Below are 72,089 nucleotides of genomic sequence, written 5' to 3' on the forward strand. Positions count from 1 at the left end.
TGGTGTGAACTTCTTGGTCTTCTTCTTAATGATATTGGGCTCCACCAAAGGTCTGAGCTCAGTCTTGATGCCTAGTAACACAGGGTTGCCACCTCTGCACGCAGTGCCACTGCCAGGAAGAGAGCCGTTTTTCTTCCCTTTGTTTTTTGATACTGGCTCTTCTGATACTGTGAGATAAGGTATCACTGTGGTTTTGATATGCATTTGCCTGACGATTAGTGCTGCTGGGCGTCATTCATATGCTAGTTGGAATTTGTGTACCTTCTTTAGAGAAATGTCTGCTGAATCTTCTGCCCCTGTTAATGGGGCTATTTGATCTTGTTGAGTTGTAGAGGCTCCTGAATTATGCTGAGTAGGAAACTCTGTCAGATATCTGATTTGTAATTTTGTTCTCCTTTTCTGTATTTTGCCCCTTACTCTGTTGATGCAGGCAATGACGGGCAGGAGTCTTAAAGGTTGATCGAGTATCACAGCTCAGTTTTTAAAAAGCATTCGTAATGGTAAGGCAGCTGAGTGGCTCATTTGTTAAGTGTCTGCCTTTGGCTCAGGTTATGATCCCAGGGTCCTGGGATCAAGCCCCACATCAAACTCCTGGCTCTTCGGGAAGCCTGCTTCTCTTTCACTCCGCATGCTTGCGTTCCCTCTCTCACGGTTTCTCTCTCTCTCTGTCAAATAAAATCTTCTAAAAAATTGTAAGAGTAATATTTGTGTATTTCTTGTCTTGTAACTATAATAATTTATTTCTAACTGATTAGTGGAACTTTTTTTATTACCCTGAAATGGCACAAACTCAGCGGCTGAAGAAACTCATGTATTACATGAAATTCCATAGTGACAACTGCCCAGGCTGTATTTAGAGCTGAGCCAGTCTCTTCCCAATTCAGGAATCCCAAGGTCACAGTTCCCTATACTTATTGCCAAGGTCCCTTGTAAAGCATGTCTCACCATCTGAATGAGTGTCAGTGATTGTTTTCGGTAAAGTGGCACTGTTTGTGACACCGTTCCGCTGCTCTGCACGCATCACTAACGCGTACACTGTGCACAGAGGGCAGGGGACCACGGGTGGGCACTGCACACAGTGTCTTACCTGCCCAGCAGCCCTTTGCTCCCTAGAACTTTTGCCTGAGTACCGGCCATGGGTCTCCCCATTTCTCCTTTCCCATACCTCAGTCAGGCTCCCGAGCTTTCTCCAAGGGTCATCTGTGAACCTCCTTGTAAATCAGTTTTAGGAAGAGTTCTGCTTGGTGAGCTGCGCCAGAATCCCGTCTTTCCATCGGGGACATCCTAGTTATCCACGTAGGATGGCCATCCTTCCCCAGGTGCTGCCTGATCCCTCTGGGCTTTTGTCAGCAAGAATCCTGTGTGGTCGCCCTCACCAGCATCGCCGTTAGTTTCTTCTGCATATGTTCCTTCCACCGTCCACTCTAGAAATTATTCACACTGGCCCGTGCAGTAGTTGGAGTGAATGACGCTGTGTTTCCGACGTGAAGTCCCAGTTGGAGGGGTCTGTCTCTCTATTGCTACGACCCTTGTCATGCCTGCCTTACCATCCTAAGAGGCGTCCTGGAATATCCTTTCTTTTGCGGAAGCTCCTCTTGGCCACAGCGAGTGGCCAGAGTGCACCGCGACGCTGTCCTCGGTCCCATCAGTGCCCCTTGGCGGCCCTGCCTGTGGCCGTGTTTGGCACTCGTCAGGTCCCTTGCGGGGATCTGCGGGGCTCGGTGCTCTTCACCACATCTTTGAGGTCACTTAGGGAACCCCACTTTCCAATCTCCCCAGTGTTAGTGTGGGACGTCGCGACCACATGCGACCGTAGTCGACACAGTGTGGCAGCCCTCCAGCAGCAAGGGAGCCACAAGTAGGGTTTTCCTTCAGGGGGGCAGCGGCTGCCCTTGGGTCCTTTTTGTGTGCTCAAGCTGCCTGGGGCGTGTGTCCTTGGCCCTGTATGGGGGTCCACATGGCTGTAGGTCCATTTTCTTACCTACCTTGTCTGCGGTTTTTTGGGGGCAAAAAGGGAGAGGAACACAGACAGGAAAAAGATTGGCCTGAAGGATGAAGTTCCTATTCTGCTCAGGGTCCCCGAGAAAAAGGCAGTGGGCGGGACAGGCTGGATATTTCTATGGTAATACTTGTAATGTCTCCTCTTTTGCTTCTGATTTTGTAAATTGGATTCCTCCCTACTTCTGTATGGTAGTCTAACTAAAACATGTCAATTTTGCTTCTTTTTAAAAAGGGAAGTCTCATTTTGGGGTATCTCCTGGGCATGGTTCGTTAGGCAGTCACCTCTTGGTTTTTCTAGGGTCATAATCCAAGGTTTTGAGATGGTTATGAGATCGGTCTCTGCACTCATGGCGGATTCTCCGTAGGACTCTTCTGCCCTCTCGGTCTGTCCCTTCCTTGGCTTGTGCTGTCTCTATAAAATAAGTAAATCTTTAGAAAGTAAAGAGTTGTTGATCTTTCTGTTGTCCCTCTATCCTTCATTTTTCTTCCATCCATATTATTTCGTTCTACAGTTAATTTTTGATTTAGCGGTTTTTTCTCAGTCCTCTTCCCTGAGGTTGAAGTTTGGTTGCTATTTGGGATCTCTCTCTAAGCTTCATTTAATGTGCTCAGTACAAGTGTCCTCTGACAACTGAATTTGCTGCACCTCACACTTTGTTACATGTAGTTTTCATTTTTTCCTGTTCAGGATTAGTTTTTAGTTCCCTTCGACTTCCTTGCTCGACCATTGATTGTTCTCGTGTTGTTTCAATTTCCACAGCTTTGTGAATTCTTCACTTTTTGCGTCCACACATGTAGAGTGAATCCGTTCCCTGTGGGGAGAACGGAACTGGATCGGGTTCCAGCCTGGACAGTCTAGCATCCCAGACGCCCTCGGGGCAGTCGGGCAGCACAATCTGCTCTCCCCTAGGCTTGGGGCGGGGCTCTGAAGACCTCACTCTGTATGATGGCTCTTGCCGGGAGCACAGATTTTAGGCTGAGAAATCTTGGCTGTATTGGACGAAAACAACAGAATGCAGTCGCAGTGAAGCAGCAAACATGCCAACAAGCAGTGGTGTCCCATAGGTGGTTGCTAGGTTTCCTGGGTCCTGTTGATGAGCTCAAGCAGCCGGGGGATGTATCATCCTCTCCTTGTGACTCGTCCTGGCGGCTGTACCAGTTGTTCTAATAAGGTTCCCTGGACTTGGTTTGGCAGATACTCACACGCACAGACATCAAAAGGATTGTTATAAAGGAAAATATTTTTTCATACTCATAGGGTCCTAGAATTATTTGACATGGGTGACCAGAAGGGCCCCTGAGGTAGCAGTCTGCATGATCAGCAGGTGCGCTGGGTCAGGGAGGGATGGTGGCTAGAAACTGTGGGTGAGAGTGTTATTGCACTTTTCCTCAGGCAGAAATGGGTTAGGCAAGGGGATTCTTGGCTGGCTCCATTGGTAGAGCTTGTGACTTTTTTTTTTTTTTTTTAAGATTTCATTTATTTATTTGAGAGAGAGAGCATGAGAGGAGAGAAGGTCAGAGGGAGAAGCTGACTCCCCAGGGAGTGGGAGCCCGATGCAGGACTGGATCCTGGGACTCCAGGATCATGACCTGAGCCAAAGGCAGTTGTCTAACCAACTGAGCCACCCAGGTGTCCAGCTTATGACTCTCGTTCTGGGATCCTGAGTTCAGGCCTTATGCTGGTGCAGAGCTTACCTAAAAGACCAAAAACAAACAAACAAACAAACAAACAAACAAAAACTGCACTAAGCAAGGTAACCAAGGGGGTGCAAACTATGATTGGAGAGTTTGAACAGCGTGGTCACTCAGCAGGATAGAGAGATGGTTCCTGGCCATGTAAAACCTGGTCTCCAAGAGTGTAAAGATCTTCCAGTCAGTCCTGAGTCTTCTTCGGAGAACAAGCGATTTGCTTCATTGTTGCTTCTCCTAGACGGTGAGCCAAGGCACAGAGCTCAACTCAACAAAGAGACCCTTCAAGTTCCTCTGACCTGCAGCATTTATGCCATTGAGGATATCGTGTGTAAAAAATATTTTCCTAACTATTATCTTAGTAATTTTTGAGTGTATACTTAGTGTTCAGTGTTTTCACTTTGTGTTGAACATTTCCTTAAGTCTTTTTTATTTTCCAGTTTTGAAATTGTATAACCAATACACTAATGTATCCTCTCTCTTCCCCTAGACTTTGGGAACTGCGATTCTACTTTTTTTTTTTTTAATGACTTTTGTCATTAGTTCAAACAAGTGGGATCATATAGTATTTGTAATTTCTGAGACTGGCCTATTTCTCTTAGTATGATGTCCTTGAGTCCGTTCATGTAGTAGCATGTGAAAGAATTTTTTCCTTAAGGCTGCAGAGTATTCCATTGTGTGTATATATCCTATTTTCGCCATCTGTTCATCTAGCAATGAACATGAGGATTGGTTCTACCACAGGGCAACAGTGAATAATGTTGTGATGAAAATGGGGGTCCAGCTATCTTCTTAAGATTCTCCTCTGAGGGGCACCTGGGTGGCTCAGTGGGTTAAGCCTCTGCCTTCAGCTCAGGTCATGGTCCCAGGGTCCTGGGATCGAGCCCCACCTTGGGCTCTCTGCTCAGCAAGGAGCCTGCTTCCTCCTCTCTCTGCCTGCCTCTCTGCCTACTTGTGCTATCTCTGTCAAATAAATAAATAAAATCTTAAAAAAAAAAAGATTCCCTTCTGAGTAATTTTAGATGAAATCACAAGTGGGATTACTGGATCATACGGTATCCTCTCTTCTTATATTTTTGAGTAATTCCCTACTGTTTCCTGTTTGCATGGGTAAAGTATTTGCGTAAAGTACGTTCACACAATAGGTCTACTGTTCCAACTTCTTCATCTCCTCCCACTGCAGCCTGCAACGGATTATCATTTTCTGTTCCTTTGGTAAGGACATTAGATACATGTGAGTTGTTACATCATTGGGGTTGTGATTTCCCTGGTGCATTCCCATGTATTTCCTTGATGATTAGTGATGTGAAACATTTTCATATACTTGTTAATTTTATTTATTCCCTTTTTGGAGAAATGTCTATTGAATCCTCTGCCTTTATTTTAATCGGGTTATTTGTTTTTCTCTTGTTGAATTGTAGGATTTCCTGAGATATGCTGGATAGGCATTCCCGAATTCAGTATAGGATTTGCAATTATTTTGTCTCTTTCTGTATGTTGCCTTTTACTCTCTGGATTTCTGCATTGAGTCATAGAAGTTTTAAGGTTTGATATAGATCCATAGATCAATTTTTCAAGTATTGATCAGGACCATGTATTTCTGTATTTTATGCCATAAATAAAATCGTTGATTTCACATTGATTACTGTATTAGTTTTCATTGCTGTGTAACAAATTGCCACAGCCTCAGCTGCTAAAGGAACCTCATTTATTAGTTCCAATTTTGTAATCACAGTGGCCGAGACTGGGTTTTGAGCTGAGCCCAGTCTCTCCCTGAGTCACAAATGCGCACTCACTATGCTGTATTTGGAGCTGGTTCCAGACAGTCCTGCACTGAGAAGTCCCAGGAATAGGGGTCCCTGTACCTAATGCTGGGGTCCTGAAGAAAGTCTGCATTCCCTTGTTGAACAAGGTCATTGAATGCTCCTTTCCTTTAGCAGGGTCGTTGTGACGCGCTGCCGCGGGACACCCTGGGCGACATTGCTCCTCCACACTGTGCGACTCCGTGAGCAGCGCGGTCCACGGCCCCGCATGTGTGCCCCTGAGTAGTTCTGAGGCGGCATTGTACCTCGGTACCTCGGCTTTAACCAGAGCCCTGCTTAGTTACCTCGTAGTATTTTCCATCAACTGTCCTGAAACCTGCTATTTAGCCATAATTCCCACTGACCGTGCTGTAGTTGGAGTGAGGGTTGCTGTTTCCCCAAAGTGAAGTCCCAGTTGGAGGGTCCCCGTCTATTGCTACGATCCGAATCATGCCTGCCTTACCATCCTAACAAGTCATGGAATATCCTTTCTCCCTGCGGAGGCTCGTCGTGGCCACAGCGTGCAGCCCGAGCGCACCGCGACACCGCGACGCTGTCCTCAGCCCCATCTGTGCTCCTTGGCGGCCCCCTCTGGGCACCACATGCGGCCGCATTTGGGGATCCTTTGGGTCCAGTGTGGGGATCTGCAGGGCTCCGTGCTCTTCACCGCATCTTTGAGGCCACTTAGGGGACCCCACTTTTGAGCTCCCCAGTGTTAGTGTGGGATGTCGTAGCCACACACAACCGTAGTCAGCAAGCGCGGCAGCCCTCCAGCAGCCAGCGAGCCCCAAGCAGGGTTTCCCTTCAGGGGGCAGCCGCTGCCCTTGGGTCCTGTCTGTGTGTCCGAGCCATCCGGGACATGTGTCCTCGGCCCTGTGTGGGGATCCACATGCCTGCAGGCCCATCATCCCACCTACATGGCCTGATGTTGTTTTGGGCAGAAAGAGAGAGGAACACAGACAGGAAAAAGATTGGCCTGAAGGAAGAAGTTCGTATTCTGTTCCTGGTCCCCGAAAACAGAGGAGGAGGCCGGTGGGCAGGGCCAGCGTGGAAGCAGCCTGCAAGGTCAGTAGGCAGAGGGGGATGGGGCCCTGCGGGACGGAGCCTGAATGGAGATTTGTCGGGAAGGAGTGAACAAAGCAAGGTCAAGGAGACACAGAATCGCAGAATCGTGAGACCTAACCACTTCTTGGAGGCTGTCCTGTTGTGGGCATGGAATTGTTACAGTTGTCTCTTCTGCTGCTTCGTCCGTCTGTGGTAGGAACTAAAGTGTTCTGCCCTTCACTCCAGATTATACTAAACGGAGTCTTCCATTTTTTGTCTGTCAGTCTAACGAAAATTGTCAATTTTGTTTATCTTTATTAAAGGGAACCCTTTATCACTGATCTTTTCTTTTATCTTTCCATTGTGTATTTCTTTGATTTCTGCTTTGATTTCTTTGATTTTCTACCTACCTGCTAATTTTCGGTGACGTCAGTAGTTCTGTCTGTTGTTCCCTGTGGTTCATGTTCAATTGTTACCTCAGATCTTTCTGCATTCTTAGAGTAATCTTTCTTTCTTTCTTTTTTTTTTTTAAGATTTTATTTATTTATTTGACAGACAGAGACCTCAAGTAGGTGGAGAGGCAGGCAGAGAGAGAGGAGGAAGCAGGCTCCCCACTGAGCAGAGAGCGCAACTAGCGGCTCCATCCCAGGACTCTGGGATCATGACCTGAGTAGAAGGCAGAGGCTTGAACCCACCACTGAGCCACTCAAGTGCCCCTCTTAGTGTAATTTTTCAGTGAAACATTACTTTGAGCACTGCTTCTGCTTTATCCTATACACTTTGTTGTGGTTTTACTTTTTTTGTTTCAAGGTACTTTTTTGGTTTCCTTTTTGATTCATTGGTTGTTCTGGAGCTGTGGTTTAATTCCACATGTTTGTGCATTTTCCAAACTTGTCCTGCTAATGAATTTTATGTTCATCCTACAGTGGTTAAAAAAAAAAAAAAAAAAAGAACCTGGTACGCTTCCAGACCTGGTGCTGTAGTCTAGTGAGCACTCTCCGAGGCATTCTGTGTGGTGTGTGGTAGGAGACACCCTATGGCGGAAGCTTTGCAGGCACCTGGGCAAATGACTCTCCATGCGATAGCTCAGGGAGGGTCTCGGCTGTGTTGAGCTCTCCAATTTTAGGCTGGGAAATCATGGCAATCCCTGATAAAACAACACAGTTCAGTAACCATCAAGCAGCAAGCGTGGCAACAGCCAGTGGTGCCCTTTGGGCAGTGAGCATGGCTGCTGAGTTTAGTTGGTGAGCCCAGGCAGTTCCCGGAGATAGCATCCCTTTCTGGTGTGAAGCGACACGCTGTCTGCACCAATTGTTCTAATAATGTTCCCTGACTTGTTTTGAGGAGAAACCGTAAGAGACAGGGACATGAAAGTGAATGCCGTGAATGAAAATATTTTCATTATACTCTCGGTCCCTCAGAAACAGATGGCAGGCCTGCTAGGAAGGCCACTGGGGAAAGAGTCTCTCTGATTAGCAGAGAGAGGGGGTAGGGAGACTGCAGGAGGGAGCCTTAACGCAGATTTCTTCTCGGGAAGGAAGGCTAAGCAAGGTAAGGCGTACAAGCTGTAATTGGAGAGTTTGAATAGTTTCTGTGGACTCTGGGCTGTAGGATGGTCTCCAGTTGTCTGGTACTTTGCCCAGTAGTGATTAGGGCAGGGAATTGAATCCTGGGCTTTTGAGGTCCGATGAATGGATCCAGGTTGGGGGTATGGACTTGGGTTGGTTTGCTTATGTATCAAAGCTTTGCTAGTCAGCAGGTTGTTTGTTATCTTTCAGAATTAGTTAATCCTGGGTGGGTGGTTTCCCTGGGTCAGAAGCTTCCAAATTCCGCAGCATGGAAATTATATGATTAAGAAAATATAGCTAATGCTATTGGACCTGTGGTGCGTGGGCTTCTCAAGGTGCTTCAGTGGAATTATGGGAGATATGTTAGGCCTGTTAGATCTTGAAGGTGAATATCTTCTGTTAATCTGCTGTGTGATATTGTGCTCCGAGACAATAATACGATGTTATATGCTAACGATTGGTTAAGAGGGTAGATCCCATGTTAAATATTCTTACCACAATAAAATAAAATATATTATGTATAATAGTAGGGAACTGCATTATTGCAGTCTCTTAAGAGGCAAACAAGGAGGAAATTGATCACGAACATTCCTATTAGTAAAATTAGCCTAGTTTGGAAGCTGGTTCTTAGCCAGCCATGAAAATAAGTTAAGGATTTGCAGAACACATTGTCTTGACCCGTGTTTCATAGGTGCAATGCCTCAAAATTTAGTCAAAATTAGATAAAGTCTTGGACACTCGTTGATAGTTCTCTGTGATTTGATTTTGGCTGTTGATGACGGTGACCCCGGTTGAAAAGCCTGCAACTCCCAACGTCCTGTTCCACATAACAGGGAATGGCAATAGGGTCACGTCAATCAATGCCCTTGCCAAAGTGAAGTTGAAAGCAATGGTGCTTGAGACTGATATATAGTCATAGGAAGCCCCAGTGTGAGCAAGACTGAATGGGAATCCGATTTTTATTGGGCAACACCAGGTACAGGTGACATTGATTTTTGTTATAAGGGCCTTAAGAAAAGCCCGATCCCGAAGTACATGGCTTCAGGCAAAATTGGGATCCTAAGCATAATTCTTTTAGTTTTTTTGTGAGCTGTATGAAGGCCAAAAGCACACATGTTACGATTTAGCAAAAAGTGCCAATAGCGTTTAGCAGTGAGGGTAGATACAAATCCTATCCATAGGATCCCCTAATTAGAATGTTTGTTGGAAATCTCAAGAGCTTGATGTAATGGGAGTGTTGAAGTGAGCTGGCCTCTTTCTGGGCTGGTTAACCTTCACCAGTAAGGGAGCTCAGCTATGTCAGTAGGATATGCATGTTGTGGGAGGAGTGTGGAAGGTCTGTGGAGGCCAGGCCCCACAACTGTGGGCATTTAAACTCTGCGTTACTCTTTCTGAGAGTTGAATGTAAATATCGCTTGTTTCGGGATGACTTTGGGGAAGACAGGTTGCTTGGCCTTTGGCTTTAAATTTGTGGGTCTAAGAATGAGTGGTTGGTGGGGGCTGTGAAAAGTCTCGTGATGAAGTAGCTTTAGAACATTGGACTGGTGTAGTGAAGGCGTGGGATGAGGAACGTACAGTAGCAGGCAGGAGCTCACAAGAATCAGCGGAGATCTGTAGCACTACGCATAGAGAGGGCCAGTCTTGTAAATGGAAAATTAAACATGTCAGCGCAATAGTATTAGAGGGTATATTTCAAGTGATAGCCTTGAAACTATATTGTTTGTGATCCCATGTGGATTTTTTTTTTTTTTTTTATGTGCTTCTCCTTTCTCCGTGAATGTCATCCATGTTCTTCTCGGTCTAGACAGAAACTACCCATCTCTCCAAGTGGAGCTCAAGTGTGTCCTTAACCGTCGTCTTAGGGGCTGAATTTGGGAGATATGGTTCAGACGCCAGTTTTTGATCTCGTTATTTATCTTAATGATTGCATGTTTACTAGCATAGCTTTGCAATCACAGGGCTTGTTACTTGGAGTTGGAAGGCAAGATAGGATATAACAGGGTCCTAGGTGAAGGGAACTGCCAGCTCCCAGAAATAGACATTTGGTGGGTGATACTGTTGCAGACAGCCCCGGGGTCAGGAGTCCGGGAGGATGGCATAAGTGTGGAGCGATGCAACTGGGCTGAGTCCAAGGGATAGTTTTAAAAAAGAGCTTGAGCAGGAGGTGAGGCCGCTTTGAACTGTGAACTCGTGTGCCGGCAGGACCCATGCCTCCCGCAGTGAGGTCCTCTCCAGCAGCAAGCCAAAATTCTTTCCGAGAAGTCAGTAAGTCCTCTGTAGCCTGGCTCATCTGTTTTGATGCCAGGAAGCCACTCGGGGCTGTCAGGTGGCGGACGGTCTGTCTGTTCTCAGGCCTGTGGTGGCTTGAAGTAAAATTGTTTAGGAGGACCCAGGTCCGGAGGGCGAGCAGCACTTCAGATTTTGAAGAAAAAAACGACTCCAGTTTTGACTTCAGTTTGCTTCTCACTATACAGTCACCCAGAAGGGATGCTGAAGTCAGTTTAGTTGCAAACCGTGTAGATGGTGCTTCTGAGGATATGGACTTCCTCTGTGCTCCTTCTTCATGTCTCCGGGGCAGGCTCCTGTGCCAGAACCCATCGTCCAAATTTTGTTTCTCCCCTTTCTAAAGTCTCCTACTTTGAATTTTAATCTAGCTGCTATTTTTAGTGGAAAAAATTCAGAAGACGCCTAAGCCATAACGTGATAAGTGCACGGTGACAAATGTTACTCTCGCCACTGTGCCCATTCCCATGTCTCACCACTTCATTTTTGCCGTAACCGATTTTATTACTTCCTGGGTTTCATTTCAGAGTTTTTCTGTGGAAATATAATTATAAATTTATATCCTGAGTTCTCCCTTTCTTACACAAAAATTTATTATGCTTTGCCGTTTTCGCCTAATATATTCCAGAGCTCTTCCTAAATAATGTTTGAGTGTCATCAATTAATTTTTAAGCGCAGGGTCTGTGGACTTCATACTGGCTTCTAAATTTGTCCTTATGCAACTATATTTAAGGGGAGTAATTCTATATTGTTGCAAGTTGACTGATGAAAACTATTGGGAGTTTTTTTTTTTTTTAAAAAGATGTTATTTATTTTAGAGGGGGGCACCTGAGCACAAGCAGGGGGAGGGGCAGGGAAAAAGGGAGGAAAAGATTGCCTGCTGAGCAAGGAGTCCTGTTGTGGGGCTGGATCCCAGGACCCCAAGGTCATGACCTGGGTCAAAGGCAGACCCTTAACTGCTTGAGCCACCCAGGTGCCCCAACAATTGGAAATTTAAATATAGGGGAAGTCTCAAAAATATCATTCTCATATTGATGACTTAGTCTTATGAAAGCCAATAGTAATTATTACTTTTTTGTTAAAATTTAAAGCTCCAGAGGACATAAACTTTGAAATGAATTTTGAATTAGAGGAAGAACAAGTGTGTGGTTAGTCACATTTTCAGTCCCAATTATCACCAGAAGTTAGAGGCACTATCTTTCAGGATTATAAATTGTTCTTCAGGGAGCAAGACAAAAAAAAAAAAAAAAAAGTAAAGAAACAATTTGGGAATAGAAATGAAAGAGGGAAAAGAGTGAAAGAAAAAAAAGAGAGTAGAATATGGTAAGAATTGGTAAAGGATTACTAGAAAAAACTATGTCAATGGTGTCTGCGTGGTCGAACCTGAGTCGGGCTCTGTCCTCTGCAGGGAGTCTGCTTCATATTCTCTCTCCCTCCAGCTTTGTGCTCTCTTTCAAATGGGTCAATACAATCTTAAAAAATAATAAAATAAATTAAAAAAAATTCTATCTCAAACTCTGCACTACTGATGTCTTTATATAAAGGTATATTAAGTTGTATCCACAGAATGTAAAAGTGGGAAGGAGTTTGATTAGACTGAAGCAAGAACAGAGCGGGGAGAGTGTAACAAAGAAGTTCAGTCTCATTGTGCATAATTTTAAGTTGATGTGGGCAGCCGGGGATGATATTTGAGCTGTGGTCGCCTGTCCTTCTGCTGCTCCTTTGCTGGCATCTCCTCCTGACAGAGGCGACTATTAAAAAATTTTTTTATTGTGTTTGGTTATGGTGGATCAACTGTATGTTTAGTTAAAAACAGGCGCATAGGGGCACCTGGGTGGCTCAGTTGTTGGGCGTCTGTTTTCGGCTCAGGTCATGATCCTGGGGTTCTGGATCGAGCCTCGCATTGGGCTCCCTGCTCGGTGGGGAGCCTGCTTCTCCCTCTCCTACTCCCCCTGCTTGTGTTCCCTCTCTCGCTGTGTCTCTGTCAAATAAATAAAAATCTTTATTTTATTTTATTTTTTTAAAGGCTCATGTTGGGGTGCCGGGGTGGCGCTCTCGGTTCGGTGTGTGACTCTTGGTTTTGGCTCAGGTCGTGATCTCATGATCCCTGAGATAGTGAGATCAAGCCCTGTGTCCGGCTTGTGCTCAGCCCAGAGCTTGGAGTTCGTTTTGGATTCGCTCTCCCTCTCTCTCTGTCCTCCTGCTTGTACTCTTCCTCAAATAAATCAATAAGGCTTAAAAAAAATAAAAAAGAAAGCTTATATTGCTCTGCTGTGGTTTGCCGACTTCAGCCATTATTAAATTCTTGTATGATGGATGAGGATTAAGCTCATCTCTATGATCTCCCCCCGCACTCCTCTCCCCACACTGAGAGCCACCGCCACGCTCCGTGTGTCTGCCGGATAGCTTTGCAACTCTAAGCTACACACTTTTACTTGTATTTCTTTTTCAAGAGCCTTTTTGTTCCTTCTTGTTCCAACTCCCATCTTGCCTTCTGCCGTTCAAATGAAATTTTTGTCAGAGACAGGGACTGTCTTACAGGGAAGAATGAAGAACACGACAAAGTGAATAGAGATATTTTGTAATCATTCTTATTAATTTTTAAATTATGATTTGGAAGGGACATATGAGAGAATCCTTTTCTATAAAAGATGGCATTATAGGGGCGCCTGGGTGGCTCAGTGGGTTAAAGCCTCTGCCTTCGGCTCAGGTCATGATCCCAGGGTCCTGGGATGGAGCCCCGCATTGGGCTCTCTGCTCAGCAGGGAGCCTGCTTCCCCTTCCTCCCTCGCTTTCTGCCTGCTTGTGATCTCGTCTGTCAAATAAATAAGCAAAATCTTTAAAAAAGATGACATTATATTCTTTATATACTCTTTATAAAAATGCCAGGCTAGGGGCACCTGGCTGGCTCAGTCGGAAGAGCATGAGACTCTTGATCTCAAGGTCCTGAGCTCAAGCCCCAGGCTGGGTGCAAAACCTACAAAAAAAAAAAAAAAAAAAAAAAAAAAAAAAAAAAAAGGCCAGTGGTGGGTAAAATCTTCATAATGATATCACCTATGAATAGGTTGATGCGCACGAAGAGAAATTCAGGGAAAAATAAACCAAACTCTAAACTGACAGAATCTAAATTCTTTTATGATTTGGGAATGAGATCTAGGCTTTCCCTTTTTCCTTAAGACATTAAGCTAATGTTAGCTTAAACAGCTCACAAAACAAAGGCACTATCAGAATGATTTCTGACATAAAATAACAGCTTTTATTCTTCCTTTTAAGGAAGAATGTGAAAAAACACATATATAGGATCCTTTTTCTTCCTGGAAAACAAATGGGGTACATACAAACCTTGATTTTTTTTTTTTAAGATTTTATTTATTTGCCAGAGATCACAAATAGGCAGAGAGGCAGGCAGAGAAAGAGGAGGAAAGCAGGCTCCACGCTGAGCAGAGAGCCCGATGTGGGGCTGATCCCAGGACCCTGGGACCACGACCAGAGCCCAAGGCAGAAGCTTCAACACACTAAGCCACCCAGGCGCCCCAACAACCTTGATTTTTAATGTACTTTAAGTAAATACTTGCTGATCAGGTTTAGATCTATAATGGGTTAATAAAAGATTGTGGGAAACTGAAAAATTTTAAAGCTTAACCTTATAGATAATTAAGCTCAGCCAGAAAAGTACTCATTGCCAGTAGCCAGAAATCTAGTCTGAAGGGACTGCTAATCTGATGTAGGATGACACTTCCTTGAATAATATGATGCTGAAGAAAAATGCTGCCAACCACCACGTTGATTTTTTATAGTTTAGTATTTTTATTTCCTAAGAAGTGAAATAGCCCTTTCAGGCTTAGATTTGGTCTGGATCAGTCTTGCACATGCATATAAAGGGAAATAGAAGTAAGATTGGTTAAGGGATTTCAAAAACTTCTTTACATTCAGAGCCCAACTTTTAAAAATTCATTTTTATTTTATTACTTTTTAAAGATTTATTTATTTGATAGAAAGAGAGAGCACAAGCGGGGTTGGGGGGGGCAGAAGGGAGGGGAAGAAGGAGAGGGAGAAGCAGATTGCTTGCTGAGCTGGGAGCCCACCTTAAGGTTGGATCCCAGAACCCTGGGATCATGATCTGAGCTGAAGACATATGCTTAACCATCTGAGCCACCCAGTTTCCCCCCTCCTTTTAAAAGATTTTATTTAACACAGAGAGAGCACAAGCAGGAGGACTGATAGAGGAAGACGCAGACTCTCCGCTGCGCAGGGAGCCCAGTGAGGCTCCATCCCAGGACCCCAGCATCATGACCCCAGCTAAAGGCAGCCGCTTCACTTAACCGACTGAGCCACCCCAGATGCCCCTGGAACCCAACTTTTCTAGGTCACTTTTTGAATCAGTTGTATCCTGTGGTTTTCTATACAGTGTTGTCTCCAGAGCCACCAGAAGTGTTGGTGATGCATCAAGTCTAGGATTTTTTTCCCCCAAGGAGCTGATCCTATTCCTCAGGTTTTGATGTTGGCATTTTCTGATGTAACCAGAAGAGGTCAATGCGTGGCTTCCCAGGAGCATACAGAACGCATTTTTCTTCTTCAATGGTTTTTTTTTTTTTTTTGACCAAAACTTAAGATGGGTTGTAATTGACAAACCATACCATTAAAAATAATAAGTGGGTCGTTTCACTTTGTGTGTGTGTGTGTGAGGCTTATTTAACTGTTCAGATGTAGGTCTCTAAAATGCATTAAGAACTAATGTACTTGGTGAATATCTTTCAGAAGTCTAAACCCTTTTCGCTAGCCGCATCTCTTTTTTAGTGCTAAAGGAAATCTCTTTTTGGTCCTAGGAAAATCTGTTCTTTTTTCCTAGGAAAAAGCTCTCTTCAAGTTTAAGAGAATTCTATGCCTGTTAATTCCCTCCTTTTAGGGTTGTGGGTTTTATTAAACAGTGCATCTAAGGGAGTGGGAATAAGGACAATGTGAAAGGCTACATCCAAGTTTCTGCAGGGGGAGGTGATGGCAACTAGGTTCATATAACCACCTGGCCAGTACTATGAAGAGACCAGTTTGGAAAATGCACCCTGATTTCTGAGATGTCAAAGTGTGAAAAATGTGTGTCTTCGCATCTGTGAAATACATTATGTCATGGTGGCTGGGTTAATGTATAATAGGCTTTCTTTCACCATTTTCAAGGCTGGGATGTGGAAAGAGCTTGCCTTAGAAGAAATCAGTATTTTTTTTTTTTTTTGTATGTTAAAAAAAAAATCTAAATAGGGTTGTAAACCAAATAGTTGAAATAGCCCAGGTTTTAAAATCACAGAAAGATGTCCTGGGTGAGGCAAGATCAGAGTAATACAAAAAGAATGAAAATTATGGCTGCAAAAGCAATGGATAATTGTAACAATGGCCAGAGAACAAGGTAGCTCATTCTAAGATTATTTTTTTACCTAAAACAGAAGCTCTCCCATTGGAGGCTATCTCCATTTTAGGGATGAGTATTTTCCTTATTACGGATTTTCATCGATTCAGGTTTGTGTCGCCCATTACAGTCAGCTGTTTTTGCACAGCACCATGTTCGCAGTGGGTGGTACAGAACACCACCGAATGACTGAGGGGATTTTGGTTAATATTTGTAACCCTTTCATGCGCAGGGCAGGTCTTTCAATACCTAACCTCCCTCAGGGCTCAGTTTTCTCCAACCGTAGGATTCCTGGTCAGGTCCTCTCAGGGGCGGCCCGGAGCCCGAAGCGCAAGGACCCATGCCTAAGCCCGAAACACCGCGCCGGGCACGAAGTAAGCGCTCATTAAACCGCAGCTTTTGTGGGCTGCAGCTCACTGCGGCAAACGCGCGAGCGGCGCCAACGCCGAGCCCTCTCAGCCGCATTCGCCTTTCGCCGGTGCCTGCGCTGCTGGGAACCGGCGAGCCGTCTCCCTCGGGGCCCTCCGTGCTACAACCTTGGGGTCTGTCTCTCCCCCCGCGCCCCCCCCCCGAGTCCGCTGGGAGCCCAGGCTTTTGGGTTAGAACAGGTTTGGTTTCCCAAGCTCCCGAGTGGGGCCCTGACCCCGGAGGCAGTGTTCGCTTTAAAAGAGCTCGGGGAGGGGCGCGTGGGGGCGGGAGGAAGGGGGCTCCGGCGCCGGGGGCGGGGGTGGGCGGGGGGCGGTGCGCGGCTCCTGCGTCAGAAGGGGCCCTGTTTTTCGCACCTTCCCTGACGTCAAAGCTCCATCAGGACCGCAGCGCTACGCTCCCGGTGGATGTCTACGTGGGCTGAGTCGTGACTCGGAGCCCGGGGCTGGCGAGGGACGCTCGCACTTCGCGGCTCCTCTCGCGCCGGCGGGAGAGGCCGGGGACCACGGTGTCCGGCTCCGCGGGCTGCGGGCGGCAGGCAGCGGGCGGCCGCGGCGCCCTGGACGGCCCCGGGGCGGGGGGGGCGGGGTCCGGGCACCGCCATGGAGCCGGAATAGGAAGGGAGCGCGCCCACCGGTCCGCGGCCGGCGCCCAGGCCCGGAAGGAATCCAGGAGGCCTCCGCGGAGGTGAGAACCGCGCCGCAGAGCCCCGCGCCGCAGAGCCCCGCGCCGGCCGCGGGCGCGGGCGCGGGCGGGGCGGGCCGAGCCGAGTCGAGGCGGCGCGCAGCCGGGGCGACGCCCGCGGGCTCCGTGCGCGCGGCGCGGCCGGGGGTGGGGCCTGCTCGCCTCGCGCCCCGGGCGCCTTCTTCCTCCCGAGGGGCGGCCGGACAGCTCGCCGGGCTCCCGCACCCGCCTCGCAGGTCCTCCCCGGCGACTCGTCTCCCCACTCCCCTTTCCGCACCTCCTGCGGGAGCGGGGCCGGCGTCTCCGGGACCGGATCGAGGTGGCTGGGGCGTGGGGTGGAGGTGGGGCGCAGGCTGCCTTGTGCTTCTGTCGGGGGGTCTCTGGGTCGGAGGGGCCCGCGGGCGAGGCCTTGGGCTGGGCGGTGGGGAGGGGGCTGCTCGCCGAGATCGCATTTGGGGCTTTGTACCCGCAGGGACTTGCGGGGGCACCTGTGGGGCCGAGATCCGGAGCCACCTGTCCGCAGATCCCCTTCCCCCAATGCCCTGCGCTGTATCCAGCTGTCCCCAGACCTAGGCCTTTATCAGTCTCTGGCGACGGGAATTTCTTTGGGGAGCGTTAGATTTTTGTGTGAACGATCGTTTCACTATTGTGGCGCAACAGTTGTGTGAATCTGGGCAGATTACGCCGTCGTTATTACGTGCCCCTGAGAAGGCCCTTTGCAGCTCCTAACGTTATCCGTCGCGATGATTTTGCAGCGCGGTGAAGACATGCATTACGAGATGCTGGCTTGCAAAGAACTAAAACGTTTTGTTTTTTTTTTTTAAACCCCCCAGAACGGAATTGTATTTAATTTGTTTTACAGCAGTTATATACTATCAGGGGGGAACCCCCCCCCCGAAAAAGCCCATAGCAATTTCATCCTCAAGGGAGTCAGTATTAACAATTAGGGGTACGTAAACGCATATTCGTGTTGCATAAAGGGGGATACTAATGTAATCTGCCTTTTTTGCTTAATGCGTTGTGGCTTTTTTCTCTATCAGTGCATAAAGCGTCTTTGCACTGCCTTCTTAACTTGCAGTGATTTGGACCCAAAGCCTGGAAGGCAAGAATTTTCTTCTCCCTGCACCTTGGCCTGTGGCCAACCTTAGTAAAACTCGTTAGAGATTTGACAAAGTATCACCGCTGTGGCCAAGATATTGGATAGAAAAAAGCTGAATTCAGGGTTAACAGTCATCTTCTGTAAAGTATTGTCGGTTCTGCTTAATGTGAGGCAGTGTTTTCTTTCAGATTGCAGTTTTCATCCATTAGTGAACTGTGAAATTAATTTTGTGGGTCATAGCTAGCACTTGAAATTAACGAAATAAGATGGCATAGGAAATATCAGAATGCATTACACGTAGCAAGGATATTTTGTAAGCTTTGTTTTAACTGCGTGTGTGTTGGGGGGGGTGGTGCCTGTGTGGGGTGCTTGTGTGATTGCGTATGTGTACTGGGTTGCGATATAAAATGTATTGCTTCCTCTGTGCCATGCTAATTAAGTTTCAAAAGTGCCTAATCCAAGGTACTGTCAGCTCAGATCTCAGAAAGGGAGCAATGATGCAATTAAGCTAAACGTTATCTTTACTCTTTTCTTTGGAATATGTGACAGTGTTTATTGCAGCAAATTAGATTCCTAATTATTTGTTTTCACATAATATTAAAACAATCAATTAGCATTCTTGAAAATACAGAGACGAAGTATTTTTATGGAAGTTAAGACGTTAAGAGCATAAACTGCTCAGATTGACCTAGGGTCAAATCCCCCTACACTGTTTGTTGGTGTGTGACCTGGAACAAGATCCTGCTTTTCTCTAAACCTCAGTTTCCTGATTTATAAAGTAGGAGTACCCAGGACACCAATTTCTTAATGCTGTTTGCTATTCATGTAGGATAATGCATATGAAGCTGTTGACATAGTGCCTAGCCCAGATTAAGTATTCACTAAAAGTTAGCCATTATTATTTTCTTAAGACTGAATGGAGGGTCTAGGATAATGCTTGTCACCAGATGCAGAAGATGAATAATCCAAACAAGTGGGAAGTTGAAAATGAGTTAATGTCGTAAGGGAGGGGACACTGAAATAACATGGTCTTTTTATTTCATTTGGCCATTGTTTTGTGATCGCTCCCAATTGTTTTCCTATTGCTAGACAGGTAATTTAGATGATCCTACTCAATAAACCCAAAGCGTTGTCTTTTTAAATTTAATATGAAGTTGGTGTCTCTCTTGTTAGGTGGTTGAAAAATATTTCCAATAGGGATTCTGGATTTTGTTAGCTCTTATTTCAAAATACCGCAGTCAGCTTGGGAAACACGCACTACAACTCTGAACTCATTTCAGTAGTGTGTTTATCTCTGCAGTGGGTACAGATGTCAGGTGTGCAAGAAATAGACCCCCAAAAATGCAATTTTGAGACATTTGTGTTGAAGTCACCTCAGGCAGTTCAGAGGTCTTTGTTCATGGCCCCCCATCAGTTTATACAGTTTTAATTGTTTCATGAACCAATAAAATAGAATGTAAGCATTGTCTTTTTGTATAGCATTATTATTTTTATAAAAAATGAATGCGTTGCACTCAAAGGAAAAAAAAAAAGAAAACGCCATTGCTAGAGTACTTAATTGGGTGTGACAGCTGTAAAAGGTTGGGGGAAATCTTAAATGTTAATCATAATACTGCTCTCAGTTTTAGAAATGTCTTTTAAGTTCTTGTTCTATTTTAGAGGAACCAAAGTGAAAACTCAGTGATGGTAAATTATTATGTGGTTTTATGAAAATATGAAAAAACATGACTGGGAACTCTAGCTGTCTCAGCCACAAAAAACCTCAGTGAAACAAAAAGCTTCACTTGGCCTTGAATCAAACATATACATTTATATATTTTAGGTTAGACAAAATATTGATGATGTGTGTCTGTATTTTTAAAGTCCTCTTTCTCATTTTTAAATCATTAACTCACTGACTGCTGGCTCTTATCTTGTCAGATAAGTGGGCTTTTGTCTTACACGGGTAAAATACTACACAGTTATTAAAGATTCTGTTTGGGAATTATATATAATATCATACAGAGGTGCCACGGCATATGGTTAGGTGAGAGAAGAGGCTATAGACTGTATGGTGTCATTCCATTTTTGTAAAAACATGTTTAGAACAAAGAATATATGATGAGTATTAATGGTGGGTAGTGGGATTATGACTGATTTTATGCTCTTTATTTTTATAATTGTACCATAATAAAAATTTTCCTAATAAAAATGAATAAAAGTAATTTTTTAAAGAAAAAAACTCATGTGTGTTTTCCTAATTTGCAAGCATAAATGAAGCTGTCTTTGCTCTGATAATGATCCTTTGAATTTTGGACATTACCTAATTTTTCCAATATTCTACAAAATGGTGCTGAATATTTTAACTTACCCTGTGAAAAGCTCCCTTGAAGAGGGAAGAACCATTGTCCCAGAATTTTCTTAAATTCTGTTCCAGAATTTTCTTAAAGCTCTCTGTATAAACTGTTTTCCAAAAAAAAATCCACACTGCCTAAATATGTTGTCTAAACTCTCAGGTTTTCTTTTAAATACAATATATTGAAACTGAATCTACTTTTCTTGCTTTATTGCCCCTTAAATTTTTAAATGACATCTTGGCTCCAGCTGAACTTGTCAGCTTACTATCTCTAAATGTACCTCCGCTTTCTTGCTTTTGTGCTTATGCATCTTTGTTACTTGGAATACTTTTTCCTGATCTTTGTTTAAGCAAATCCTACCCACTTTTCCAATATCCGGTTAAAAAAACCACATTCACTGTGATGTTTTGGCACTTATTTTGTGCATTTCTCAGATACCACCTGGTATTTTTGCATTCATTTCCTAATGCCATTTTAAACTACTTGAGAGCAAGAAAGCTTGTCTATTTCTATCCTTTAAAGCGTCTAGTGTGGAACTCTGCACAGGGTAGGCGCCAGATATTTATTCTTTGATAGACAATGCTGTCCCGGGCTCTTCTGAACCCAAGTGTTGGAATTATTTGTTAACCAGTGATTCCGAGCAAGGGGCAACACTGCCAGCAGCAGTGCGGAAGAATAAAAAAATGGATAATTTGGCTTAATTGTCGATTGATAGAGAGGATAAAGAATTGACAGCATTCTTCATTGAAACTAACATAGGAGCTGAGTTATGTGGTGAGTCTAGGACCCAAAGTTAATTTTATGTAAATATTTCTTTCAAACATTTCCCATGAACATTTCTCATAGGAGGTTATAGCATCTTTATTTTTAGCCTTCCAGGGACCCAGTTTATTCTCTTGCAGCTGCTTGTTCCTGAAACCCGGAGATGTGAAATATGGGATGGTGGGTGAAACGGGTGGGCAATCGGAGTTACTCTGCTCCAGAGCATCTTAGGAGGTCATGTAGGATTCAGTGAGTCACTGTATGTAAAGTGTTTCGTGTGTTCAAGAGTTAATCTTTTTTTTCCCTGTTGAAGCATAATTGTGTTATTTTTCAAACTTAACTATGACTCTTTGGGGGGGGGGTACGTAGTTGGCCTGTGGAAGATACTTAGGGGGCTTATCTTTTTTTTAAAAATTGCTTTAATTTACAGATGTTTGCCAGGACTGATTCAGCTGATGTAATACCTGCTCTTTCCTACTCAAGGTAGGTGACTTGTTACTTTATGAAAATACCAGGTACCAGTAGAATTCAGAATTGATAGTAAAAGACCCCTTCAGTCGTGAAAAGTAATATAATCCCAGACCCCAAAGAAATGATTCCTTTAATAAATAAGAATTTTATTAGTGCATAAAAAATGATGACTTATGTCATTGCTTCAGCCTGTCTCAGAATCACCTTAGAGCATTTTAAATATGCATGATATGCATGTGCCTGGCTCCCTGCCAGGCGATTCTGATTCGGTAGGATTTTCAGGTGGGGCTTCTCGCATGCAAAGTTTTAAAAATGCACATCCGGGTGCTTCTGAGTCATTGTAGCTCATTGTCATCACGGCATGTATGTGACAGGAGATGATAGAGGTATCACAGAATTGTCGGATAGCAATGTGGAATGGGAATGGGAAATAAAAATGGGAATTGAAGACTGTAAGTGTTGAAGATCAAAAAAACTAGTTTTTTAGTTTTTTCAGTTTTGTGTTTGATACTAGATTCGTACTCTAATTTTGCCTTTCATCCAATGATTGTTTTAAATATATTTTGAAAAAAGCATTAAAAAGCTTGTTAGTTTATGATTTTCAAAGTTCAGGTTTAAGTGCTATGGTTCTTTCAGCTGGAAAATTGCTCTTTCTATAAATACAACTAAAGCTTGTTTCATTTTGCTGTTTCAGGTCAGTAAATGAAGTAAAATAATGGAAAAAACACCATATTTTAAGGAAATCATTTTTTAATATACTCAGTAAATGAAGTAAAATAATGGAAAAAACACCATATTTTAAGGAAATCATTTTTTAATATACTCTTCTGTTTCAGAGGCTGGTTTAATTGATTTATTTTCCCCGTAAGCGTGGAAGTTAGAAAGTCAGAGTTTCTTACAATAAGACGTAACAGGTAAGGGAATGTTATAGTAGCATTTTGATTTAATAAAACTCTCCTGTTTTCTTTGATTTCAAAGCTGTGATTTCATTTTTAAAGGATGATTTTAATTAGTAAGCTTTTTGTGTTGCAGAATCATCTTCTCAGAAATACTCAACACATTATAGGATCATTCTGTTACATATTTTCCAACAGACAAGAATGTTTAAAATAATTAGAATTAAAACATGATGAAATTATTTCTTACGATTCTGTTTGCACTTTAATGAAACAGCTCCAAAATGAAAATTGTGTTGATTTATTACTTAACGTAATCAGTAATAGTAAACACTCTGTGTCAGTGAATAAATTGGTTGTGTATCAGAATTACTTGGGGAATTAAATTCTGAATTCTAGGCTGTGTCTCAGCCCTACTAAATCAGAATTTGGGAGAATAATTTCGATATTCAGCCCGACTTGTGAACCACTGCAGTAATGCAATGTTGAAGGATTATAGTTTTAAGGGAGTAGGAACGTGGGAACTTGATTTGTAGAGAAATCTCATTTCACCAATTGGAAAAAATTCCTCATATTTAACTTGTTTTTTGTGGTTGTCAGAAGAGAAGTGTCTTGTGTTTCAGACATGAAGTAGTAATTTTGAGTTTTAACGACTCTGTCCAATAATTTATTTTAAATTCTGCCCCCTTTGTGGAGTCAGTCGAAAGGTACGTGCGGTATCTTTATTTTCGTGGCAGAATTAGATGGTAGGTGTGACGCGGAGTCTGCTTCTCCCTTTTCCGCTCCCCCTGCTTATGCTCCCTCTTTCTTTCTATGTCAAATAAATAAACCAATCTTAAAAAGAGAGAGAGAGAGAGAGAGAGAGAGAGAAGATGCACAGCTCTCATATGCACTCCAGGCTCACCGACGGATGCAGCAGCTCACGGCAGCCTCCCCTAATTCCATAATTATCAGAAAGAACAGTGCCTCGGACTCGGGGGTGCACTTCTCCTCTGTGACACTATCACAGATGTTTTCTGCACGGCAGTAGGGAATGATTGCATTTTTCCTTTTTCTCTTCTTTTTCAGTTTGAGTTTTCCAGGACTGTAGCCGCTTGACTTTGGTCATTCACCATGCAGAGCCGACAAGGATACTGCAGCTACTGCTGCGTGCGCTATAATAGCCTGGAACAGGTGAGAGGGCCCTGCTAACGTGCTTGAACCTCAGAAGACCTCGTTTATTTAATACGTTAAATTCATTTATTCATCCACTGAGCAGATCGTGTTGCAAATCTTCTAGTCAGTAGACACTGTTTAAGGCTCTCAGGGTGAGACTGTGAACAAATCCAGCTACCTTTCTTCATGAAGCTTACTTTGTAGTGTGCTAAGACAGAAAATAAATAGTCATATAAATTTTGATACAGGGATATGTCAGATTGAGATAAATGTTACGAGGAAAACAGAAGAGAGAAGAGTGCAGTTTTAGATAGAGTAGCCGGTGGGGTGAAGGAAGGGACGTTAGAGTTGAGATTTGAACCAAGTGTGGGATCCTGGCTTGCTTATCTCTGGGGGGAGAATTTCTAGGTACAGGGAAGAGAGAATGGAGACCCCAAGGCAGAGGGGTGGTCAGCATGCTAACCCGAAGCCGGCAGCCAGCGTGGCTGCAGTGCTGGCCAGTTGCAGGGCAGGTGTTAAGTGAGAGGGGGAGAATTCAGAGGGTTAGATTCTAAAAGACGTTGTAGAATAACGGAAGGACTTTGAAGTTTAGGCTTTAACATACCAATGTTTTAAGTTTTGCTGTAGTAAAATGTAGCTTTCCCCCCCTCCTATTGTTGCTTATGTTTTTAGTGTCATAAAAGATTGCCTAATCTGTGGTCCTGAAGATTTACACCATGTAATTTCCTCTAAGAATTTTAGTTTTTGTTCTTACATTTAGGTCTTTGGTTCATTTTCAGTTAATTTTTAAAGAATATATATTGTGATTTTAATTACCTCTTAAAAGCCCTGTCTCTAAAGACTGTCACACTGGGAGTTAGACCCTCAATGCGAATTTTGGGGGTGGGACACAATTCAGTCCCTAGCAATTATATTGATTTGAGTTTTAGCCCTTAAACCAATTTTGCATCCCTGGGCTAAATCCCACTTGGTCATGGTGTTTAATCCTTCTGTATGTTGCTGGATTTGGTTTGCCAGCATTTTGTGGAGGATTTTTATATCTGTATTCATAAGGGATATTGTCTATAGCTTTCTTTTCTCGTGATGTCTTTGGTTTTGGTATTGGGGCTTCCTAGAATGAACTGAGGAGTGCTCCTTTCTTTTCTTTTTGTTGGAAGAGTTCGTGAAGCCTCATATATGGACATTTTGAAGCAAGTCTTCATGGTAATAGTAGCTGTAGTCCTCTGACCAGGATTGTTAACTTGGAAGAGTCTCAAGGTTTTCTTCAGGGTCTAGGCTCAGGAGTTGTGTCATAAGTGAAGTCGTAATATAACGAAGCTCTGGTCCTGGTAGTGCTGGACTGTTTTATCCCAAGTGAAATCTCAGACAAATTGTAATACATAAAAATTCAACTATATAGTTGCATTTGTTTTAATTGTCAACAGTCATCATTTAAATTCATACTAAGGAAATGTTTTGTGATGTATTGTGATTTCTAGCTCTCTGCCTTAAAAAAAAAAAAAAACTTTCTAAGGCTGGTTATAAGCACGAGGCAGCAGGTAATGAGTTTCAAAACTCTCTTTAGTATTTCTGTCACAATTGATAATTATAGCGTCACTTGACTGGAAGATTATTTGTTGAACTTTTGATAGTAATAAAACATACTAAATCTTTAACTACAAGCTGTATTCGGTAAGCATTCAGTCTAACTTTTTCTTAAGGTTTAAAATAATTTTTTAGACATTTGGATACTCATGCATTAAACAGACATTAAAAAAACTGCTAATGACAGTCAAAGTAATATGTGCTAAGTATAAAGGTTTAAATAAACTCATTTGAAAAGGTTTAAATAAATAATAATTAAATAAATAGATTAAAGAAATGGATAAATTTCATGGCTTTGGAGAACTTTTAAGGCAGTGGAGAAGTACAGTGCCCAAATCTAGGTGAATATTCAACAGAAACAATGGAAATCAAAAGATAGAATACAGCTACCAACTCAGAATTCTATGCTTAAGAAATACATCCTTGAAAAAAGTGAAGTAGAAATATTTTCAGAAAAAAAAACTAAGGGAATTTGCCAGCATCAGCAGATCCTCACTGAAGGAAATCCTAAAAAGAGTTCTTCAGATAGAAGGAAAATGATTCCAGTTGGAAGCTCAGAGAGATGGGAAGGCATGAAGATCAATGGAAAGGTGGTAGGAGATCTAAATGCATATTATCTCATATGTGGGGTCAACAACAAGGGCATAGACACTGTAAAGAGAGTAAATCAAGTTAAGTCCTTGCTCAAGAAGAGAGTAAAAGTAACAAGTAATTTTAGATCTTGGTAAGTTCTGGGCTGCTTGTTATAGTCTGTTACTGCTAATAGACTAGAAAAAGAGGCTAGCTTATAACTAACTGCCAGGTTAACAGAAAGGGAAAACTTGCAATATTAAAAAACAGTCCACGAGAAGGCAAGAAAGAAAAGAAATAGGGACATTGGATAGGTAAGAATAATAAAAAACAGATTTAAAAATAAAAACAAAGCTTAAATAGAAATATACCAGTAGAATATTAAGTGAAAATAGACGTGGTGCTTGAATTAAACTATATTTAATATTTTATTGGAGATTCTAGCCAGGGAAATAAGGAAAGAAAAAGAAATTAAAATGACAAAAGTTTAGATAAAAAGAAACAAACTGTTATTTGTACACAGTGTGATTGTGGACATAGAAAATCCTAAAGATATCTAGGTAAACTGTTAGAACTGATAAGTGAATTTATTATTTGTTTAATTAAAAAAATTTTTTTAGTGAGTTTAAGAAAGCTTCTTGGGCCAACATAAAAAGAAATTGTATTTTTATATTGTGACACCACACAGAAAATGAGATTTAAAAAAGATCCTTACAGGGGCGCCTGGGTGGCTCAGTGGGTTAAAGCCTCCGCCTTCAGCTCAGGTCATCATCCCAGGGTCCTGGGATTGAGCCCCACATTGGGCTCTCTGCTCCGCAGGGAGCCTGCTTCCTCCTCTCTCTCTGCCTGCCTCTCAGCCTACTTGTGATCTCTGTCTGTCAAATAAATAAATAAAATCTTTTTTTTTTTTTTTAAAAGATGCTTACAACAGCATCAGAGGACATCAACTCTTCAGGAATAAATGTAACAAAATATGTATATAAGATTTTTATATAAAGTATAAACATTCAGAAAGTTAAGAAAAATTAAATAATTGGTGTGCTATACCGTGTTCATGGATTGAAAAAATCAATATTATAAGCATGTCATTTCTCCTCAAATATATATATTATTCAGTGAAACTCCAAACAAAATTCCAGAAAAATTGTTTTTAATGAAAATTAAGCCAATTCTAAAAATATGTATGTACATGCAAAAGGTATGTATGTACATGCTAAGGAAAACTAGGATACTCTTGAAGGAGAAGAACAAAGAAGTAATAAATATCCAAATTTATTACTAAACTACAGTCTTTAAGACAAGGGTGCAAAGTCAGAAAGATACCAGAAACTCCAGAAAAGACTCTGGAGTCTTTGATTTGTGACAAATGTGGCGCTAAAGCATGGTGAGGACAGGAATTTCTTCAGTAAAGGGTACTGGGTCAGTTGGCTGTCCATATGGAGAAAAAGAAATGAAACTCTATTACTATCTCATCCTGGACACAAAAGTCAGTTCCAAATAGATGATAGATATAAATATTGCAGGTAAAACAATAAAACTTCTAGAAATCAATAGAAAATCTCCATGATTTTGAGGTAGGGAGAGATTTCTTAAACTTGTAACAGAAAGCACTGGCAAAGAAAAAAAAAATGGTAAATTGGACTGCAGTAAGAAGCAATGAGAGATGATTAAGAAGGTGGAAAAATGCCCTGTAACTATTCCTGGAAAAGCTGTGGATACACACACACACACACACACACACACACACAAACACACACTTTATGATACCCCGCCCAAAAGAAAGTGAAAAGGTAAGCCACAGGGAATGATACTTGAAACACATAATTGAAAGAAGAGCCCATGTCCAGAATAAATAATTTCTATAGTTCATTTAAAAAAAATTAAAGATGCACTTGAAAAACAGGAAGAGACTTGGACACACCATAAAAGAAGATATCCAGGTGGCCAGGAAAATGAAAAGCTATCACAAAAATTGCAAAGCAACAGTGATACAACATGAATCCCCACCCCCTTTCCAGTAGCTAAAAATTAAAGAGCCTGACAACGGCAGGTGTTGATGAGGAGAAAGAGGAACGGAAACTATGATCCATTGCTGGGGAGGGTGCGAGCTGGTAGGGCCACTTTGGAAGACTAGTCAGCAGAGGGTACTACAGCTGAGTATATGCAAACCTTATGACCCAGAAGTTCCAGCTTTACTAATACACTCAACAAAAATGCATGCACGTGGGCACCAAAAATCACATCTAAGAAAGTTTTTTGCAGCATAATTTATAACAGCCATGAGCTGTGAAAGACACAAAAGTCCATCAAGAATGAGATGAATCAGGGGCGCCTGGGTGGCTCAGTGGGTTAAGCCGCTGCCTTCGGCTCAGGTCATGATCTCAGGGTCCTGGGATCAAGTCCCGCATCGGGCTCTCTGCTCAGCGGGGAGCCTGCTTCCCTCTCTCTCTCTCTCTGCCTGCCTCTCCGACTACTTGTGATTTCTCTCTGTCAAATAAATAAATAAAATCTTTAAAAAAAAAAAAAAAAGAATGAGATGAATCAATAATACATGGTCTATTCATATGATGGGATGCTACACAGAAATTAAGGGGAATGGACTACAGCTAATTTGGATAAGTATGAATGTGAAAGAGTATATAGACTGTATGACTACATACATATATAGACTGTATGACTACACTTACATAAATTTAGAAACTTTCAAACCTAATCTATATTGTTAAAATTTAGGTAATAGTTAATTTGGGGGAAGAGGAAAGGAATATTAGGTTGGTATGGGACATTAGAAGGGTTTTGAGTGCTCATTAGTTTTTCATGGATAGATGGTTATGGATGTGTTTTATTTTGTAATGATTTATTGAGCCATACATATGATTTGTGCACTTACCTTTATGTGCATGTCAATTCAGAAAATTTAAAGAAAGTGACACCTCCGGGGGTATATAGTGTGGTGTTATCTGTGGTTTGTGTCAGTGCAAGTTTTCCATTTATGCTGACTTTTTAAAATTTTTACTGAGGCAGAGAGAGGATGAGGTTGGATTTTAGTTGAACCTTTGTTTCCTTGTACCTTTGTTCCCTTCGTGAACCAGGAGGGTGAGGATACTGGACAGTGGGGAGCTTTGACGGTGGAGGATCTTGAAACTGTCATAATTTAGACTGTTACTGGGGCTAAGGCAGCATCAACGTAGATCCCTGAAGTCAGCACGGAAGGAGAGATTTCCAGTTGTTAACAGTGGTCAGGAGCTGGCAACCTGGCTTAAGTTCTTTTGGCATCTTTACTATGATATTTAATATGTGACTTTTCCTTGGTATTGTTAAATGAAAACACGTTATTAAATTGTTGTCAATAACTCACATTGGAAATAGGGCATTAGCAGTAGCGTGTTATAGGGAAAGAGGATAAGCTTTAGAGTTAGATGCAGATCGAAACCCTGGCTTTGTCCCTGGCTGCTCAACTGGAGACAGTTTAATCCTTTGTGTTTTACTTTCTTTATATCAAAATGGGGACAAGATTCATACTCAGTGAAAATTCGATGAGATTACTTTGTGAATGGAATAGTACTGTGTTTGATGCATTGCACGGGCTCAGTAGGCTTCTTTCCTACACCTCTAGATAGTTCACTGAATGACTTGTGAACACAGACTCTTTCTGTAGAGAGAATTACAAAACACAAAAAATTTATTTATTTGACAGAGAGAGAGCAAGATCATCAAGACAGGCAGGCAGGGGGTGGTGGGGGAAGCAGGCTTCCTGCTGACTACAGAGCCCGATGTGGGGCTCGATCCCAGAACTCTTGAGATCATGACCTGAGCCGAAGGCAGAGGCTTAACCGACTGAGCCACCCAGGTGCCCCAAAATAGAAAAATTCTGTGTATTTATTCCAATATTCTGTTTAAGTGAGGATTTGTAATCTCTGAAGAAAAATGATGGACTTTTTGTGCATTGTTAATCTTCAGCTTTTACAAACACAGTGATCCAACCCTCTTCTCTATTTTAATAGATTTTTATAGAAATATTTGCTCAGTACAAATATAAGAATTTATAAGAAAAAAATTAAAATTACCTGTAAGTGTAGCCCACAAATGTAAATGCTTTTAAGATTTTGGTGCTTTTTCTTCCATTGATTTGTCTGTACATTTTATTTTATTTTTTATCTTATCTTCTTTTATTTTTATTTATATGTTTTAAAACCACAGGTTTAGGTAAAAGCATACATGTGATTTTTGCATCCCCCATTTTTCTCTTACCTAACATTTCTCCATGTTATGTAAAATTTTTCATATTATTTTAGGTAGTTGCATAGTATTATGTCTTAGGTCATGCTATAGATTTTACTATTAAACACTTTGAAGATTTCCAGTTTTTTGCTGTCATGCTGTGATAAGCCTCATTTTTGCATAAATCGTCAAAGTTTACTATGATTTCCTAAGAGATTTAGAGAAATGTAATCACTATATCCAAGGGAAAGAAACTTCTATGTTTTTTGCTACACATTTTAGAATTGCTGTGCAAAAAGGCTGTCTCAATTTATACTTCTACCCAGAGTATCAAAATGAATCCATTTGTGAAACTCTCACTACTGTTGAGTGTTACCTGTTTAAAACTGCTTAGTGTGCTTTTTCTTTTTAATAGCACATGGCCAGTCCCCAGCACAGATACTTGACCACCCAGAATCGACAGAGGATGGGCACCACGAGCTTGATGGAACGTTTCCTGCAGGATGTGCTCCGGCACCACCCATATCATTCTCAAGAAAACAGGTAAAGAAAGTCGCTGACTGGAATTCTGTTAGAACAGCGTTCTTGTATGTTCCATGTTTTTCCAGACTATTTTTCCAGTCTCGTACTTCTTAAAATCTTTTCATTAAAGGATATAAAGTGAAATTTTACCTAGTAACTTCTCTTTGCTCCTATTTTAAAATCTTTTCTAGCTTAAATAAGAAATTTCACTGTAAAAGATATGGACCGCACCCTTCTTTTTTCTAAATAAAAGCCTTAGGTCAATCAGTGGTTATCCATCATTAAGGTGTTCTGTTAAGTATATCGTAGGATTAAGCAGGGGAATATGGTGGGGGCAGAAATAGCCTTTAGAAGATCAGGAACAGACCAGCTGGTGCCTGCAGCAGAGAAAGTAAAGTAACCATTCCACCTCAACTGAATTATTTGCTAACCGAAGAGAAGAGGTAACAAATGGAATCTGCTTTTTAATCTGTCAGTGTCTTGATAGCTTTTTTTGTATTAGTGTTTTGGTTGTTTTAATAAAAATAAATATTTTGATAACATTTAAGGGTTAATGTATGTCAAAGAAAACATTGGTAGAAGATTAGATTAAGTACTGTGTGCGGGTTTGCAGCTATAGCTGTAGGAGATAAAGCAAAACAGATTATTAGCATATCTGTGCAGAATAGTTGAGATAAGTACCAGCTGTAGAAAAAGGATAAACTTCTTGAATGCTTTGTTTTGCAAGTCACAACCCAGAATTGAGCAAATGGGGAAAAAGTTTAAATGGGGAAAAAGTTTAAAAAATAAATGTTTTTCTTCAGCTGTTGGAAAGATAGACCGTCTTGGGCTCAGTATAAATTTCCAGCTTATAGCTTGTATAAGCAATGCTTCAACAGACATTTGTACATGCAGCTATTTCTGTGATATAAAATTCTAGAAATTGAACTTCTGGGCTCAAGTTTCTGGGCCTTAGAAAATATTTTCTATTTTTTAACCTTTCATTTTGAAATAGTTTCAGGCTTACAGAAAAGTTGTAAAACTGCTACAAAAACATTGGAGTCTTCAAATGTTAAATCTAAAATAATGACGGTACAATGATCAAATCCATGAAATTACATGCTATTTACAGTCCCCCTTCAGATTTTGTCAGTTGTCTTCCTGATGCCCTTTTTCTGGGACCAGGATTCAGTCCAGGATCACACATGGCATCTAGCTGCCCCATCTCAGACACTCTTAATCAGGAACAGTTGCCCAGTCTTTGCTTTCAAGCCTTGGACTCTGCTGGCCAGTTATTTTGTAGGATCTCCCCAAATTGGGATAAGCCTGACACTTTCTCATGATTAAAGTTAGGTTATGCATTTGGAACAAGAGTAAATTATAATTGGTGTTGTGCCCTTCTCAGTGTATTCAAGCGATCCATGATGTTTCCATGTCTCATGGCTGGTGATGTTAACTTGGAGCACTTAATTAAGGTGGCTTCTCTAATGTTACTCTTCCCCATTATAATTAGTAAGACTTGTGGAGAACTACTTTGAGACTGTAAATAAATATCCTGTTTCTCATTTCCACCCATTTATTGTAAGTGTTCATGGATGATTTTTCCCTGAAACAGTTATTACGTATATTAGCCTCCATAAAGAAGAGCTTTCTGGTTACCTTATTTATCTGTTTTATAATTTTAAACTCATGGCTGTGTCTACAATGGGTGTTAATAACTTACTGTTACTTATTTTGTTACTCAGGTGGTGTGTGGAACTTTAAAATTCTTGAGACACTTCCTAGAAGACTATGCCAAATTATATACAATTATATAACATACATATACACCAGTAGTCTATGAGAGTGCTCATTTACTGTTGTGCTTGCTAACACTGGGATTAGCAACTTCTTTTTTTCCCCATAATAGGCCAAAAAGGCATATCCCTTCATTAGCCTTTATTTACTTATGAGTAAAATAGAACATCTCTTTACATAAGTTTTTTTTCAGCCATATGTTTATTTTATGGATTATTTGTAGACATTGCATGTTTTTCTATTGAATTGTTTCTGTATTTTGGATTTGTATACAATATTTATAGATAATAGTCCTTTGTATTTTAAATATAATTATTTTCCCAGCATCTGTCATGTGTCTTTCATCTGTGTGTATTGTCCTTTACCATATAGAAATTAAACATTTTGACATAATTAGACGTAAGCGGAATTTTCCTTTATGGCTTCTTTCATGTCTTTTTCTTCATGTCCTTATTTCTGCTTCTAAATATTTTTAATCTTCCTGGAATTTGTTGCCATATGTGATGTGAGGCAAGATTTCTTATTTTTTTGTAAAAGTATATTAATTATCTCCATTGATATAAAATGTCACCTGTAAGGACGCTTGGCTGGCTGGGTGGGTAGAGCATGAAACTCTTGATCTCCTGGTTGTGTGTTTTGAGCACCATGTTGGGTGTGGAGATGACTTTAAAAACAGCAAAATATCACCTGTAACCTGTTACCTGTTACCTGTAACGTAAATTCCTCTGTTGGTGTATCTATATCTGCGTTCCCATCAGTAGATCTGATTTTGAATCCATTTTTTTACCTCGAGTTTTTTTTTTTTTATCCCATGCTAACACATTAATTTATGTTTATAAGCATTATAAATTACAGAGTTTATTTCTTTTTTTTTTTTTTTTTAGAAATGCAATTTTTATTTTTATTTTTATTTTTATTTTTATTTTTTTTAAAATTTATTTGACAGAGAGAGATCACAGTAGGCAGAGAGGCAGGCAGAGAGAGGGGAAGGGAAGGAAGCAGGCCCCTGCTGAGCAGAGAGCCCGATGCGGGACTCGATCCCAGGACCCTGAGATCATGACCTGAGCCGAAGGCAGCGGCTTAACCCACTGAGCCACCCAGGCGCCCCCAGAGTTTATTTCTAAAAGTTTGTTCTCTTCCCGCTTATCTAGACATTGTAGGTTTTTCTATTTTAGTCTTTTTGAAATCAGCTCTTACTTTATTTTTTTTTCTATTTTTTGTTTTCCTTTTTCCTAATTAATTTCCTCAGATTTCCTGGGTGGGGGGAAATTTGATTATCTTTCTTTGTGAATTAAGTGCTCATTTAGTTAATTTGTGTCCGCTAATTCTTTTTTTAGTGGAAGATTTAAAAGTGTGAGGTTTCCATTTTGCTTACATCTCATAGGTTTGATGTATAGTTTTTATTTTATTTATAGATTTCAAAAATTTAGCACAAGAATTATATAAAAGGGGTTTTAATCTTTAATGGTTAGATTTTTAGAGGGCTTTTTGTTGTGAAATTAGTTTAAAATGAGTAGAAATATAGATTGTGATTTAGTTAATTTTAACCACATGTGAGGTAAATCAAAGCACCTAGATGGTGATTCCTATAACTTTTTTTGGATTTTGCCGAATTGTTTGATTTTATGATTCCGCCTTACTTCCGTTGCCAAATGTTACAAGATTAATTTTATTTTGAGAATGTTGTCATAGTCTTCTAGGGTTCTGAAAAACTAGTGTAAAATGGTAATTGTACTGCACTTTATTGATTAGAGTTCAGAAGTGTGAAACATGCTGGAATTTCTTTGCCCTGTATTATTCTGATATCTGGGTTAACTTCTTAATTTCACAAATACCAAAAAAATGTTCTTTTAGTGTTAATTATAATAAATTTTTATGGGAAAGAAGTAATGATATTTATGACATGTTAAAAGTTGCATGTGGCTGAGCATGTATACATTTCTCTTAGATGATTAAAGCATCTCTCAAATTGAAAAATATTTAATAAAGGTATTTTTTAGGTATTAATCTATTTTTAAAAACTTACTTATTTTTAATAGACTACACTTTAGGACAGTTTTAGATCAACAGAAAACTTGAGATAGTAGTACAGAGTTCCTATATACCTTCGCTACCTAGTTTCTCTATTACTAAGAACTTACATTACTATGGCACATTTGTTACAATTAATAACAATACTAATACATTAACTAAGTTCTGTAGTTAATTCAGCTGCTTTTAATTTTTACCTAATGACTTTTTCTGTTTCAAGGTCCCATCTGGGATAACCATGTTCCATTAACTCAACTCCTCTTGGCAATTAAAATTTATTTTTTGGTGGTGGGGAGGGGCAGAGGAAGGGGGGGGGGGAGGGAATCTTAAGCAGGCTCCATGCCCAGCATAGAACCTGGTGCAGGGATTGCTCTCGTGACCCTGAAATCATGACCTGAGTCAAAATCAAGAGTTGGACACTTGACTGAGCCACCCAGACGCCCCTGATTTTAGCTATTCTAACAGGTGTGAGGTGACATCTCATTGTAGTTTTGATTTTGTACTTCCCTGACAACGAATGATGCTAGATATCTTTTCATGTGTCTGTTGGCCATCTGTATATTTTCTTTGGAAAAATGTCTGTTCATGTCTTCTGCCCATTTTTAAATTGGATTATTTGTTCTTTAGGGGTTGAGTTTTATAAGTTCTATTTTGGATATTAACCATTTTCAGATAGGTCATTTGCAAATATCTTCTCCCATTTGGGTAGGTTTCCTTTTAGTTTTATTGTTTTCTTCACTGTGGGGAAGCTTTTTATTTTGATGAAGTCCCAATAGTTTATTTTTCCAGAAAGACATGTAGGAAGAAGTTGCTGCAGCCGATGTCAAAGAGGTTACTACCTGTGTTTTCCTCTAGGATTTTAGTGGTTTCATGTTTCATATTTAGGTCTTTAATCCATCTTGAATTTATTTTTGTGTATGGCAGCATTATCTACACACACACACACACACACAGAAGAATATTACTCAGCCATAAAAAAGAATGAAATCTCGCCATTTGTAATGACATAGATGGAGTTAGAGTATCATGCTAAGTGAAATAAGTCAGAAAGACAAATACTGTATGAATTCACTCATGTGGAATTTAAGAAACAAAACAAATGAACAAGAGGAAAAAAAAGAAAGGCTAACAAATAAACAGATTCTTATAAAGGACAAATGGATGGTTACCAGAAGGGAGGTGGGCGGGAGGAGAGGTGAAATAGGTGATGGGGATTAAGGAGTTAAACTTGTGATGAGCACCGGGCATCTGATGGAAGTGTCGAAGCACTAAATTGTATACCCACAATTAATATTACGCTGTATGTTAACTAACTGGAGTTTAAATAAAAACTTTAAAAAACCCAACAGTGTGTTAAATAATAGCTAACATTTGAGTGATTATATTTTCCAGGCTTTTAAAAAATGCTCCTTACATATAACAACTAATTTACTCCTCAAAACAATCTCATGAGGGAAAAATAACATTATGTTCTTTTTGGGGGGAGAGAACTAAAGCCTAGAAGTTTAAGTAACATATGTAACACGTTGCTGTTGACTGCTGGGATAACTGATAAATGATATATCGCTTTTTTTTTTTAAACAGCTTTTTATGTTTAGGAGCCATTTTGTGTTTATTAAGTAGCAATTGGTGGAGCTGCCTCCACCTTCTCTACTGATTTCCCTCCCTGAAAATACACACAGTATATAGCCCCTGTGATCGCCTTAATTCTTTGCCCTCTAACAGTCAGGCCCAGGATAGCAAGAAAACGTTTATTGTACATTTATTTTAACATTTAAAATAGATATTAGAATATTTTTATGGATTTCCCCCTTGCTTTTTAGATCAACCCAACATGAGAGACTTCTTATGAATACTGCACCACCTCCTGAAGTGGTTCCTGTTGATGATTCTGTTTCTGAAGAAGCGACTGAGGATGCCGCTGGCGTAAAAGGAGAGAGCTCCAGCAAGGGTTCTGAACCTAGTAAAGAGTTACATGCTAGACCCGGCAAATCTCAGGAATGTATACAGGGTGTTTCAGTAAGACCATCAGTTATTCAAAAACTGGAGAAGGGACAGCAGCAACCCTTGGGTTTCATTCAGAAAATTGGGAGTGGCATGAAAGAATTTAACCCAGTTGGTATTGGTCAAGCTACACATACTAGACCAAGCTTAATATGTCCGTCAGTGATTTCTAGTGCTCCTGCTAGTTGTTTAGCTGGAAGTTCCTTTGACAGACCAGTTACAACTAAAACAACTAAGTTAGCAGCAGCAGCCAGTTCGGATTCAGTCAGAAAATGTGACCCAAACAAAGTTGACAGATACCTTGAACAGCCAGACAGGGGCTCTAGAAATCCTGTGCTGTCGTCCAATCTAGAAACTTCAGTTTCATATCAGAAACCTAAAGAACCAAATAGGAAATCTTTAGGTACAAATTCAGATAAATTGATTATACAGGAAGCTGTAAAATCTCAGCGTAAAGCTTTGTCAGCTGGCGCTAAAGTCCGTGAATTTATGGGTACTGAAGGCTCCTTAAAATCTGAATCTCTTTCCAAATTAGCTGTCAGCCAAGCAATCAGCCTGAATAAAAGTGGCATGCCTTCTAATAAGGGAACCTTTGAAGATGCTACAGCAAAGCACCGTGAGAAATTCCTTTCTGGTATGGATCATACCCAAGAGGAAAAGCATTTGGTTTTTAATAAGTCAGCCTTTTTAGAACAGAAGAGCTCAGTGATTTCTGCAGTGAAATTTGCTCGTGGCTCTCTTCAGTCAGCATCTGATCAACCCGAAGAGACTGCACAAGACCTTTGGAAGGAGGAGCAAATTGACCAAGAAGATAAAAACTATGATTCGAGAGCTTCTGAAATGAGTTTTGACTGCAGTTCCCCTCATTCACTGACTGATGAATCTAAGGTGACTGCCAAAGAAGTAGACTTTCAAAGGAAGCGTACGCAGATTTGCAGTGTAAGAGTAAGACATCTTTCATTTCTGTGGTGAGTTCGGATCGTGATGGCTCTCTTCCCTTGGCTACTAACCGAACTCAAGTAATCGTTAAAGGTGTAAGTGCTCAGAAGGCAAAGCCTATTAGCCTGGTTGATGAAAGCTATGAATCTAGTGATTCTGAGATTAATTTTGAATGTGATGCCTTACTTCAATCAACTGATGACTACCCCCAGCAACCTGCAAAAGAAGGAAACCTTCCTAAGGAGGAACACATTGACTTGGTTGATAAGAACTATGGATCTAGTAGCTCCGAAGTAAGTACTGATTCTCCGTTTCCTCTTCAATCAGTAGGTGACCAACTCCCAGTGGTTGTCACAGAAGCAAAACTTGAGAAGGTTCACATTGGCTTGGTTGATAAGAACTATGGTTCAAGTTGTTCAGACACAAGTATTGATAACGATGCTTCTCCTCAGTCTGTAGTTGAGCATCCTCACCTGGTTGTCAAAGAAAGAAACATAAAGGATAGACAAGTCTATCTGAAAGATAATAACCTTAAATCCAGCAGTGCTAAAGGCCATCTTGATTATGCTGTCTCCCTTGAGACAGTGACTGATGAATCTCAGAGGGCTGTTGAAGACATACCCCTTCTGGAAGAGAAGAATGAACCTGTGGATATGAACTATGATTCTCATGGTTCTGAAATGAGTTTTCACACTGATGCTCGACTGGTGGCTGGCCAGTCTGGAGTAATAGTTAAAAAAGTGAACGCTCGAGAAGTAGCTCTTGACCTGGAGGATAAGAGTGTTAAATCTAGCAATTCTGATCAAAGTTCTGATTCTCGTGCTTCTCTTTATCAGTCACCTAGTGATCAGCGTGAAATAAGTCTGAAAGAGTTAAATGTTGACATGGAAGTTAAGAGCTATGGGTGCTCCAGTTCTGAGCTGACTTTTGAATCTGATCCCCCTGCTATGTCGGGTACTGAACATTCTGAGATGGACATGGAAGAAATAAGAAAGAGGCACATTAACTTGGAAGGTGAGCACTCTGGGTCAAATAGTTCTGCAATAACTTTTGACTCTGATATTCTTCTTCGCTCAGGAGTTGACCAGCCTCAAGTAGCTATTTATGTGGAAGAACCGAGTCATCTGGAAAATCAGACTAATAAATCTTGTGTTGCTGAAGTAACTTTTGATTCTGATATACCTGTTCATTCGGGGACTAATCAACCTGAACTGGCTGTTAAAGACATAATCATTCAGAAAGAAGATTATATACACTTAGGGAGGAAGAATGATGAACCCAGTGGTTCTGAAATAAGTTTGGATTTTTATGTCCCTTCTCATTCAGTGACTGACCCTCCTGAAGTAGCTATGGAAAAGCTAAATCTTCAAAAAGAAGAGCAGATATACTTAGAAAATAAGGACAATGAGCCTAGTGGTTCTGAATTAAGTTTGAATTATGGTATTTTTCATTCAATAACTGGACATTCTAACAATCCCCTTAAAGAAATGAATCTTCAGGAAGAGCACATACACTTGGGAAATAAAGGTAATGGGCCTAGTGTTTCTGAAATCAGTTTGAAATCTGACCTTTCTTACCATTTAATGACTGATCATCCTAACATAGCTGTTAAAGAAATAAGCCATCAGAAGGAACACATGTACTTACAAGATAAGGATAATGCATTAAGCATTTATGAAACGAGTTTGGTTCCTGGTGTCCATCTTCATCAGTCAGTGACTCACAAGCCTGAAACCGCTGTTAAAGAAATGTGGCTCCAAAAAGAAAGGCATGCTAAATTCAAAAGTAAAAGTCCTAAATTTGGTAGTTCTGCGACAGGTTCTGACATCCCTCATTATTTAGTGACTGAACCTCAGATAGCGGTCAAAGAAATCAATGTTCAGAAAGAACATGTTCTAGAAAAAAAGAGTGATAAATACAGCAGTTCTGGAATAATGTTTGGTTCTCATGTCCTTCCTCACTTAATGACCGAAACGCCTCACATTGCTGTTTTGAAGGAGGACCGTGTTGTCCTAGAAGGTCAGAGTACTGGAGCTAGAGGTTTTGCAGTAAATTTGGATACTGGTGCCCCTCTTCATTCAGTCATTGGCCAACCTCAGCTAACCCGCCTGAAGGAACAAAATGTTCATCTGGAAGATAAAAACCATGAATCTAGTCATTGTAAGATAAGATATGATTGTGGTGACCCTCATCCGCTATTGACTGGACAATTTAGGGAAGTGGTTAAGAAAACAAATCTGAGGAAGGAAGGGAAAGTTGTAATGAAAAATAAAAAGGTTCAAACTAAAGGTTCTAAATTAATACGCTCTTCTGGTGTTTCTCTTCAGCCTGTGGCTGATAAACCTGAAGGGGCTATTAAACGAGTAAACCCGGAGAATGAAGGTCATGTGAACGTGGAAGATAAGAGCAGCCAATGTAGTGGTTCTGAAGTGAGTTTGGATTCTGATTTCTTGGTTGAGTCAATAATCGATCAACCTCAAGTAACTGTTTTGGATCAGGACCATACTGAGCTAGTAGAAGATAAGCATAGTCAATCTGGTGGTTCTGAAATGAGTTTTGATTCTGAGGATCCTCTTCAGTCAGTGGCTGAGCAGGTTAGAGAAACTGTTAAAGAAATAACCCTTTGGAAGGATGAAGTTGAGGTGGAAGATAAGAGGGATGAAGCTAATGTGGAAGATAAGAGGGATGAAGCTGATGTGGAAGATAAGAGGGATGAACCCAAGGGTTTTGAAATGATGTATGATTCTAATGTCCTTTATCAGTCAGTGGCTGCCCAAACTGAAGAAGTCGTTAAGGGGATGAACCTTTGGAAGGAGCACGTTGACATGCAAGGGAAGATTGTGGAACCTAGTGATCCTAAAATAAATTTTGATTCTAATGAACCTCCTCAGTCTGTGCCTAATGAAATTCAAGATGCTATTGCAGAAATAAGTCTTCTGAGGGAAGGACATGTTTGTCTGGCTGATAAGGACTATGAACCCAATGATTCTGAAATAATTTATGTTTCAAATGTCCCTCTTGAATCAGTGGTTGAGCAACCACACCTTTTGGAAGGGGAACATGCCAGTTTGGAAGATAAGAGCACTATCGCTTGTCCTGAAATAACTTTCATTTCTGATGATCATCTTCAGTCAGTGGCTGACCAGCTTCAAAAATCTGTTAAAGAAGTCAGTCTCTGGAAGGAAGACCATATTTACTTGGAAGATAAGAGCTACAAACTAGGTGACTTCGAGGTAAGTTATGATTCTGATGTTCCTGTTCCCTTTGTGGTTGATCAGTCTCCTTTGGCTGTCAAAGAAATAAACTTGCAAAATGACCTAGAAAATAAGAGCTGTGGACCTAGTGTTTTTGAAATAAAATGTGATTCTGGTATTCATTTGCAGTTAGAAGTTGACCAGTCTGAAGTGGTGTGCAAAGAAATAGATCTTCCAAAAGAAAGGCATCTTGGCATGGAAGTAAAGACCAGTGAACCTAGTGATTCGGAATTAATGTGTGATTCTGATGTCCCTCTTGAAATAGTGGTTAATGAACTTCAAGTGTCAGTTAAAGAAGCAAATCTTAGAAAGATGCTCTTTGTGGACCTGGTGACCAGTGATAGTGATTGTGAAGTGATTGCGGAGTCTGATATGCCTTTTCAGCCAGTGATTGACTCACCTGACATGACTGTCAAAGACATCAATTGTATAAATACGGAAGGCTATGATCTAGAAGGTGAATGCTGTGACTCTTGTGGTTCTGAAATAGGATATGTTTGTGAAGCCTCTCCACAGTCACTGGCAAACCAGTGCAAAGAGACTTTCAAAGTGGTAAACCAGAAGAAAGACTATATCATTCTGCAGGAGTCAAGCTGTGAGTCTTACGGTTCTGAAATAAATTTTCAAATCGACCCCCCAGATCGGTCTGTGACTTACTCGTCACAAGAATCCGATAAAGAAATGGTGAAAATTATTGACTCAGAAGAGAAGAGTTGTGAATCGGATAGTCCTAAAACAGATTTTAAATGGGAAGACGATGCTGAGCCAATGGCTGAGCAGCTCCAGGAAGAAGACAAAGGAATCAACATTCGTCAAAGGAAAGGTCTAGAAACCATTGGCCGAAAAGAAAAGCACTGTGAAGCTACTGTTTCTGCAGTGCGTTGTAGTGCCTCTTCTGGGTCAGCAGTCCATCAGAGGGCTAGCAAGGGAAAGATTTTGAAGTTAAAACATGCAGATCCAGAAAGTATGAGCTGTGAACCATGTGGTTCTGGAATGAGTTTCCAGTGCTCTCTTCAGTCTGATGCTGACCAGCCTCAAGAAGCCGTTAATAAAACAGGACTCTACAAGAAGATGACTCTGGACCCAGAAGAAACAAACCGTGATTCCCACCCAACCTCTATTTTCATAGTTGATCCTGCCAGGAACCTGGAAAAGGTAAAGGAGGTCATAGAAGATGATCCTGATGAACCTGTCCTTGAAGCCTTGCCTCATGTCCCTCCTTCATTTGTGGGGAAAACGTGGTCTCAGATAATGAGAGAGGATGACATGAAAATTAATGCTCTTGTGAAAGAATTTAAGGAAGGTCGTTTCCACTGTTACTTTGATGATGACGGTGAGACCAGGAAGATAAAAAAAAAAAATTTGAATGAAGAAAAAAAGATTACTTGGACTGACGGGAGTCAGGACACTACCGCAATTCAAGTTTTTTCAGATTGTGATGATAATGCAGGTGGCGTTTCAGATACTGATGACTTTCCAGTGGCCTTAGATAAATCTAGCCATCATTCTACAGTCAAGAGGCCTTATTATGAACAGTCATGGCGACTGGCTGCTCGATGTCAGGCTGTAAAAGTCAGCCATGGAACTCAAACCAATTTCTCAAATCAGTCAGACGCACAAGACAGTGGACAGGAGGATGACTCAACAGGGAAGCGTTCGCTTCAACAGGACAAAAAAACAAAAAAGAAAGTGAAAATTGGAGCACATGAATATCCTGAAACATGTACTAAAGTTCTGAAGCCTTTGCAACCCAATGCCTTAGTCTACGTTATTTCTTCAAACATGAAATTTCAGGACAGTGAAACTGCCAACTTCGCTAAAAAATACCGCACCCCCAGAAGTCGGGATGTTAGCATAGAGTACAAATACAAACGGAGCCCCTTTAATTACTATGACCCACTGAGTAAGGAAATTGTAATTGATCCTCCTCTGAGCTTAGATGAATCAGACCCTGACAGAGTTAACTGGCTTCAAGCTAGTCTCAGCGACCTGAGCTCCAGTTCAGGCGATGAAGACGCTGAAGACTGTGACCCAACATCCGTTTTGACCATAAGGGACGAATTGCTGGCCTATCCGGGGGCCCCTGTTTCACCTGAGCGAGTGCCACGGCCGGGGACTTCGGGGACCTCGCGGCCGGGGACTTCGGGGACCTCACGGCCGGGGACTTCGGGGACCTCACTGCCGGGGACTTCGGGGACCTCACGGCCGGGGACTTCGGGGACCTCACTGCCGGGAACTTCGGGGACCTCACGGCCGGGGACTTCGGGGACTTCAGGGACTTCGAGCGCTAGCGCAGGCGCAGCTCCAAAGGAAAGTAGTTTCCAGGTAACGGTGGTCCCCAGCGACGCCGCCGGGACCTCTTCGGAAGCAGGTACCGGGAAGTTCTCCGAAGGTAAAAAGAAAATTCAGAGGAGGGTGACAACGAATGAGGACAAGCCAGACTTCCCCACGAAGGCTTATAAACCGATGAGTCTCCAGGCACAGCCCAGGATCGCTTCCGAAAGACGGTCCATTTGGATTCGGACCAAAGTAAACGATATCATTCGAAAGTATCTTTCAAAATACTCTTTCCTGCGTCGCAAGTATCAGTCCCGGAGCGCGTTTCTCCGACTGCATCTTAACCAGAAGAAATGCGACCCCCCCAAGGCGAAGGCGAAGGCGAAGGCGAAGGTGGCGGCGAGGAGCACCACCCACATGGTTCTGAGGTCGTCGGTTCCGCCGGTGCCCGCGGATCCTCCGGTGCCCTCGGATCCGCCGGTGCCCGCGGAATCGCCGGTTCCTCCGGTCCCGCGGGTTCCCCCGGTTCCCTCGGTCCCCCCGGTTCCGTCGGTCCCCCCGGTTCCCTCGGTCCCGCGAGCTCCGCCGGTGGCGGTGGCGGCGGCGGCGGCGGCGGCAGCAGCGGCCGAGGGACAGTCCCTGACGGCCCCCGGCTCCGGCCCCAAGCCGCCGGGGCTGCGGGGTGCAGGCCGGAGGAGGAATGGTAAGAGACGCTCTCGGAAGAAGAGAAGACGACGACTCTCCCGACCCGTGAAGATCTACGCTTTGAGAAGCCTGTACTCCCAGGTGCCCTACTCCGACAGGATGAGGACTCGGCTGTCAAGCAAGCGAGAGGCCAACGAGACCGCCTAGACGCGCGGAGGCGAGCTGAGCAGTCCGTGCATCTCTCGAAACACATTTGTGCGCATAGCTTTCCCAGCTTCGGTGAAAAAAAAATTTACCTTCAACTATTTTGCTACAGACATTATTTTTCAGAACTTTTATAATTCATTTAAAATTCGTGTTTAAGGTCTCTCTCTCTCTTTTTTTTAGAGATCCAAACGCATCCTTTGTCCATTTGCCGTAGAAGAGCTTCACCTTAATTTACAGCTATAATTTAGCAGAGTATATATACACATTTTTTTCCTCCTTCAAATCACGTCCCTCTTATTTATTTTTTGATTGTATCTCATGTCAGCAGGACATAATACTGCAAAAATGAATGTGACAAACATTGAATGCTATCTTATTTTTACTTTTTAAAAATTGAAACAAAGGAATATGTACTTCTGTGCGTTTCAGAGTGGCATTGTCAATACCGTATTCTAACGGGAGAATTAAAAAACTAGAATAAGTTATCTCAGCTTTCCAGTGAGGTTGATTTAAATAATCACCAACAAAATAGAATTGATCTTTCTTTTAAAAGCATCTAAGAAAATGAGATTCCGTAATCTTTAATCCAGTTTTTAAAAACTGCCTAATGATTTTCTATACACACATACAAACTCCTTCTGCTGCCTTTAAATTGGATTTGCAAGTTTCTAACTTATTTGGACACATGCACATATACAGTCTCTGTAGGTTTTTCTTTAGCATTATTAGATCTTAAGGGGAGAATGATCTTGCCAGTGTAATTATGTTTCCCACCACCTTTATTCCTTTCCACCTGAAGTACTGGTGGTTTAATATGAAAATCTGGGTTATCTTCATGGCCTTATCTCTTAAAAATATTTCAGCCACTATCCTATCGTTTTCTGTAATTATTGAACTGAAATTGAGCTAAAATTACAGCTTTGGTAATTTGGGCAGACCATTAATTGCCCTTAACTAATTATTTGTAATCTTAGTATTTCGAAAGATCTAATAAAACTGATAACCTACATGGAGGCCAGTTTTGCAAGGGAAAAACTACATATTTGTACATTCGTTTGGCTTTCCTTAAACTTACTAACGGATTTTAATAGTTCAAACAAAAGACGTTAAGATAAGCAGTTAGGTCTGAGATACTCAGAACATGTTTAGATCCTTTATTTGGGGACACTGGTTGAGCTGGTACAGACACATCTAATTACCCTGTTTAAGACAAGGATCCTGGATCCTTTCTATCACTAATGTTAAAGGAAACATGAATTTCAACTCTCTTGTATAAACCATATCTTATTGAAACTAGATCAGTGTACCATGATTTCAGAGATAAAAATGTGTTACTTTAGACTTAATGAAATATAGTGTAACAGTTGGTGTCTAAATGTAGTTTTATTTCAGGGGCCGTTTTTAACCTGTGGGTATGTTATGGCGTTCTGTTGTAATTTCTTTACTTCTAAATTTAAAACATAATTCTGTTGAAAAACAAATGGGCAAATGTTTATATTTTTAGTTGCAAAGCAACTTCAGCCTTGCCTCATATACAAACATATTTTAATTCCCCTCCTTAAAATGATACTATGGGCCACTAGTTTAAAATACTCCTCCAATTTTAATTTAGAAAGAAAACTGTCCTATTGTTTAGGAAGTAAACAGCAGTTAATATGTGAAAATATTCTATTTGTGGATACTGGTGTCATCTTTTCCCTATAAAGTAGACACGGGTAATTTCCTTAAGTACTCTTCGTAGGCATTCTGGATGCTTTAGGCTTAAGTTAAAAAGCAGATCATATGGAAATAATGTACTCAATGAATATGTTGTGTCATATCTATTGTGATTGCATCACGCGGAGAGGACAGTTCTTATAAGTGAAATGATCAAAACAGTTAAAAAATTTTACTACTTTTTTCACATTGGAGACTCTTCTAAATACCATTTTTTTGAGAGAAAAAAGGTTTATATTGAAAATTTATATTACTAAAAAATCAAAGTATAGTACAGTCCTGATTATTTTTTTTAACATTTTGCAAATGTTTATAAGTTCCTGTAGTCATTATTTTAGACAAGCTTGAAAAATTGAAATTGTAAAAATTATAATTTAAATTAAAGTAGAAATGATTTACTTTCAGAATTTGGTAGGCTACAAGATGTGCCCCTTTGTCAAAATATATTTTGGCTTAATTTGCAGTTTAGATGAAAGAGTTGGATGTTTTTTGTGTATTCAGGAGTGCGTTAAATTCTTTTAATAGTGATAAATCAAGTTATAACAACAATGAATATTTTATTAATCTTGTCCTTGTTCAGTATCTTGCATAAATTTTTATTATGATTGTCCCAAGTTATACAGTATGTGGACAATATTGTGTGAAGTGTGTTTTGCATTTGTGCATTTAAATTATTTGTGTAATTAGGGCTCTGAGTGACACTTTTTGGTAAAGAGAAACTATATTTAAATATTCAAGCAAGTATATATTTCCATGTAAAGCTAATGTGAAGACTAATGTATTTTTTATAATGCAGTTTAAAGAGTAAATTTGTTTTCAAAGTTGCCAAGATAAAATTTATCAAATATTGAAATTTGTCTCTACTTTCTCCTCAAGTTAGGAAGTTTTTCTGGGAACACTTAAGGAATCAGAGAATAATGAAAACGAATTCATTTTATAAATGGTCTTAGAGATAATAAATAAGAGAATATAAATGTTGATGCTGGTGAGGAAATAGTTTAACCAAAGATATACAGGTATGTTCATGGAGTACTTATTTCAAAGGATTAAATTTAACAGCTATTTGTTTCTCTGGTGGAGTAGTGGGTTAGCAACTTCTCACTTCGTATACCTGTATCGAAAGAGTCAATGAACGGGACTGAGTTCAGGAGGCAGAAGCCACATCATTAGTTGACACCTGGTGGGAAGAGAGAACTTTGATGCCTCCAGTATCATAGCGTATGTTATAAAGGACAAGAAAACATGGAAAAGTATACGTATGTCACTGAGGTCAGGGCCTTGGGCCTCAATAGTAATGGTTTCTGGGTTTTTTGGGTCCAGGATCATATTGCTAAGATGGAACAACAGCCTACTCTCTGTGATAAAAAATTACTAAAGTAAAAATATATGATGGATGTCCATACTCACTAAAGGACTTTTCTATATAATAAAATGTGGAACATACTGAAAAATCATGTAATTAGGGAATTAACACATCAAAATGTCAACCTGAGAAGATGAGAGGCTGAGGAAGAGTCTCGACATTTCCTTAAACTTTATTTGCCCCCAAATATTGGGAAATGAGACAGTAAGTTTCCTTTGTTCTTCTTATACTTTATACGTGTATTTAAAAAGTTCTCCCCGAATATTTTAAATAATTTACCTTGATTAAGAAATAGGTCTAGGATGAACTATAATTTGTTGCTGAATCTTTAAATAAGTATGAACTTATACTTTATTTACATTTATAATTTATTATATGCATGTGGTTTTTTTAACATGCATTTTATTTTCTAAGTTTTTAAGCTGGACGTGTGTGTGTGTGTGTGCGCGTGTACATCTTGAGCCCTTACTTACTAAGTGCCGGGCATCGTTCTGAGCTTTTAACCTGTATTATCTCATTTGATCTTCAAAGAGCCCTATGAGTTAGGTACTGTGATTGTCACTAAATAGCTCTATGCCTCAATTTTGGGATTACAAATGAGTTGTTATTTACTGTGTTCAGATGGGGATTACAGTCCCCAGTGCCAGGACACCACTAATCTACTGTCTGTATAGTTTAGCCTTTTCTGGACATTTTATGTAAATGGCATCATACAATATGTGGTGTTTGTGTCTGGCTCCTTCATTTACTATAGTGTGTTTGAGGGTCATTCATGTTGTGGCATGTATCAGTATTTTGTTCTATTTTTATTGCTGAATAGTATTTATAATTAGTTTTTAATGAAGCTGGTAACAGAATGCTGGTCTCCTGACAAATATGATAAAAGCTGTTAGGCTTGAGGCTAGCTGTTCCTTTATGGCTCTCATCCCTGTTACCCTTGATTATTACCCCATTTCCAAGACCAACTGGATATCTGCCTTTTTAAGTGCCCTTATCCCATACTTGAATGCTTTATACTTCTCTGTCTTTGGCTCTTACTCCCTTCATTGCCCATCTTGGCATTCTTCACCGTGCTCTCTGAATTCTCATTTTCATTGTCAACACATTATCCTCTGTTTTCTCAATCTTTTTCACAGTGGAGTGCTTGAATGTAACAGAACTGAGAATCACATCCAAGTTAGCCATTCTCTTAATCTCCACAGGCTGGAGAGCCAGGCGGTGTTGGTGATGGTACTGGTCATGGTGAACACTCTGCTTTACAATCACACTTCTCCATAACCCCAGTACACACCATCAAAGTCAGGAAATCAACATTGATAATGGTATAACTCTATTCCACAGACCTCATTTGGATTTTACAGATTGTTCTACAGTTCCCTCTATAGGTCCAGGATTCTACCCAGGATCACTCACTGTCATGACTGTTCAGTTTCCTTCTGTATGGAGCAGTTCCTCAGCCTTTCTTTGTATTTAATAACTTGACATTTTGAAGTGTACAAACCAGTTTCTTTGTGGAATGTCCCTCAGTTTGAGTTTGTCTGGTGTTTCTTTATAGTTAATGCTTTGCGGGGGTGGGGGTGGGGCAGAAATTCTGTGGACTTTTCAATGTATCCTAATCGCAGCCATGTGATGTCAGTTTGAATAAAAGTGGTGATTGAAAATATCCAGCCTTTGTCTTTATTTTAGAGGAAAAGCTTTTAATCATCTGAAATGGGGCTCTTGTAGTGGGTAAGCCGAGTTACCAACAGTAGCATTTTTCCACAACTGATTTGAGACAACTGGGAAGGGAAATTTCCTTGTATTTTGCCATCCAACTCATACATAAGACGGTAGCTTATGTGTACACTTAACAATACTACTCTCCATAACCTCAGTACCTCTGGCCCTATGCCAAGTCCTCTGATGGGTGCCAAGGGTCCAAGCATCAACCACACACGCCTCTAGTTGCTAGCTTTCATTAACGGATAGAGTGACAGAGAATGGCATTCGTGGTTAATTTAGTGGGCATGCAGCGTTATTCCTGCCCTTTCAAAAGATTGTTAGTAAACCTATACAGATAACACGAGATACTGCTATTTGGTGTGGGAAAAATTTATCAACTTCCTGAGACCATTTGCAAAGCATTTCTCATCATTATCTGGAAAGCTTGCTTTCCTGTGTTTGCGTTATTATGAATAGTCTGTTGGTTTGGTGAATCAAGATGAATTGTTACATAGACTCCCTTAGTTATTTGTCTTAACGGGGCACGGAAAAGACTTCCCAAGGACAAGTTGACATTCAGCAGCTGTTTAGTTTTTGAGTCAAGCCATTGTCAGCTCTCTTGAACTGGAAAACATAGGGGTTTATTAATTTTTTTCGGAGAGTTGTTACTACTGGTCACAGATAATGAATTACATGATATATCCATTGCGCTGAAATTATTGAGGTGAACGACCACTTGCAAACACTGCCTACCATGATTATTTCACGGTGCCAAATGATGGTGGTCTTGTAACTATTACCGTAGCTTCACACAGTTCCTTCTTACATCTAGGATGTATTTAAGGGAGTATTTGAGGGAGCGTTGATGGCTCTATAGAGTCAGAGAAACCACTTGACCCTTGTAAGTCATCATCTTCAGGTTTTCATTCTGGGTATGGTACTTCACATATCTGTAACCTAGCAGAACTAGAAAGTTCTTTTTTTTTCCCCCACAGAGAAAGAATCTCACATCAAATATGATAACTTGCATGACAGTGTGTGACAGTCTTCTGAGAACAAACAGTAATCCCAAATTGCCCAGCATAACCAATAACGACTGCCAGGTAGCATTTGGAGCTAGGACTTTTCTTCAGCTGTGCTGAGTGATCGCGTGAGGTGGCAACACATGAGGATGGTTCAAAGTGGCAGAAGAGAGGGGTGAGCTAGCCCTCAGGGAGATTCAATTAAAACCACATTGAGGGCGCCTGGGTGGCTCAGTGGGTTAAGCCGCTGCCTTTGGCTCAGGTCATGATCTCAGAGTCCTGGGATCGAGTCCCGCATCAGGCTCTCTGCTCAGCAGAGAGCCTGCTTCCCTCTCTCTCTCTCTGCCTGCCTCTCCATCTACTTGTGATTTCTCTCTGTCAAATAAATAAATATAATCTTTAAAAAAAAAAAAAAACCACATTGAGATACCACCTTACACCAGTTAGAATGGCCAAAATTAGCAAGACAGGAAACAACGTGTGTTGGAGAGGATGTGGAGAAAGGGGAACCTTCTTACACTGTTGGTGGGAATGCAAGTTGGTGCTGCCACTTTGGAGAACAGTCTGGAGATTCCTTAAATTAAAAATAGAGCTTCCGGGACGCCTGGGTGGCTCAATTGGTTAAGCAGCTGCCTTCGGCTCAGGTCATGATCCCAGCATCCTGAGATCGAGTCCCGCATCGGGCTCCTTGCTCGGCAGGGAGCCTGTTTCCCCCTCTGCCTCTGCCTGCCATTCTGTCTGCCTGTGCTCGCTCTCTCTCTCTCTCTCTGACAAATAAATAAAATCTTAAAAACAAACAAACAAAAAACAAAAAAATAGAGCTTCCCTATGACCCTGCAATTGCACTACTGGGTATTTACCCCAAAGATACAGATGTAGTGACAAGAAGGGCCATCTGTACCCCAGTGTTGATAGCAGCAATGGCCACGGTCGCCAAACTGTGGAAAGAACCAAGATGCCCTTCAACGGACGGATGGATAAGGAAGATGTGGTCCATATACACTATGGAGTATTATGCCTCCATCAGAAAGGATGAATACCCAACTTTTGTAGCAACATGGACGGGACTGGAAGAGATTATGCTGAGTGAAATAAGTCAAGCAGAGAGAGTCAATTATCATATGGTTTCACTTATTTGTGGAGCATAACAAATAGTATGGGGATAAGAGGAGAAGGGAGTTGGGGAAAATTGGAAGGGGAGGTGAACCATGAGAGACTATGGACTCTGAAAAAACAATCTGAGGGTTTTGAAGGGGCGGGGATGGGAGGTCTGGGGAGCCAGGTGCTGGGCATCAAGGAGGGCACGGATTGCATGGAGCACTGGGTGTGGTGCAAAAACAATGAATTCTGTTACGCTGAAAAGAAATAAAAAACAAAACAAAAATTACATGAAAAAACACATAAAAAAAGAAGAGAGGGGTAGTGTGTGTGTGGGAAGGGTGGGGTAAAAAAAAAGTAGTGAATAAAAAAGCTCAATTTTAGTATTCTCTATAACTGAGTGGTCATTTTAAAGTTGATGATAGCGGGTGCCTGCGAGGTGCGGTCTGTAAAGGGTCTGACTCTTGGTTTCGGCTCAGGTCATGATCTCAGGATTGTGAGATGGAGCCCCACGACTAGGTCCGAGCTCAACGTGGAGTCTACTTGAGATTCTCTCTGCCCCCACTGCTCTCTCTCCTCTCTCTCAAATAAATAAGTCTTTAAAAAAAGGACGATAGCTTGGCTATTTTTAATACATTTGGATCACCTAATTAAATGACCTAACTTTTTTCTTTTTTTAAGATTTGATTTATTTATTAGAGAGAGAGCACGAGTGTGGTGGGGAGGAGCAGAGGGAGAGGGACAGGGAGAAGCAGGCCCCCCACTGAGCAGGGAGCCCGAAGCGGGGCTCGATTCCAGGACCCTGGGATCATGACCTGAGCTGAAGGCAGACACTTAACTGACTGAGCCATCCAGGCACCCCTAAATGACTTTAACATTTAAAACATTTTAAAAATGTATTCTTATTATATTTTATATGAGCATTTTACTGAAATAGAATTCATATGCCATAGAATTTACCCATTTAGAGTACAATTCAATGGTTTCTAGTATATTCACAGAGTTGTGCAGACATTGCAACAGTCCATTTTAGAACATTTTTGTTAATGAAACCCCATGCACACCAGCCATCAATAAAGAAATAGCATTTGGGGCGCCTGGGTGGCTCAGTGGGTTAAAGCCTCTGCCTTCAGCTCAGGTCATGATCCCAGGGTCCTGGGATCGAGCCCCGCATCGGGCTCTCTGCTCTGCAGGGAGCCTGCTTCCTCCTCTCTCTCTCTCTCTCTCTGCCTCTCTGCCTACTTGTGATCTGTCAAATAAATAAATAAAATATTAAAAAAAAAAGAAAAAAAGAAATAGCATTTGCCACCAAAAAGAAACCCCATCCTTGTTAGCAGCTGTCCTCCACTCCCTCAGCCTCCCTTTATCCCAGCCTCCTGGCAGTCACTAATCTTTCTGTCTCCATGGATTTGCCTATTCTGGCCATTTTATTAAAAAAAAAAAAAATAAGGATCATATGGGGTGCCTGGGCGGCTCAGTCGCTAAGCGTCAGCCTTCAGCTCAGGTCATGATCCCAGGGTTCTGGGACCGAGCCCCACATCGGGCTCCCGGCTCAGCGGGGAGCCTGTTCTTCCACTCCCCCTCCTTGTGTTCCTGCTCTTGCGCTCTCTCTCTCTCTCTCTCTCTCTCGCTCTGTCAAATAAATAAATAAATGAAATCTTTAAAACAAAACAAAACCAGGATCATATAATATGTAGCCTATCTGGGATGGCTTCTTTCACCCAGCATAATGTTAAGGTTCACCTATGTTGTGGCACAGATTGGTACTTCATTTCTTTTTATCGCCAAGGAACATCTCATTGTATGGATATATCTCATTTAATTTACCCCATCATCTGTTGATGGGTGCCAGCCCTGATTCTTGAAGGCAGCTCTGGTCTCACCTCCTCCAGGTAGCCTTTCCTGGTTCACCTCCGTCACAGACCCTACAACTCTCTTTTCTCAGTCTCCTGCTTGACCACAACACTGTGAGGGCTGGAATGTGCTTTTCATTTCTGCACCCCTGCAGCAGGCGGCTGGCCTAGCGTGGTGTCGCCCACCTTCAGCCGTCCCTTCTGAGTGAATGTGGCACATCTGCATACCATCTACATTATTGTTTATATTGAGAGATTTATAAAATAAAGGGGAAAGCAAGAATATTAAATAACATCCATGTTGCTTTCATCTAGATTACTAACCGTGTTATATTTCTTTCAAGTCACTTTCTTTTTTACAAGGAAGGAAACTTTTTTTTTTAATTTTTAATTTTTTATAAACATATATTTTTATCCCAGGGGTACAAGTCTGTGAATCACCAGGTTTACACACTTCACAGCACTCACCAAAGCACATACCCTCCCCAATGTCCATAACCCCACCCCCCTTCTCCATCCTCCCTCCCCCAGCAACCCTCAGTTTGTTTTGTGAGATTAAGAGTCACTTATGGTTTGTCTCCCTCCCAATCCCATCTTGTTTCATTTATTCTTCTCCTACCCACTTAAGCCCCCATGTTGCATCACCACTTCCTCATATCAGGGAGATCATATGATAGTTGTCTTTCTCTGCTTGACTTATTTCGCTAAGCATGATACGCTCTAGTTCCATCCATGTTGTCGCAAATGGCAAGATTTCATTTCTTTTGATGGCTGCATAGTATTCCATTGTGTATATATACCACATCTTCTTGATCCATTCATCTGTTGATGGACCAGTTTGGCTATTGTGGACATTGCTGCTATAAACATTCGGGTGCACGTGCCCCTTTGGACCACTACGTTTGTATCTTTAGGGTAAATACCCAGTAGTGCTATTGCTGGGTCATAGGGCAGTTCTATTTTCAACATTTTGAGGAACCTCCATGCTGTTTTCCAGAGTGGCTGCACCAGCTTGCATTCCCACCAACAGTGTAGGAGGGTTTCCCTTTCTCCGCAACCTCGCCAGCATCTGTCATTTCCTGACTTGTTCATTTTAGCCATTCTGACTGGTGTGAGGTGATACCTCATTGTGGTTTTGATTTGTATTTCCCTGATGCCCAGTGATATGGAGCACTTTTTCATGTGTCTGTTGGCCATCTGGATGTCTTCTTTGCAGAAATGTCTGTTCATGTGAAGGAAGGAAACTTTTCATGACTTTTATTTCCTTTGATCATCAACTCTAGCCATATTCCTTCTTCTCTTCCCCTCCCCTTTCTGAGGGAGAAATTTTTAAAGGCAGCGTGGCAAGAGGGGTGCCTGGGTGGCTCAGCCTCTCCCTCTGCTTGCTGCTCCCCTTCTTCAGCTCCCTCTCCAGTAAATAAATAAAATCTTTAAAGAAATCAACAACAGTAGCTAGTAATAAAATAGAACAATTCCAACAATACACTGTGATAAAAGTAGTCTCTTCGGAAATGTCTCAGGGTACTGTTCTCACCCTTCCTGCCCTGATGCGAGATGAGAAGACACTGACCTGACGAGGCTAATGAAGTCGAGTTAGGCTGCGGTTGGCCTCCTGGTGATTGACCAGCAGGCACTCGTCGCCTTCTGGACTGAGGTGGACCCTGGGGAACTGAACCCGTTGGTGAGGGCGAACTGCTATAATCCCTTGGTGTATTCTTGTCACTGTTTTAAAAAACATTTACTATTTGACAGAGAGAGAGCAGAGGAGAGACACAGAACACGAGTGGGGGAGAGGGACAGAACGTGAGGGAGAAGCAGCCTCCGCCCTGAGCAGGGAGCCCAGTGTGGGGCTGGATCCCAGGACCCTGGGGTCATGACCTGAGCCAGAGGCAGACGCTTAACCCACTGAGCCACCCACTGTCCCAATTTTTTTTTTTTAAAGATTTTATTTATTTATTTGACAGAGATCACAAGTAGGCAGAGAGGCAAGCAGAGAGAGAGGAGGAAGCAGGCTCCCTGCTGAGCAGAGAGCCCGATGCAGGGCTCGATCCCAGGACCCTGGGATCATGACCTGAGCTGAAAGCAGAGGCTCAACCCACTGAGCCACCCAGGCGCCCCCCACTGTCCCAATTTATAAATTAATCTTTATTGTCAGTGTGTCTGTATAGGAAAATACAGTCTATATAGAGGCCAGTACTACCCATGGTTTCGGGCGCACGTGAGCAGTCTTGGAATGTGTACCCCGCAGATAAGGGGCAGCTACTGTATTTCAAAGCAACCATCTCCGAAGGCTTTTGAACAAAAGCACAAAGCCCGCACAGAGGACGCCGTGGTTGAATCCCTACAGGGCACTTACTCTAATTCAGACAAACATGCCTCTATCGGGAGATAATTTCTTTCAGAGAGAAAATGTATGAAGTTCCTGTTAAATGAAAGATTCTGATGAGGATTATTTTGAAGAAAAATGGCCACTTCACTTTAGGTGTTAATCAAGAGAAGACTAGTTTCTTCTCAGATAATGTTGATTATACTCTTTCCAAATGATGTGGCTTAAGTTATGTAAATTTATCTGTTCTTTTTTTCTACATCCCTTTCAGTCACAAAGCAGCTGATTTCTCTTGACATCCATGAGACTATAGGCAAAAATCCCTTTTAGTTAGGTGCAGGTATATTGTGGCAACAGAACTTTTGTTTAACAGGCTAAATCCTTAAAGTACTTCTGGTACAGATCCAGTGAGTTAAATTACTCTAAGGAATAACCACGGAGCCTGGCATTCTTCTTCAACCCGGGTCCAACGGAAAAGCTTGTGATTGTGTTTTGAAAATGTGACCTTTCTCTCAGACATACAGAAACGTTTTCATTATACAGTACTTAGGGCTGAGCATTCACGCCAAAGTAATTCTCTTTTCCTTCTGAACCACAATAAAACTGGGTGGAAATGGTTCAGGAGGGGCGGCGCCTGGGTGGCTCAGTTGTTAAGCGCCTGCCTTTGGCTCAGGTCATGGTCCCAGGGTCCTGGGATGGAGCCATGCATCGGGCTCCCTGCTTGGCAGGAAGCCTGCTTCTCCCTCTCCCACTCCCTGGTGCTCGAGTTCCCTCTCTCGCTGTGTCTCTCTGTCATAAATAAATAAAATTTTCAAACAAACAAACAAACAAAAAAGGAAATGGTTCAGGAAGTATTCGAGTTCCCTCTCTCGCTGTGTCTCTCTGTCATAAATAAATAAAATTTTCAAACAAACAAACAAAAAGGAAATGGTTCAGGAAGTATTTGCTTGAGAGGCAAGTGCCTGATGATAACTGGAGACACTGAGCGCTCGTCCTGGGTGAAGGAGGAGGGCCCAAGTGTTGAAGTAGAGGCCGCTCTGCCTGTGAATCACACCAGCCTCTGAATGAACACGAGGAACCTGTAGTTGGGTCATGGAGAACAACACAGTAGACTCACCATCGTCTCTGTCTCCTCACTTTTTTCTTGGCCACCATATTCTAATACCAAGTTGTATTACACATTTACTTACACTTTGTCCCATCTCCCCTCCGGGTGCTACTAACCTCGTCTTGGACTTCTTCATCTTAGGCTTACTGTCTTCTAAAAGAGGCCAAGGTCTCTGGACCCATGGAATGAAGACCTCTATACATGTTCCCATCCACAGGAACAATGAGAATACTGAGAAAATATGTCCAAATCTACTTTTCCAGAACTCAGGAAATTAACCAAAGTCTTGCGATACTACGAGGAATGTTTATTCAGGAACAACTGTTGCCTCTCAAGGAGGAACGGTAGGCTTTGCGGCATTTTCACCTGTCCTGCTCCCATTACCCTTTCCCCAGCCCCCCTGTCGTCCTGTAACCCACAGCCTTGCAGCTCCTGGAGGGGCCAGAGTGAGTATCAAGCTCCTCAGAAAGTCCTATCTCCAGAACACTCGCTCTCTTTGAGCTGTCTGTCCTGCAGCTTCCCAGAAGAAAACCCAGGATGGGTGTTTTTTGTTTTTTGTTTCTTTCCTTCTGTCCTGATTCGAGTTTAATCTGCAGAAAAGCTCCTTCCTCAGGACCTGTGTCAAAAACAACCAGCAGCCTTTGTTTCACACCACAGCGGTGATACCAGTTGGGGCCAACAAGACCCTGGCCCAAACCTAAAAGGCAGATTTGGGGGAACAAAGTGTCTGTAGGGGGACTTGAAAAGCTCTGACTTATTCCTGGGGTTCTAAAAGGCTCTGCAATTGTGCTAGGCTGTGTGCATGCCTGGAAAAGATCCAAGAGGGCCCCCCCATCTCGCACCTCTGGCTGCCTGGAGCTGGCTGGAGGCCCGGAGCAAGGAGGTGACGGATAAGGCAGAATTATAAACAGCCCGAGTGTCGAGGTCGTGCCCCGACATACCTACGCACAGAGCTTCTCACAAAAGGTTGCAATTTGTACCGGTTCCAGGCATTTCAGGAAATCTCTGGCCAATCATTAACTGACCACTAAGCTAATTGAAAGGAGAATTCAATGTCTGTGCACTCTAGAGAATAAAGAGTTTATAAAATCAGTCTCTACAGAGAGACCACTAGCGTAACAAACCGCGGCCCTGATAACAAAACAGCAACAACAAAAGACCCTGGGGTGGGGAAAGTCTGATTTCCAGAGTTGTCACATTACCTAAAATGACTGCTTTAAAAAAAAAAAAAAGATTTTACTTATTTATTTGACGGAGAGAGACACAGCAAGAGAGGGAACACAAGCAGGGGGAGTGGGAGAGGGAGAAGCAGGCTTCCAGCAGAGCAGGGAGCCGATGCTGGCGATCCCAGGACTCTGGGATCATGACCTGAGCCAAAGACAGATACTTAACGACTGAGAGACCCATGCGCCCCTTAAATGACTACTTTTTCAAACAAAATCATTTCAGTAATCTCTACATCCAACTTGGGGCTTGAACTCACAACCCTGAGAGCAAGATTCACATGCCCCTTACATTGAGCTAGCCGAGCACCCCTAAAAATGCCCAGTTTTCAATAAACAAATTTTTATGTAATTGCAAAGAAACAGGAAAGCATGGCCCATGCCCAGGGGAAACAAAACAAAACAAAACAAAACCAAAAACCACTCTTGGGAAACTATTCCTGAGGGGTCTGCATTTTGGACTCCTATTTATAAGATAAATATAAACATGAATACTTATAAATATTAATATTATAAATACATAAATGTAAATAAAGGAAACCATATCTTAAGAATTAAACTGTGAGAACAATGCTTTACCAAACAGAGGTATCAATAAAGAGAAATTGAAAAAAAAGCAAAACAAAAGTTCTGGGGTTGAAAAGTCTTTTCAGTAAAATTTTTCTATAAAAAACACAAACATCATGTCTTCCTTACTAGGTAGGCTCCTTCAAGGTGTAATGGTTATCAGGTATCTTACATTTTTGTGTCTCTCCATAGGTCTAGTGTAATACCTGGTTTTCCTGCTTAACATTTAGCATATGTAATTATGAATATGTATTTTTTGTTTGCCTGTCTTCCCACCAGCTTGGAGACTTCATGAGAATCAGGTCTTGTGTACTTTAAACTTAGTATCTATCCAGCATCTGACTTAATATCTGGCTGATGATTAAGGTTTTAAAATGATAGCTCCTTTCATTCATTAGTTTGCTTATAATTTATTTTTTAAAAATTTAAAAAGATTTTATGTATTTATTTGAGAGAGAGAGAGAGAGAGGCATAAAGAGAGGGGGAGGAACTATCATTTGATGAGCATCTGCTACATACTATACACTATGCTTTTCGTATATAGTATCCAAATTGGTCTTTTTTTTTTTTTAAAGATTTTATTTATTTATTTGACAGAGAGAAATCACAAGTAGTCAGAGAGGCAGGCAGAGAGAGAGAGGGAAGCAGGCTCCCTGCTGAGCAGAGAGCCCGATGCGGCACTCGATCCCAGGATCCTGAGACCATGACCTGAGCCGAAGGCAGCGGCTAGTCTTTTTTTTTTTTTTTTTTTTTTTTAAGATTTTTATTTATTTGACAGACAGAGATTACAAGTAGGGAGAGAGGCAGGCAGAGAGAGAAAGGGAAGCAGGCTCCCTGCTGAGCAGAGAGCCTGATGCAGGGCTCGATCCCAGGACCCTGGGATCATGACCTGAGCCGAAGGCAGAGGCTTTAACCCACTGAGCCACCCAGGCGCCCCCAAATTGTTCTTTATAATCACTTCAACATGGGTATCGGTATCTCTACAATCTGGGTTAATTTGTTTTGGAGGTGGTGAAGACCACTAGTAAAATTGGTTTGGTTAACGTACTATTTTCAGGCTAACAATCAGATGATCTTGAAGGCAGGAAATTTTGGACCTCCCTGGTTCTTCCCACTGAGTATTGTTGGTTGGGTGTTTGATTTCCTCCTACCCTTTGCAAATAAGCAGCCACAGAATTCCAGATGTTTATTTCAGCCTTTGCATAGGATTCACAATGATAGGATTTATGTGGGGACTGCAGAGGAAGGATTCCATATGGCGGGTGGCAAGCTTATACACATCCACATAGGTCATATCTGCAAAAGTCTGAGCTACAGCTAATCCGAGTCTCGGCAGACTGCCTGATTGACATGAGAAAACAGGAGATCTGTGATGTGGTGGCCCAAGGCCATCACCCCTGAGTTCCTCATCACCTAGGGGTACGGTGAGGTATGGAGTTTTCTGCCACGCCCCTTTGGAATATAGAGTCAGACTACACAGCCAGCTAGCTGTATTCTAGAATTAGCTCTGCAGCCATGGGACACCCTGCCGTGTATTGTTGCAATCTTCTGTCTCTTATTATTTGGGGGTCATCCTCTTTGTTGTGTGGGATAAGATAAGATGGAGTTGGAGTTTTGGCTCCTCTTCTTCTTTTAAAGATTTTATTTATTGGGGCGCCTGGGTGGCTCAGTTGCTAAGCCTCTGCCTTCGGCTCAACTCATGATCCCAGGACTCTGGGATCAAGCCACGCATCGGGCTCCCTGCATGGTGGGAAGCCTGCTTCTCCCTCTCCCACCCCCCCACCCCACCCCCTCACTCTTCACCCCCCATTCCCTCCCCACCCCCTCACTTTTCACCCCCCACCGCCTCCCCACCCCCTACTGCAGCTGGCTACTCTTTTGCTGTCTGTATAAGTTATAAACCGCCTAACTCTAAAAAGGGCTAGTTTGTTTTTACCAGTTGAATCTGTCAGCTGATCTTGGCCTTGGCCTTGCTTGCCGCTGTGTGCTTTGCAGGGTGCTAGTCCCACAGTGGGAGTCCTCTCAACCCAGACCTGTGGGCTGCCTCTCCCTCACCTGGCTATGTCTTCCCTCCTCCGTGAAACTCAGTCCATAGGCTTTGAAGTCCAGATGCTGGTTATTTCTCCTAGATTCTTTTCAATTCTTAAGACTTTGTGGGGTAGGGTGAGTCATTGTCTTTTTATTTTTTTTCCAGTTTTGAAAGTTGAGTAGAAGGAGATGCTAAGAATTGGAGAGGGGAAATTTTACTGAGATGTGTACACTTGGAGTGCAGCCTTATGATTGGCCTTGAAAAAATATCCATATGTATATATCATATATAGATATATCTATATCTAATAGATATCTAATTAGATATATTCTATATCTAATTAATAGCCTTAATTATTTATAAAACATATATTAAAATTCAAACACGTAGCATTAGGATTCTGGAAGGGTTAATCTTTTCTCAATTCCCATACAGCTTTTGACTTCTTATTAGGCAGAAGAGGGTTTTTTCCCCTCCTTCTTTGAATTTCATTAAAAAATCCTTTCCAAAAAAATCCTCCTAACTTGGTACTGCAGAATGCTATGTGTGTGCGTTCATATGTGTGTTTTTTCTTAACTTAGGAGAGGTACGGACGAAGAGAAGACCTCTTAACTGAGAGAAAACTGAGACATAGAGGGAGACCCATTATAATCAATCAATTAACGCTGAAGGAACATTGTGTTCCTCAGCAGCTTTTCTGCATCTGTGCGTCCTGGGTAGAGGCTTCTGAGGACACCGGTGTTTGGGGACTACTTTTCCTTCAGGCTAATTAAGGGAGAGTGCAAGGCAATTTAACCCCTTTCTCAGAGTGCTGTGAGGGGGAGGGTTGTGGCCATTAAAAATACTTAGTTCTAGAACATCTCCTGCTACCGACCTGAGAGTCATTTGACGGGTTTATTTATGGATGTTCAAGTCAGAGATGTTGACTGCCTTTTCTTTACCAAAAGCAAAAGTGAAAACACAAGTGTAAAAAATTTAAGGTAGCAGATTAGAGAAATTTCTCTGTTTATTGCAGAAAATTTTGAAGCTATGAATAAACAAACTGGGAAATTAAAATGATTCATAACCCCATTGTCCAGAAATAACACAGTTCGTTTTTTGGTGTATGTTCTTCCAGATACACATTTTATGGGACGATCCTATAGCTAGAGTATGGGGTATTGTTTTGTGACTAGCTTTCCCCAGCTCCGACTACATCTTTCGTGACACTCTTTCCTTGCTATATTTTCATAGACTTCATCTTAATGCTGTGCAGTATTGCATTGTATAGATAGTCAAATGTTTATGTAAACGGTTCTAGGTTGTTTTCAGTTTATTTATTTAAAAGATTTTTTTAAAATTTATTTGAGAGAGAGAGTGAGCAAGAGAGAGAGAGCAGAGGAGGAGCAGACTCCCTGCTGAGCAGGGAACCCGACGTGGGACTTGATCCCGGGACCTCAGGATCATAATCTGAGTTGAAAGCAGCCGCTTAACCAACTGAGCCACCCAGGTACCCCTGTTTTCAGCTTATTTTTGCAAGTATAAAACCCCTGCAACTAATATTCCTATGAATAAACCTTTTTGAATATCCATGATAATTTACTTGGGATAAATTCTTAAAAGTGGAAGCGGGAACAAAGCCTCTGTGCATTTTTAGTAAGTACTCTTTCTAATATAGACGAAATTGGATTTATAATTAGTTGTTGGTGTTTTTTATTTTTTAACTAAAATAATGCAGTGGAGATTTTACATTGACTCTCTCATATATTAGCCCATAATAGAAAGCTCAAACTAACTCTTGGCTTTTGTAATTGTGAAAGGCAATTTCACTGAGGAAAAAACCAATATACAATAGATCTGCATTTTTCTGGGGATCTTTTTTTTTTTTTATTGTCTGTCTCCTCCATTCAGATGTAAGTTCCAGGGCCACCTGGATGGCTTAGTTGGTTAAGTGTCTGACTTTGGTTCAGGTCATGGTCTCAGGTCCTGAGACTGAGCTCCACCTGAGTGGGACTCCCTGCTCAGCGGGGAGTCTGCTTCTCCCTCTTCCTCTGCCCCTTCCCTGCTTGTATGTGTTATGTGTGTGTGCGTGCGCATGCATACTCTATCTCTCTCAAATAAATAAAATCTTTTTTTTTTTAAAGCTTTTACTTATTTGACAGAGAGATCACAAGTAGGCAGAGAAGCAGGCTGAGAGAGGGAAGCAGGCTCCCTGCTGAGCAGAGAGCCTGGGATCATGACCTGAACTGGAGGCAGAGGCTTTAACCCACTGAGCCATCCGGGAGCCCCTCAAATAAATAAAATCTTAAAAAAAAAAAAAATATATATATATATATATATATATATATATATGGTCCATGAGGAGAAGTACTCCCCCGCCCCCATCCCAATTTGTTACTGTATTTCTAGTGCTTGTACTTAGCAGGGGCTAGGCACTAAATAACTAATTGTTAAATGAATACATAAATGACTCAGGGCTTTTCATAGGAGCTGTAGCTAACAACACAAATTGAGGTCATTAATAAGTGCTTGAATTGCATGGTGTTAAGTAGGGGGCCACTGGTGAGGCAGGAAATGTTAAGTTAATTTTATTGTATTGACTGGTAGGAAAAATGTGATTATCATTTGTGTCAGCTCAGGCCCTCCAGGAAGAAACACTGGGATAGAATTATAAATGCAGAAGATTCACTGTGGAGCATCACTGTCAGGTTAAGATCCCCTTAAATGAATGCATGGGGGAGGGGGAGGGAGCTGGAAACAAGATTAGGTACAGGAAGTCTTCGGATCTAATGCCTGTCTGACACCTCCAAAAGGAGAGAGGGAAAGAAAGACTGTTGGGTAGGAAGAGCCCTAGACCGTGGTGCGGGGGCATAAAGTCTCAGCCCCATTCCCTGCCTCCAAAGGGAGCTCCGATATAAAGATGACCCAGAGAGGAGTTCCACGCCATGCGGCTGTGGCTCAATCATTGGTGGGGTGCTGCTCAGCTCATTGGGACCCTGAAGGGGCAGCAGAGAGGGGCTGTCTGCCAACTGCATTCCTGACAGCAGACCCACAAGCTCTTCAAGGGAGCTCCAAGAGGTGCAACTCCATGGTTGCTGATTGCCGTGGTCCTCTCCTGGGCTGTGCTGCGGCACTTCTCCACACACACAGGGGTGCTGCTTCTGGCGGGGGTGCGTTGTGGAGTATTGCCTTTAAGCTTGCACCCTCGTGGGCCATTTCACTGCTGTTGCAGCCTGGCTGCTTTTGGGATAGGATTGTATCTGATCCAACCATTGGATCTCACGGTCGTGGGCCCACTACAGTACTTCCTTTGCTGGGAAGTGGCTTGCATGTTGTGTCGTGTGTGACTTCAGGGCTGCAGGTGCCTCACTCTAAGCCTTCAGTTCGTGGCGGTTATCTTATTTTATTTTACTTTAGTTTAGTTTAGTTAATTTGAGAGAGAGGGAGAGCACAAGGGAGAGGGAGGAGTGGGCTCCCTGCTAAGCAGGGAGACCGATGCTGGGCTCAATCCCAGCACCCAGAGATCACAACCTGAGCCGAAGGCAGACACTCAAGGGACTGAGCCATGCAGACACCCCCAGATCATGGTTTTGACAGGGAAAGTTTAGTCTGGAAAGACAACGTTTTACTTTATTTATTTCTAAAAAATATTTTATTTATTTATTTGAAAGAAAGAGCATGCACAGGAGCAGGGCAGAGGGATAGAGAGAGAGGGAGGATCAGACACCCCACTGAGCAGAGAATCCCATGCAGGGCTCGATCCCAGGACCCTGGGATCATGACCTGAGCTCAAGACAGATGCTTAACTGACTGAGCTGCCCAGGAGCATCTGGATGCTTCCTGATAGGTGTTAACATACAATAAAAAGATCTTTCCATTTTGTGCCCCTTCTCACATGTGTATCTACTTGCCTCTATTCCAGAATTCCTTGCTTCAATCTTCCAGAATTTTTCTTTTAGGCCCCTGACCAGACTGCCAGGCCATCCATTACCGTCCACGATTCTCTCTATACATTCTTACCTTGAACCCTTTCTCCTTCTGCACAAGGTGAACGTTCAGGGATACTGTCGAAGCTCCAGCCACTGTAAAGACTTTCCTCTCACCACTGTCTTTCAAAATCACCCCTGAATGGGACTGTAATGCAGCCTCCCATGTATTTTCAGCTTTCACACACATCCAGAGCCAATTCATTTTCAAACCAAGGGCCGGGTCCCTCCTCTTGCTTGGGCTGGTCACGCAAGACCCTCCGTATGACCAGGAAGCATAAATCCAAGGAGGAGCATTGGTGCAACTAGGGAAGGTACGTGGGAGCCTGGACCACCTCCTCATGCAGCTCACACGTGCTCTGGTCCTGCTTCAGCTTCATCCCTGATGTACCTTTTCTTCTTTCTTTTCTTTTCTTTTTAAAAGATTTTATTTATTCATTTGAGAGAGAGAGAGAGAGAGGGTGAGCAGGGAGAATGGCAGAGGGAAAGGGAGAAGTAGGCTCCCCTACTGAACAGGCAGCCTGATGCAGAGTTCAATTCTAGGACCCCAGGATCATGACCTGAGCCGTAGGCAGACGCTTAACCGACTGAGCCACCCAGGTCCCCCGTCGTGTACCTTTTCTATCTTAAAGAGGCTTCTACTAGGCAGTTGTGTGCCACGATCTGGCCTCTACTCTTTTGTGGACCCATTCTTACCATTGCTATCTGTGACTGCCTGTCCCACCGTCGGCGCTGAACTGCAGAGGAGGACCTGCAAGGGATTTTTAGTGATGTCCCTGCCCCTCTCATCACTACATTTCTGATGGCCTCCGTGAGTGATGGCCCTCGGTCCTCCTGTGGAATATGATCCTCTGAGTGGTCTTTTGGCCCCACATGATATATGCATCCCAGCATCTCCAGTTCCCTGAGCCTTTTAATTATTTTCTCCACCGCCTGCCATGGCAACTCATGCACTTCAAATTCACTTAGCATGGGCCATTGCTTTCTTCGGAATTTTAAAGCCACGCTAGCAGGGAGTTTGTCCCATCCTTTAGGTTCTTTAGGTCCTTTGTGTTCTGAGAGAGTGCCACTAAGCGAGTGAATGCTTGCTTATACAAGAGTTGGTCAAGCACACTTGAAATGCAATCCTGTGGTGGTTCTAGGACATCCTAGCTAATCCTTGCAGCTCATTAGGGTGTAATCTCTTCTTCCCTTGTTACTTCCAGGATGTGCTTGGTTGTGTTATGCTGGGATTTTGCACTAGTCATTGAAATGGCAGCCTGGTGAGGAGGAGGGGTGACCAGTTGTCTTGCAGGGGAGCGGTCCCTGCAGTGTCTTTCTGCCTAGGGGCAATGCTGACTCCGAATCCGGTCTCATGGAGGAAACACTAACTCTTAATAGGGAGGGGTAGGTAGCTTCTGCAGTCTCTACAGGTTCAGGGGAGCCTACAGAGCTCAAGTCTTTTAGGGGATACAACCCCATTCAGTGTTTCAGCATTCCCTATTTTCTAGCCAGAGCCCCAAACTTAGCATAACAGACTTGCCTTGGCTGAGTATTCAATGGTCTTTGCAGTCTGACTACCCTGAATTTGTTCCACGGCTGTGTCTCTTCTGTCTCTTCTCTTCCTGCAGGAGGTGAGTCACTTTGTTAGCTGTCAGAGAGGTCCTTTGGGTCTCATGCTTAGTTTTAAAATGTTAACTGCTTTCAGTTTTTCATTATCTCTTCATATCCCTTCATCATAACCAGTCAATTCCATTGTCCCTGTACGCGTCGCTCAGTCCCAAGCTCCTGTATCAAGGCACTGGCCAGACGAGTCTGCACCAGAACCCTTTCCTGAGTTACCACTGGTCAAAGTTCAGGGAATTGGCTGCCACCTTGTACCATCTTGTACTCTCCATGCCGCTGGGGCGTGGGGTCATCATTTATAGCTGGTCAGTGAGTAACCAAGTTGTGGAAATCCGTCTCGCTATGGGCTGTCTTGGACCATTCTTAGTATTAACTGACTGAGTTTGGATCTTCTGGGAAGATGGTCTCAAGCCCAAGTTGGGAATGCAACAAATTCATGGGCGTAACCCCATGAAATATAAAAAGGAGAGGAAATAGTAGGCAGGAAAGTAGAGAAAGAAGGAAGGTGGATTAAGTAGGAGGAGCTAAATCTCAGCCAACTCCATAAAGAGCTCTGGTACAAAGACAGCTGGTAGAGAGGCTCTATGGTCTGGCTGTCCACTAATGGCACTCCTTATGCTGACTGGCAAGTTCTTTCTCAAAGGCAGATGGATGTGGTGCTCATCTTTGGCGGCCCCCCCCATCAGTTATTTACATATAAACCAGGTGTGGAAGGTTAATAATGATTCTCAAAGACGTGCCTGCCTCCTCATCCCTGGAATTTGGGAAATGCCTGATGTGTAAAAAAGAGTCTTTGCAGATATGATTGAGTTAAGGATCTTGAGATGAGATTATCAGGGTGGCTCCTAAATGCCATCACAAATGTCATTAAAAGAGGCAGAGGGAGACCGCACGTGCGTGCGTGCGCGCACGCACCCGCACGCATTCGCGTTCACGCGCGCGCGCACCCTCATGCATCCGCACGCACGCACCCACCCGCACGCGCGTGCACGCCGCAGAAAGCAATGTGAAGGCAGAGGCAGAGGTTGGAGTAATGCGGCCAAGGAACGGCAGCAACCCTCAAAGCTGGGAAAGAGGAGGGACGGATTCTTTTCCAGAAGTTCCAGAGGGAGTGCAGACCTCCTGACACCTTGATTTCAGACTTTTGATCTCCAGAACGGTGAGAAAATAAATTTCCGTTGTTTTAAGTCGTGAGTTTATGGCCGTTATAGCAGCCATAGCAAACTAATGCACCAGGTTTATAATATCTATTTTAATGTTTTTTTTAATTGAGATATAATTCACATGCCATAAAATTCTCCCTTTAAAAATGTAAACTGATTTTCTAGAATAGTCACACAGTTGTGCAAGCTTTACCACTAATTCCAGAATGTTTCATCAGCCCCAAAAGAAACCCATACATGTTAGCAGCAACTCCCCATTTCCCTGTACCCTGGTACCTGCCAATCATTGATCTACTTTATGTCTCTGTGGATATACGTGTTCTGAACCCTGTATATCAATAGAATCATACAGATGTGTCCTTTTGGTCTGGCTTCTCTCACTTAGCATAATGCTCTCAAGATTCCTCCATGTTACAGCGTGAATCAGTACCTCATTCCTTTTTATGGGCAAATAAATAACATTCTATTCTTTTTAAAAAGATTTTATTTATTTATTTGAGAGAGTATGTGAATGAGCGGAGCAAGGGGCAGAGGGAGAAGCAGACTCCCCGCTGAGCAGGGAGCCCAATGGGGGGTTCGATCCCAGGACCCTAGGATCATGACCTGTGCCAAAGGTAGACACCTAACAGACTGAGCCACGCAGGTGCCCCAACATTCCATTCTCTGGATATACCACATTTTGTTTACCTGATCATAAGTGATGGCATGTGGGCATTATTTCTTGAAATAAAATATCTGTAGCAGAATTTTTTCTATTAGAGCTTACGTTATCCAGGGGCATCTGGTGACTCAGTTGGTTAAGCATCTGTTTTCTGCTCAGGTCCCCATCTGGAGCCTGCTTTTCTCTCCCTCTCCCCACTCCCTCTCTCTTTCTCAAATAAACAAACAAACAAATAAATAAATCTTCTAAAAAATAATAAAAAAAAGAACTTATGCTACCCAGGTGTCAGTTTAAATCATCCTTCTTTATATTTCGAGTAAATCCCAATTCCAGATCTGAGAATCCTCAATATTTCTACATAGCCTGAAGTTGGTGGAGTGAGAAAAGCTTACATTTTCAGTGACGTTGGGCTCCCGTGTCCTGTATGGACTGGATTCTTGTTCTTTGCTTTGAATACTGAGGGGGATGCTTCATGTCTGATGGGAGGCTGGTCTCGAAACCACCTTTTCTTCAGTATCAGTTCTGACTCCAGTTGCCAGTGACAACAAGCAGAGTCCGGCTTACGCAAAATAAGGACTTCAGCATCTTGCTCAGGGGTTCTCAAACGCTTTGGATTCAGGACCTCTTTATATTCTTAAAAATGATTGAGGATCCCAAGGAGCTTTTGTTTACATAGGTTGTATTTACTGAGATTTGCTGCATTAGCAATTAAAACTACGAGAATTTAAAAACATTTGCATATAAATTCAATTAGAAATAGCAAAAAACGATTTGACTACATGTTAAAACATAAACAACACGTTTTTAATGAAATGTAACTGTATTTTCCCCCATAAAAAATAGTGACAAGAGTGACATTATTTCATGATTTTTAAAATCTTTCTTAGTGTTCGATTTAATAGTGTTCGGATTTTCAGGTCTCTGTCTGCATTCAGTCTGTGGCTTTGCTTGAATTGTGAAGAAAATTCACTCTCACAGAGACATAAGTTGGAACAAAGAGAACTATTTGAATAGTCTTGTCCTGTAATTGTGAATATTTGTCTTTGAATTGACTCCCAAACATGACAAGTAGCAGTTTCTTTCTTTCTTTCTTTCTTTCTTTTTTTTTTTTTTTAAAGATTTTTATTCATTTATTTGACAGCAAGAGATACAGTGAGAGAGGGAACACAAGCAGGGGGAGTGGGAGAGGGAGAAACAGGCTTCCCACTGAGCGGGGAGCCTGATGCAGGGCTTGATCCCAGGACCCCAGGATTGGGACTTGAGCAGAAGGCAGAGGCTTAACGACTGAGCCACCCAGGTGCCCCAGTAAGTGGCAGTTTTTAAAAGGATAGTTGTGTTGCAGTGTGGAATCTAAAACCATACCAATGATCTTTTTACAGTTTGCTGCATTAACATCTATTCATCTATCTTGCATTTTGAACGGATCTTTTACCCATGCGTGATTTTGTAACGTCATGCGTTGGTGTGAAAAATATCATTTCACTGAATTATGCAGATCTCCCAAATGTTGACACATTTCATTATGCAGTATCGAAAAATCACATTTGTTTATATTACTACCAGTTTCATCAGAAATGTCTTTAAACACTGGTAAGCTGTTCAGCTCACGGCGTTGGATACAGATTTCTAAAATTCTAATTTTCACTTGAAAGCCTGCATTTTTTCATTGGCAACAATATTGTCAGTTGTTTTCCTTGAAGTTAAAGGCTCACTTTATTTCCAGCAAAATGTCTGCCAAATATCCAAGTCTGAATAAGCATACTTTGCCTGTCAGTTGTTCTTTCAAATAAAATGGTATCACATGAAAAAGCAGCCAGTTCAGTCTGCAAACCAACTGCTAACAAATGTTCTTCCCGGAGACAACTATTTTACTCTAATATACAGTGGTTCTTTTCTCTTTTTCTGAGAGAGTATGGATTTTACTATTAAAATATTTTTTATAATTAAAAAATCTTACTGAAGTATAGTTGACATAGAATGTTAATTTCAGGTATACATCGTAGTGACTCAACAATTCATACACTGGGGAATGCTCATGTGGGTAACCCTAGTTACCATCCGTTACCATGCGAAGTTATTGCAATATTACTGACTCTATTCCCTATGTTGTACTTCTCATCCCCATGACTTATTTATTTTACATCTGGCATTTTGTACCTCCTAATTCCCTTCACCTACTTCTTCCCTCCCTCACCCGCCGTTGCCATCACCACTTTGTCCTCCGTAAACTGTGGTTCTTTATGAGTGCTTCTGATTTCATCTGACAGAATGTTTAGAAGACATGTTCTCAACCGTCCATATTTATTTATTTATTTAAAAATATTTTAGTGGCATGCTTTATTTGTTTTTATTTTTTAAAGACTTCATTTATTTCTTTGACACAGAGAGAGAGCATGAGCTGGGATGGGGGCGGGGGCGGGAGGCAGAGGGAGAATCACGCTCCCCTGCTGAGCCCTGGGATCATGACCTGAGCGGAAGGCAGATGCTTAGCCAACTGAGCCACCCAATTGCCCCCTCCACTAGCCGGATTTAATAAAAATAACAATTTTTACTGATTCATCAGGAGCATTCTTAAGTGAAACTGGTTTTTTTGTTTGTTTGTTTTTTGTTTTTTTGTTTTTTGTTGTTTTGGTAAGTGCATTATGGTACAAAATACAATGGCTGCTAGCCCAGTTTGGTGCCACTATCATGACATGTCCTTCGGTGCCAGATGTTCCCTTCACTACTGTTTTGTGCTATTAATAGAAATGTTTAGCAAGGTGAGTCAAAACCCTCAGATAATGTCTTAATAACATTGTGAAGTTGATTTTTTATCTCATCAGACCCCGAAAGGGTCCCCTGGATCTCCAGTGGTCTGTGATTCATGTTGCTGCTGCCTTAGCACCGCCTTCTTCCCTGAGCCGCTCCCAGGAGCTGGATGTGCTCGTCATCCTAACGGGGAAGACTGCCTGGAGGTGGAGGACTGTCAAGTCACAATTTTGCACTGAAGTTTGGCCCAAGACAAAGGAGTTTTGACCTGTGTAATCTACCGACTCTCTGTTTATCACCTGGCTCATTTGCCTATTTATTTCGATCATATGGTTTATATTATAAGCTACAGCAGTAAAATCATGGATAAAATTTTTATAAATATTTCATAGTTGGTATGAACTAGACTGATGAGATAAAGATAATTTTTCAGGGACGCCTGGGTGCCGCTGCCTTTGGCTCAGGTCATGATCCTAGGATCCTGGGATCGAGTCCCACATTAGGCTCCTCACTCAACGGGGTGCCTGCTTCTCTCTCTGCCTCTATCTCCCACTCTGCCTCCTGGGTGCTCTCTCTCTCTCTCTCTCTGACAAATAAATAAATAAAATCTCTAAAAAAAAGAAAAGATAATTTTTCAGTTCGGCAAGTGAAGCTGTTCAGACTCTATAGATTCTAGATGATCCAGGGATATCAAGTCTCTAGGGGCACCTGGGTGGCTTTGTTGGTTAAGCATCTGACTCCTGATTTTGGCTCAGGTCATGATCTTAGCATTGTGACATGGAGCCCTGAATTGTGCACAGTCCTGAGTGTGCAGCCTCCTTAAGGTTCTCTCTCCCCCTCTCCCCCTGCCCTGCTGGAACATGCTCTCTCTGTCTCTCTCTAAAATAAACAAACCAAAAAACCCCAGCTTTGATTAAAAAAAAAAAGTCTCTTATAAGAACAAAGAACAAGAGCAAAACCAATTTTGGTACCGCAAATTTGGTCCCTTTGCTAAATCCGTTTTCATGTTCCAAATTTAATTATCATTCTACCAGAATCTAAAAGCATGGCGTTTCAGTATGAATCCTGTTTCTGGGAATTGCTGTTCAGAACGGATAATGTTTACTGATAAGTCACTTCACAGAAGTTCCTGTATTTTTTTTAGCATATGTTTTAATTTAGGCCAGTTTCAGTTTAAGCATCAACAAGATCAAAAAGCTGTTACGTGGGTGGAGAGTTTCACATAAAGATTTTTATTATGGTCATGAGGAGATAGAAAAAGAGAATTTCAGTGTGTCTCCAAGTGATATGAAAGGATGTGCTTTATTTTAGTAGTGGCCAATGAGAAAAAATAAAAACTCACAGATAATACTACCTTAAGGGAATCAAGATGTGATAGGCAGTTGCCTTGAGAGAGAAATTGGAAGGTTTGACCAAGAATTGCTAGAGTTTCTTCTAGAAAAAGGGCTCTGATCCTAAGAATTTAAAATCTCCTACGTGTCTGCAGACCCTTAGAATGGTGATACAGCTCATTCATTTTGACAACACTTTTACATTTTTTTAAAATTGAGGGCCTGTTGTATTTCATTGTACTTAATCGGTTGGAAAATTATGAATATATGTCAAAACTGAGTGGTGGCATTAACCAAATACTTAGCAATAGTTCAGCCATATAATGATATGATACAGGAGAATGGAAATGTGGTGCAAGGTTGAATGCATGTGTATGGTCCTCTACCTCCTATTGGTTTATTTTCATCCTGACTATACCATACTTTATCCTTTTGTTAGTTTTTCACGTTTTGAGTGGGTCTCAGGTGTAACACATCTCTCTCCTTCCCTCTTCATTTTTTTTTTACCCAACAAATATTTATTGGGCATTGCTTGTGGGCTAGGATCTCTGCCAAGCACTAAGGATACAACCATGAACAAGGCAAACAGGTTCATTTGGCACTTGCAATCTAGTTGACGAGACAAAAATTAGACAAAGAATTGCACAACCAATGACAGTTATAGTGTTACAAAGGAACAAATAAAAGGGATGCGAAAAAGAAAAGGTACAGCGGTAGATATGCCCTGGTCTTGTGGACTGAGACTTATATTCTGCCTCACGTACAGGTCCGGCAGCCATTCACCACGATGACGACTAATTGTGCAAACCCATGAGGCAGAGGACATATGTTAGGGTGACCACCTGTCTAGATTTAGCTGGAATTAGGATTTCCTGGGATGTGGGACTGTTAGCTCTGGGACTCGGGAAGTCCTGGTGGCTTGATCACCCTAAGTTATCCCCTTCCCAGGACATTTTCTGTCCAGAT

General features: G+C 41.8%; 1 protein-coding gene and 1 non-coding gene across 2 annotated transcripts; both read left to right on the plus strand.

The window, feature by feature from the left end:
- The first annotated feature begins 13,285 nt into the window (after positions 1–13,285).
- On the plus strand, positions 13,286–13,358 carry TRNAK-CUU. The gene has a single exon. It is a non-coding gene; the product is annotated as a tRNA-Lys (tRNA).
- Positions 13,359–17,242: 3,884 nt separating this feature from the next.
- Positions 17,243–48,371, plus strand: ZDBF2 (zinc finger DBF-type containing 2). The gene is given in 7 exon segments (XM_032354547.1): positions 17,243–17,844; positions 21,523–21,575; positions 22,400–22,477; positions 23,528–23,632; positions 30,405–30,532; positions 36,142–37,226; positions 37,229–48,371. Coding segments are annotated over 4 exon segments (7,689 nt in total). The 5' UTR covers positions 17,243–17,844; positions 21,523–21,575; positions 22,400–22,477; positions 23,528–23,572; the 3' UTR covers positions 43,645–48,371.
- The last annotated feature ends 23,718 nt before the right edge of the window (positions 48,372–72,089 follow it).

This window comes from Mustela erminea, chromosome 8 (assembly GCF_009829155.1).
Source record: "Mustela erminea isolate mMusErm1 chromosome 8, mMusErm1.Pri, whole genome shotgun sequence".
Classification (NCBI taxonomy): domain Eukaryota; kingdom Metazoa; phylum Chordata; class Mammalia; order Carnivora; family Mustelidae; genus Mustela; species Mustela erminea.